A 60948-nucleotide genomic window follows, 5' to 3' on the forward strand; every position below is an offset into this window, starting at 1 on the left:
TAACACGTAATATTATAACTTGTGCCAAATAAATTCATATATAGTATATATATTTCAATCTACTCAAGTATAAATAACGTATAACATGCTTTTGTAATATAAAGATAAATATATGCCATAAAAAGCTCTTTAAAAAAAAAGTAAGAACAAATTTTGAACGATTTTATAATTAAACAAAATATTTCTATTGATTTGGAAATTGTAATAATATAATAATATATATGTTGACTAATCATTAGTATACTATTTGCGTGCTACTTGAAGCAAAATATCTTGATAAAAATATCATATAAACTAGAGTTTATGTAGCTTGACTTGAATTATATTAAAACAATTATAAATGTTTAAATTATTTAAATTATTTAAAACGGTTGGTGTTTGCAAAGTTTTATAATTGTAAAAAGTCGAGTGCATATATACATAATTTATATTATTATTTCTTTTATAAGAAATAAATTGCATCGTTTTGTAAGACGTTGGCAATAACCACAAGTCATTAAATTTTTTCCTGCCGTCATATCGCAATAATAATTAATAAATTACATCAATATTATGTAAATAGTTTTTCTACGAATTATTATCAAATAACGTAGCTCGAGAAAAAATGAGAAGAAGACACTGTCGTGCTTTGTATAGAACTGCGATGACAATGGTGAAGTTCTCCTTAACCAGACTTTCATTAATGAACGTAACAAGCGGCGCTCATTTAATTTCGACACCGCTGCAACCGGATGCACTATTATAACGTAGAATAGACATCAGCGATTTCCACACATCCGACAAATCGACAACCGATCGTATCGCGTTCGAGCGCGTGAGTCGCGTGCGGTTAAATCACAGTGTCTCCCAATTACAAAAAATAATAAAAATTGCATTACATACAACATCGTTAAAATTAATACAAAAGTTGTGAATTAAACAAAAAATGAATAACAAGATTCAAATATCGCACAAAAATTAGAAAATTCCGTATTCAAATTTTAAATTCTGTAAGTTTATGTACAAAAGTAATAAGTTTAAATATTCCATTGAATTTTACTCCAATCACAGCTGTGTTGCAAGTTTGACAATTAGTCAGCGCGCAGTTAATATGGTTGGAAAATATCTATTAAAAATAAATAAAATAATTTAACGCAAACACCTTGTTGCGGCTCTGTGTCCTATCGTTATACATGATTTTGATTTTAAATATTCTATTATTTAAAATAAATTAACACGTTTTACATTAATTTTAATTTTTTAATGTACTTTAGTATTTAAATAAAGCTTATTTTAATATAATAGCTTACTCTTTAAAAAACAAGACAGAAACAAAAAAGGAAATTGCTTTACTTTATTTTTATCATCATATCAGTTAATTCCACACTAGTATCTGCCAGACACACGTTTCTTTGCAAATTAGTTTCCTTCAAAAATGTGCAAATCTCATTAGTTTTTTCTTTTTATATTTCTATAAATATAAAAAGAAAATATACAGTTTCATAAATATACAGTTCTTTGAATAATTATAATATAATTATATATTTAAAATTTTCTAAATTGTAAGAAAAAGTTGAGGAACACTGAATTAGTCGGTGCAGCAATGCAGTTGCAGTACGGCCACGTGTGGCAACGGAAATGTGCCATGTTGTAAGAGATTACTGAAAAACGAGTAGTTTCAAGATATTGCTTCGTCAATTCGCGATTTCATTCTTTACATATTGCTTTGCCGTTTATAAAGTTAATAATTTTATTCATTATTTACTATTAAAAGTTTCTAACTAAAATTTTTGTATCAAAATATATAATAAACAGATAAAAATTGTGTAAAAACTAATAAACAACTACCGATTGTCAATGTCCAATAAAAGCAATATACTAATTTGACTAACTTATAACAATTTACAGGTTAAAATAAATCATGATTACGTATGTTACGTGAAAAATATGTTGTTACAAAATTAGCGTACGTAATACCGCGTAATACCTCGCTAAAAGAATTAGTTTGTCTGTTAGTTGTGGCAATTTAACAATGGACTTTCTACTCAACGATTTATAAATCTCGCAGACTAATAAAACTATTCGGTCATCAAGCGCCGATTTTCCAGACGAAAAGATAATGTCATTTTTCCCTGTCCACGATATTTACTGGGCGGACTGCAAAAAGATCGTCGCAGATCGTGACAATTTACAACGAAATCCGACGTCGTGTTCGATGGTTCTCATTATGATGCTAAAATTCAAAACCGCGCAATATACGACAACGTAAGAGTCGTTAAACGCATTAATGGCCATTGCATAACTCACAATCTTACGATCTGTATAATCTTACATAATATCGTACCGAGTTATATCGTCACGATGTCGCGAAGTGGATGAATTTTATATGTATAAAAGAAGCTAAGCGCCTCTATATAATAAATATAAGAAACATATTATCTAATTTTTTTTTTTGCAAAAAGAAAGAGATCAGTAGTTTATATGTTTGCCTGAATAATTTATAACATAGTAAAAATCTTAACTTATTTAACAAGTAGGAACAAAATTCGCCGGAATAAAAATAAGTAATTATTAACACATCAATAATGTTATTTCATTAATAGTATTTATATTTATATAAAAAATAAGTGTAAACAATATTGATTTAATAATCTTAATTATTCTAAAAATTATTCTAAATTATAAATAATATCCTATTAAGATTTAAATATATGTTTATACATATCTTCTATTTCTCGTTAATCGATACAATGCATTATCAAAGAAGAATTTGAAAAGGTTTAGATTTTGTTTAATCAATTTTTTTTAGAAAATATAGTTTATGGACGAATAAGCAAGAATAATAATTTTATGACTGCAAATTTAAATTACTTTAGATATAATTACAAAATTTCCTTTTTAATTCTACAAAAATTTTTGTATTAACTAATTATTTAATTAATCTAAAAAGCATTTTATAGATGTGACATCAATTACGGTTTTGAAACTGCACTTAAAGTTTACAAAATTAATCGCGTAAATTTGGAATTTCGAAATGTCGCTTGAGCATTACAGAATATTGTTTCCGCGAACCGTTGTATTACGCGTAACTAAGAGAACTGCCAGGTGTGACCGACAGATATAACTACACCGTTTCTGGCGTAACACGAACAAAATCTTTTTCCTTTTTTCTCTCTCTCTCTCTCTCTCTCTCTCTCTCTCTCTTTCTCCTCTTTTTGACAAGGCACCTGGGTATGCCGTTCTTACTCCCCGTGGGCACTAAAATAAAGCTCACCTCTTGTAACGTCTAATTCAAGGTATTACTTAATGCGCCAAAGTTACGTGACCGGTCGTTCTGTAACAAGGCGTTACAGCGTCCCTCATTACGAATTCGTTGGATCAAGTGTGAAACGCAACGACGTGCCGCGAATATCTGCGAACGTTGTGCATCCTCGTTTCTCCGCGATTGCGCGAGACATTATTATATAATAATAATATACTTATATGTATATGAGCTTCCCGTATCCATTTCTAGAAATTGGTCGAACGAATCATTTGATGAGCTTTCCTTGAGCAAATACAGTCGCGAATGCTCCGATTGAAATTACCTAAATTTCTCCCTAAGTTGCAAACGTTCTTTATTTAATTGACATCTGAGCCGCTGATAAGCGGGTAGATAACAATGTCATAAATAAAAATTAAATAAAGCAATTATGTAAATATAGAATAGATATAATAGCAGCATAAAACAATGCTGTGATGAAGTACACTTCTTTAACAAATTTATAAAAATGATATAAAAGTGATATTATTAGTATTTTATTATTTTCTAAAAAAAATGTTACAGAAAATAGTAATAATATAATAGAGTAGAGTGGGGCAAAAGTACGCACTTTGTTTTTGATCCCATATATCGCCTACCATTGAGATATAGCTAGAATCTTGAGAACTGTAAAATCTTCAAACATTTTCTTTTAAAGTTCACTAGGGTTTATGTCTATATTTTGAATACATTCCATGTAATAAACTTTTCTTGAACTGATTGCAAAAACGCACTTTTGCCCTACCGGTAAGGCAAAAGTGCGTATTATGCAGTGGGACAAAAGTGCGCAATGCAGGTATATTTGTTTTCGTGTAAGTTAGGTTGGCAACACTAAGTTAATTCGTAAACTGTCATGACTGAGTGGCGCCGTATGACAGTCGATTTTAGAGTTCTTGTAAGTAGAGTTGTGCCAATACCATATAGTTTTGTCTCACCCCCACTTATAGCTTTGTCTCACTTCTACTAAAGAACCGGAAGCGCTGATCGGGAAATGGCGGAGCCAATCAGCGAAAAGAACACCATTGGCTTAACTCTTCCTTGACCAACTCTAGTCGATTCGACTGAACAGCGTTGAAACTATTAGTATTTTCGATTTGTTGACTTGACCCGACTCGGGTCAGATCAAAAGTTCAGTTTGAAACTCGATGACTCTAAACAATCATGACAGAAAACGTTTCTTAACTTCCATCACAAATTCTTAGCATTATGGCGGCATATTATCATATTTTATTATCATTTTTCCGAACTTTTAATCTGACTCGAGTCGGGTCGAGTCGACAAATCAAAAACGTTATAGATGTATAGTAAGTTTCATTTTTCAGCTTTTTGATATAACATTTTGATTTCTTCCAAACTGTATTTCATAGAAATAAACTTAAGTAAATTGACAAGACATTTTTATTAACTCGTTTCTGGCGTGTGTGATGCTATATTAGACATTTCAAATTATTGTTATTCGTAGATAGTAACGCTTACCGGTAATTAAAAAGTGTCTCATGCCTCTTAAAAAAAGACGAAGAATGAGTTAGCCTAAGGTTAAAAGTTAACCGACGTTTGTGGAACTGGGCTTTAGAGTTAACTTCGGCTATCAAGTGCAAATTTTTGCCCCACGAGACACTTTTTAAATTACCGGTAAGCATTACTGTCTTATACGGACAACAATTTGAAATGTCTACTATAGCATAACACACGCCAGAAACGAGTTAATCAAAATGTCTTGTCGATAATTTACTTAAGTTTATTTTTATTTATAAAATACAGTTTGGAAAAAATCAAAATATTACATCAAAAAAATAAAAAATAAAACTTACCTCATAGTGTCAATGCTGTTCAATTGAATCGGTTGTCATTACATATGGCGCCACTCAGTCATGACATCTTATAAATTAACTTAATGTTGCCGACCTAACTTACACAAAAACAAATATACCTGCACTGCGTACTTTTAACCCGCCGCGCACTTTTACTCCACTCTACTCTACATATATAATAAATCTGTAAAAAACTCTTTACCACCAAATATCGAGATATATCGGATAAAATTACGTGAATATTTCTATTTTTACTGCAAGAATTAACGCAAAGATTTGGAACTTTATTTAGATCTAATATGTAGATATATAACATTTACTAAAGAGCCGGGATTTAGTTGCACATTTCGGGCCGATTCCCGAGGCGACGCCTCCTATACCCCCACTACCGCTCGAGGCGCAGCGGCCGAGCCGCCGATCGCTCACGTGACGCGTCATCTCAGGAGCGTCGCGCGTGCTATAAGCATGATGAAACTGCAATCTCCCCCGAATAATATACCGATTAAAAAGTTAGTTATATAGACGGTTAGAATATGTAATTATAATTAGGACAATAGTTTCCGCGCCACCCATGGGATACTATTGCTGACGCGTTTTTTTTCAAGTGGTTTTCCCAGTAGGCCTATTCCACTAAAAAGAAAAATAATGTGAAATATATTAATGAACGAAAGAGCTAGCTTGCATTAATAAAGTTAATGATTTATCGTTTAAGTTTAAGGAAGAACGTTTATCGGTTTTTATGATTTCCCTTTTCGAAAACGAACATTCACATAAGAATGTTGATCCAAACATAAAAAAAATTCGAAGACCACAATTTTTAAGATTAGGGTAACTTAAATTATTTAAAATCTTAAAGTCCGCCTCTTTTTCTGGACAAGTCTTGAGGGAAAGATCATTTTGCAAATCGCAAAGTTCCTCTTGAAAGTCTTAAGTTTGTTCTTTGATTTCCGCAGTGAGAGGATATTCGAACAGAACCAAGTCCCTTCTAAGACTTTCAAAGTCAGTAAAACGCGTGTCGAACTGACTTATTAATGAGTCAATTAAGTGAATGTTTTTTTAAATTACAGCTTGTGCTGTATTCTTCGAAAAGAATTTGGCAAGAAAGATAGAAATGGAAAATACCTTTTTTCAAATGATTTTTAAATAAAATTAATTTTCTATGAAATAAATCAATATGACTAATTAATTGACATATTGTTTGGTTGGCCTTTTGCAGCTTTAAAAATATTTAAATGATTGGTTACATCTGTGATAAGAGCGAGTTCACAAAGAAACTTCGTATTTACGAAGAGAGATTTAAATTTCCTACGTTAACTATACCGCGTGTCTATGCCGCGCATTCGATATGCAATTGTTTTGATTCCTTCTTGTTTTCCAACCGTTATTGTCGCTGGCAGATCACTTCGTGAAACGTGGGTATAAAGTGCGTGGATATAAACTCTTGTTATTCTTCGTTATTCTTATATCTTCGAAAAGTTATAAGGTAGGTTTTTTTGTGTAGTTTTTTCTTAAGTGTGCGTGCTAATAATTGTGTAATTTTTTTGTCAAATCATTACGATGGCCAGTGAGCAAAAGTATGAACAACATTTTGATAAGAAATGGGAGGATAGTTTTTTTACACTTATTGGCAATCACACGTTGTGTATTTTATGCAACTATCAACCTGCTGTTGTGAAAAAATTTGTCATTGAGAGACATTATGAAAAAAAAACATTCAAGTGAATATTCAAAATATGAAGGTCAAGAAAAACGTAATTTAATAGAGGGTTTAAAATTAATTTATCAGGAAAGTTCCAGTTCTAATGATAATTCTAATAATGCTAATTCTTCGGTAAAAGCTGTCACTGCATCATATGCTATTTCGCTTCTTATTGCCCAGCATTCTAAGCCGTTTATGGAAGGTAATTTTATAAAGGAATGTCTCATCGAGGCAGTAAAATCATTCGGAAATTCATTAACGCTTGCTGAAGCTGCTAGCATTCCTTTAACTAAAAAGACAGTGGCAGCAAGAATTACTAATATTGCTTGTTCGATAGAAGAAAAACTAAAATTTTTGTTAGCCAGTTGTGCTTATTTTTCATTATGTTTAGATGAAAGCACCGATATTGGACATGTGAGTCAATTGAGTATTTTTGCTCGAATTGTACAAAACGATTTTTCACATGTTGAGGAGCTCTTAGATTTTGTTCCATTACATGACACAACAACAGGTCTAGATATTTTTAAAGCCGTTGAACAAACTCTTCAAAAATTTGACACCGATTTCTCAAAATGTTCAGCCATAGTAACAGATGGCGCAAGAGCGATGACAGGTCAAAAAATTGGTTTCTTCGGTCAACTAAAGCAGCGCAATTTAAAATTCCCCCTTATTCATCAAGAAGCATTATGTGGGAAAGCTATAAAATTATCTACCGCCATGAAAACTGTTACAAAAATCATTAATTTAATAAAAGGCGGCCACAAGTTTCTTTCTCATCGCAAATTTCAACACTTTCTCGAAGAGCATAATGCACTTTATACAGATGTACCCCTACATTGTGAAGTCCGATGGCTCAGTGCTGGGAAATGTTTAGAGAAGTTTTTTGCGATAAGAAAAGAGATCTTCCTTTTCTTGCAAGAAATGTCTATTGCCAAAGATGATGACATTAAATATCTCTTCGAAGACACAGAGTTTCTTTGTAAACTCGCTTTCATCACCGATGTAACTAATTATTTAAATATTTTAAATTCAAAGCTGCAAAAGACCAACCAGACAATATGTTAATTAGTTAGTCATATTGACTCATTTCGTAGAAAACTAGTTTTATTTAAAAATCACTTAGAAAAAGACACTCTTCATTTCTACCCCTCTTGCCAGATTCTCTTCGAAGAATACGGCACAGTTTGCAATTTTAAAAAATATATTTAGTTAATTGATTCATTAATAACTCAGTTCGACACGCGTTTTACTGACTTCGAAAGTCTTAGAAAGGACTTACAATTAGTTCTGTTCGAAAATCCTCTCACTGCGGAAATCGAACAACAAAATGTAGAATTTCAAGAGGAACTTTGCGATTTGCAAAATGATCTTTCCCTCAAAACTCGTCCGGAAAAAGAAACGGATTTTTTTAAGATTTTAAACAATTTAAATTACCCTAATCTTAAAAATTTTGGTCTTCGAATATTTTCCATGTTCGGATCCACATACTTATGTGAATGCTCGTTTTCGAAAATGAAAATCATAAAATCCGATAAACGTTCTTCTTTAAGCGATAAATCATTAACTTCATTAATGCGAGCTAGTTCTTCTAACATTTCTATAGATATCCCATCTATTGTAAAATTATGTAAACGGCCTAGAAAATCGACCAATTAGTAAATGAGAGTAAAATAAAGAGGAACAGAAATGCATTCTGCGATTAACGCAGTAATTGTAAATAAAATGCATTCTGCGCAGTGCGCAGTGATGAGAGTAAAATAAAGAGGAACAAAAATGCATTCTGTGCAGTGCGCAGTGATGAGAGTAAAATAAAGAGGAACAGAAATGCATTCTGCGATAGGCGCAGTAATTGCAAATAAAATGCATTCTGCGCAGTGCGCAGTGATAAGAGTAAAATAAAGAGGAACAAAAATGCATTCTGTGCAGTGCGCAGTGATGAGAGTAAAATAAAGAGGGACAGAAATGCATTCTGCGATAGGCGCAGTAATTGCAAATAAAATGCATTCTGCGCAGTGCGCAGTGATGAGAGTAAAATAAAGAGGAACAGAAATGCATTCTGCGATAGGCGCAGTAATTGCAAATAAAATGCATTCTGCGCAGTGCGCAGTGATTACTTTATCATTCAAAGGAAAAAAATAAAAATACATATTATCTTTTCAGTGGAGTAGGCCTACTGAGGATATCACTTAAAAAAAAAACGCGTCAGCAATAGTACCTCATGGGTGGCGCGGAAACTATTGTCCTAATTATAATTACATATTCTAACCATCTATATAACTGACTTTTTAATCGGTATATTATTCGGGGGAGATTACAGTTCCATCATGCTTATAGCACGCGCGACGCTCCTGAGATGACGCGTCACGTGAGCGATCGGCGGCTCGGCCGCTGCGCCTCGAGCGGTAGTGGGGGTATAGGAGGCATCGCCTCGGGAATCGGTCCGAAATGTGCAACTAAATCCCGGCTCTTGAGTGAGTGACTAAATAGTAAGTAAAGTAGGAATATCTATCATTTACGGTAATGATTCACGGTATTTACGGTATTGTATGATCCACACTTTCTAAGACAATTTTATATAATTCTTTTTATTATTATTAAAATTCCAACGCTTGATTTAATAAAATTATACAATTTTACTTGTTTTTAATATATTGTGAAATCAATATATCTATGCCATGGATATATTGGAAGTAATAATAAAAAGAGTATAATAATAAATTAATATAATATAATAGTTTTTCTATTAAAGATACATTTTATTCGAATAATAATAATAATTTAATAATTCATTTCAAATTAATATTTAGTAATTAATATTCAAAATTATTATTTTAAAATAACGTCGACAAATCAATATATAATTGCTTATTAAAATTAATTTAAAATACAAAAAACGGAACATATAGTTACTTTATAGAAATAACATTAAATATTTCGAGATAATAAAATAGCCTGGCATACGACCTTGTTTTGGTAGCGTACGGCCTCGTACGCAAGGTTGCCGATGTGACGCGCGATGTTATCATTTATACGGCGAGACTGGAGCCGATAGGTAGTAGCCGCGTGTGTCACTTTGTGTGTCGCCGCATACCTATCGAAGTATTTCTTATAAATAATTCCGCAATTAACAACTGTATATTTTGTAACTAATTTCATTGCAGCATACTGTTACGTCCTGCGGACTCCACGATATCCTTTTTTCGCGGGAATTCTTATGCACCTAAGATAGCCCTAAGATTAGGATAAACAAGCCGAGTACAGACGGTTATCGATCGGCGTGAGGTTAGATCTCGCATTCCTTTTTTTTATATATACAACTATAATAGCTATTTGCCTAGGCGACGAAGCGACCTTCCAGAGTAAAATATTGACAGACGGGGCATACGAAATCGGATTTTGTCTATCAACCTTGTCTGGCCCATAACTATAAACCCGGCGACACGACGCGCCAAAAGGGCCTGAATCCCAGACAGAGTTGATGAAGATCTTTATTGCATCGAGCGAGCTTTCTAAAATTGCTCGTGCGATGTTTCCGACAAACGGAGACAAAGCCTAGGACGCGATTGTAAATATACGTGGCGGAAGTTCTGTTTGCCTTGTACCTACTATTAAGATTGAGAAGTGTGCATCGTCTGTCGATATAAAAACAGGGTCGCGAGATAAGTAAGGAACCCCAATAAAAGAGAAATCGGCGATAGCCGAAAAACAAATGCGTCATTGGAAAGAACCGATGGGTTACACCCCCAATAAGACAGTGGGGCCTTAAGAGGGGGCTCACCAATGGAAAACCGCAAAAATCGATAACCGTCTCTAGCTTTCCAGGATAGGCGAAAACTTAAGAATCTACCTCTTGGGTGAGAAACATCTCAACCAATAAGAAATCCGTCAAACAAAAATTAGAAACATCCCGCCAACCCGAAATCCTTTAAACGAAAACCAGACACATCCCACACGAAATCCACCCCTTCCATCCTTCGAAGCTTCCTATTTAAATCGCGACGTCGCAGGACTCCCCCCCAGAGAAATTTTCTCAGTTTCAGTCTGCATTGCTTGGTATTATAATCTGAATCTCATTCGTTTCGAGTCTCGACTCCACGTTTAGAGTCAGTGCAACAGATCCGACGGACCATCAGTCGCCCCCGACTCACCCACCGACGAGTCCAACGTCCATTTCAGAGGGAAGCCCACTCGTTTTGAACTCAAGTCATCAAGTAGTAAGTCCCGTAATTCTCTTGATCCTTCTTTTTCCGCGTTATCACCCCCTTCTTAAACGGTCTATCGATTGTCGGATCCCCGGAAGCTTATTATTTTGGGGTCGGTCAGTGTAGGCAGCAGGTTCCCAGCGGTCGTTGGCGTTGTCGTGGGCCTGACTTGCCTCCCGGCGTCTTCATCGCTGTCGTGGACTCAGCCGGTCCACTGATCTCCCTGAGCTTATGCTCGTAGGTCGGTCGGTGTAGGCATCGAGTTCCCAGCGGTCGTTGGCGTTGTGGTAGGCCTGACTTGGCTCCCGGCGTCTCGTCGCTGTCGTGGACCCAGCCTGTCTACTGACCTCTCTCCCCCCTTTAAGCTCGACGATTTCCTTTTGTTCGCTTCCGACCGGGTCCGAGAGAGATCAACTAAATAAGTAAATAATTTTAGTGGACCCAAAAGTCCTAGCCCCTCAAGGACCGAATCTCCGCACGATCAGGCGACAAAGAAATCGCCAGAACAAGCGGACGCGACGGGAGGTCGAACTCCCCCGGGAGCAGCTCAACGCCGGTCCTCCGCGACTCGCCATCCCACCGCCCCTACCAGCGTTTACAGAAGAACCCGGTTGTTCGAACCAGAATCGTCCCGCTAACATCCTGCCCTATCGCCCAGTCGTCCTGCCTTTTCGCCCAATTGTCGAACATCGCCCTATTTGCCGCGTGGCTCCGTTTCGCGTGGTCCCTCCTCGCGTGGTCCCCGTCAACCCCGATCCAGCCCGCTTCCTAGAACCTCCCGATTCTCCCTCCTCTTCCCGAAGTCCGTCTCCAACCTCTTCGACCGCCTCGACCCTCGATCTCGAGGAACTAGCCGACCCAGAGATCGTAATCTTAGAATAAATTTTAATTTTTTAACTCTCATATGTTTTAACTTCCCAATTTACATATACTTTAATTTTAAGCTCCGATTTAAATTAATTTACACACATACACACTTCACTAAATTCATGTAATCTCACTACTGATTCCGATTATAATAATAGCGGGCAAGATGTTCATTTTCAAATAAGTTTTTTCTTTAAGGATCTTGCCCGATCACCCCCGCACCTATGTAACACCCGCGCGAAATACACACACACGTTACACATGCATCCGACACTCACACTTATAAATGTATTCAATTTTATTTTGCCTAATTCTCATTTATTGTTCACCTAGCTTATATTATTGTAATAAATGTTTATCTTATGTTAAATATTAATTTCAATTTGCATTCATTTATAACTTAAGACCCGCTACCATCCACCTCTCGAAATTGCACGAGGTCCGATCCTGAGTTAAAGGGATTAAATTCTCTGACTCGAAAAAGGACCGACGATCGCACCGCTCACGAAAGGCGTCCTAACGTCTTTACGGACGTTGACCCTTTCTGAGTCATAAAAGTGCGTTCGGTCCGCGCCACGCGTCTCAGAGCGCGTACCTGCGAGCGACATTTGTAAGTATCTAGCTGCGTCCTCCCTTCCCCCGACCCCTCTGGCTAGCCTTTCCTTTGCTTCCCAGATTTTCATATCCTAATCCCGGGGTTGGACGTAACAATACATTTCTTGCGATTTATTCACTTAAAAATTGAATCAAAGCAGGAATAAAGGGAATAAGAATTATAAAATATTATTTTATTGCAATATTTGTATGTATGCCAGCAATAATAATTTTTTTATCCAGACTTAAATTATAGTATATCTTGCATTAAGCTTTAAACTTAAACTCTTCGTTAATTCTATAATTTATTTATCTCTTTCTTCTTTTTTAGATTAAAAAATTTAGAATAATATACGAATCGCCGGACATTATACTAAATACTTCAAAATATAGAATTTGTTTGTTGTATTAATTTAGGAGATTTGTGAGTATCGAATAAATCATAGAGCTTTATATTGTTTTCACGTTCGCAATCGCATTTCGATGAAATTCTGTCGCAATATAAAATAGTAAAGCACGCGTTGCGTGCAATTAATGTCGGAAATGCTGTGCACAATGCGCATGATTATTCTATTGTGATGATTAATACGAACAATTGTAATTAATCGTTTTCTCGCAAATGTTGTATTGTATGAGTACAACAAATGAATTTGAGAGGAAGCAAAGATCTATAAGGCATTGGACAACGGCAATGTACAACTATGGAGTGAACAAAAATAACATTTTACAGAGATTATTTTAGAATGAATGGACTAGGACAGATTAGTAGAAACATTTAATCTTGAAATTAACATAATCATCAATTTATTGAACATTTTATATACAAATTATCATGTGCAAGTAAGATTTTTTTTTCTTTCTTTTTTCGGGATAATTTTTCTGGAAATATAAAGATTAATAATTTTATTTATTTATAGTTAATTTTTTATCACAAATTTTTATGACAAGTAAATGTCAAATATAATAAATTTAATGTTAAATAAATAAAATATTAATGAAGGGGAGAGAGGGAGTGAGAGCTGACGGTTGGCCCGGAGTGTAAGAGGAGAGAATAAAGGGCTGTGAGAGGAGATAAGGACCGGGAAAAAGAAGTAGTGTGGTGGAGCCGATGTAGGAGGCCTAGAAGAGGTTGAAGAAGTGGAGGAGGAGTCGAGAACAGCGTGGTTTGGAGAGAGTTGACGGAAGATAGTAAGGAGACTCTGGAGGTTAGAATGAGAAGTTAGAAGAGGAGGGGGCAGGGACGGGAGAGACGAGAGGCTGTGGAAAGGGAGAGAGGACACGGAGCAGGGCAGACAGTCGGAGTGGTGACACGTGGCACGCTGATTGGTGGCGGGAAGGAGTTACGGCGGAAGTGGGCCGAGTTGAGAGTAAAGTAAAATGAGAAAAAAAGGAGGGAAGAAGTAGGGAAACCAAAGGGTGAATAATAGAGGAGAAGAAAGGGGAAGAAGGACGAGAGAGCAGACGGAAAGTGGAAGCGGAGAGTGGAGGGACGAGATAAGAAGAGACAAGGCGAGGCAGGAGCGGGGAAGAGAGTCGGAGAGGAGACAGAAAGAAAGGGTGTAAAGGACGAAGGAAGTAGAGCAGGCAGAGAGAACGAGAGAGGAAGGGTAAAAAGGATAGGACTTGAGAAATGTTTACTTGTAGGAGGAGGAGAGTAGGGGAGAAGGAGGAGAGAGGCAGGGATTACACACATACACGCACTCGCACGGAGGATAGAGGAGAAGTAGAGAAGAGGAATAAGGTTAAGAGATAAGAAACATGAACTGAGGAAAGTTTGCTTGTAGGAGGAGGAGAAAGGCAAAGAGAGACGGAGGACCGGACGGGAAGCGGAGGCAGAGAGCGGAGAGACGAAACGGGAAGGTTGACGAGATGAAGCAGGAGCAGGGAAAAGAGACGAAGAGGAAGCGTGGTCAGGTCGGGACGTGAAGGTTGTGTAGAGAAGGCAAAAGAGGAGAGGGCGAAAAGAAGAAAAGTTAGGGTGACGAATAGAAGGATATGGATAGAGGACAAAGAGTGGAGGTGGAACGAGGAGAGAAAGAAATGGGAGAAAGAATAGGCTAGGAATGGGGGGAAGAGAAGGGTGTAAGGAGGAAGATGGAAAAGATAAGGGGCGAGGAAGAGAGGGAGAAAGTAAGAATGTATGAGGCCGCATGGTCAGGTCGGGATAGGAAGCGCGAGAGAGGAGTCCGTCGGTGGTCACGATGGAGGACGGACGTGCTTCCGTGTGCTCCGCGTTATAAGTTCTAGTTGTGGTTTCTATCTTTCGAATTTTGGACTGCACTCAATGCGTGGCGATTCGCGCGGTGTTTTTGACCCGAGATATATTAATTTTTATATATATTTTGATGTGATATGTTGGAGATATCGGCAATTTTCACTTTGCTCTATGTGTTTGCTTATACAAGTGCCTCGTGGCACGTATCTATTATTGCCGAAATATTGGTAATCCAGTATGTGTCGCCACAGATTGTTCGTCCGTGGTATTAATTATGAAATTGCGCATTTGTCGATATATATATTACTCGGAAATCGGTGATATTTATTATAAGATCTCGAGTTTTTGTACATGTGCCACGCCTTATGACAACTTGACGAACGTAATGGCTGCCCCGTCTATTCGACGGTGGATGAATAATCTTCCCACTCGGCATATTATGTTGCTGAAATATTGAAATATTCGGAAATAGTACAGAAATATTTCGTTAACATTTCATTTGTAACTATGCATCTGAAATATTTTAGAAATGTACATACCTGCATCATGTTTTTTATAATATTGCATTAACAATATTTCTGAAATCTTTCAGAAAGTTGTTTACAATATTTGTAAGTGTCTGTAATATTGCAAAAAAATGTAGCAGATGCAATATTTCAGAAATATTTCTGAAACATTATAAAAGTAATATTATGTTTGCATTGCACAAATAATATTTCTGTAACATATCAAACGCAACATTGCATTTAAAATATTTCTGAAAAATTTCTGAAGGATTGCGTAGGTAATGAAAAAGTGAATTGCAGGCAATGAATTTCTACAATATTGCAGAAGAAATATTGCAGATGTAATGGTTTAGAAACATTTCTGATACATGATAAAACTATTATTTACATTTAAATTGCACGCGTTATATTTTTGAATGTTTCACATACAACATTGCATTTGTAATATTTCCGAAAAGTTGCTGACAGACTTTAGAACTTATAAAAAATTAAATTTATTATTATATAATTATTACATTTTATTGCATTTTTTCTCTTTTATAATATTAAGAATTTTCTGATATTCCAAATTTTGTCATATGGCATTTTTAATATAAAATATAAAATACTTAATAATATTTAATATAAATTAATATTTGACGTTAACTGGCAAAAAATATTTATTCGTATATCTGTATTGTTAATAATGTTATGCGATAGCTTTATGGTCACCAAAATAAGCAAGTATAAGAAAGAAAGAAGCGTCAGAGTCAGAGGATCACCACTACCCTGTTCGATCATCGATGTCAAGCAATAAGGCGCCGGTATACTACTTGGATGGGTGACCGGCTGAGAGAGCGAATTTCTTTGGACAAATGCGCGGCGGCTATACGCACATGGCTTAATATATTTTTTTTGTTCCGGTAACAAAATATTTCATTTTTCACATATCAACAAATAATTTTTACGTCAGTAACAAAATTTTGTTTGCTAATACAAAACATTTTTCTCAGTGTAAAATGTATTTGAAATATCTCTGAAGTGTTTTTGCAATATTTCGTAGATATATTTCAGAAATATTTCAGTAATATTACCGAAATATTGCCGAAATCTTTCAGCAAAGTTGCATTTGAAATAATTGTGCCGATTGAAACATTGCAGAAATATTGCAGAAACGGTCGTGAAATATTTCTGAAATATTGATGAAAGGTGTAATATTTCAAATGGAATTTTGCAGAAATGTTTCTGAAATATTACATGCCGAGTGGGTTGGCACCTTTGCGAATCTGTTGAGACGATAAGGAGATTTGTATGGCTAAGAAGGAAGCCTAAATATAATATAGTACAATTTGCCTTAAATATCTTGGTGAGTTTCATGTAAACTAGATGTGGTGCCGTTAATTTTCATTAACTTCTATGTTCCACATGTGCCGTTACTGCCGTTATAACGGCCATTTTTGTAAATCGTCATGAATTCTCACGGTCATAATGGCGAGTCACGTCTTCGAGAACCTTCGTCTGCAGGTGTCTGATGATCTGCGCAATCTTAGAAATACATCAAAATGGCCGTGTGCATAGTCTACCGGCACACGTTTGACATGATGGCGATTACCACCGCTTTATCTTTTATACGTTTCTTCTTCGTGAGACTTTATACTGTCTTATTGATAATTTACGCGAGTTACGGTGCCGTGGATTATTCTTTTTGGTGCGCCCGCCCTCTAGGCTAAACGCCGATCGACTCCCTTTGCGCCTGGAGTTAAATAATAATAACGCGTTACTATTCTCGCGCGGGCTTATATCTGCATTAATTGTTGAACTCAAGTCAGTTTCCTTATGCTGAACTGTGATCATATTTCTATAGACTTGTGTGAATATGATACCTAGTTTATGTTTTCTGAAACAAGTATGCAAAGTCTGTTTTAGGTTTTATACGGATAATTGCGTTATAATAACTATTTTATTTAACTCAGTGTTTAGAACTACTATTTACCCTATGGCGATTATACATTTATTGCATATGTAACTACGTGCGTACACGTGTCTACGCACTCAACTTAAATATAGGTTAGGCAGCCGAAGTATCCCAATGCCATTAGAAAATAGTATACTCGAGTGCGTCAGCTTTGTTTTACCGTATTAATATCTTTTGAAAGCGCGCGAAAGTGCAATACGCGATAGCGGAAAGCGTTATGTAAGATTCTTGCGTAGCATTTAATTTTTCTGTGTGACCTACGCGTGTGAATCTAGTGCTTGGTCCATATATAACATAACATTACTGGACAATCTTATGCACTTAAAATACGGTCTTTCTAACAATCTTACACAGATTCAATTTATATATATCTTAACATAGCTGAAAGAGCTGAATTTAATGTTCAGTTATATGTTCATTTGGTGTTGAATTGTGCAAATTGGACCAGTTGCTATCTTCTATGGGATAACTGCAAAGCTCTTTTATAGAACATTAGATATATAGAACGTGTAGCTGCATCACGAAGTATTATCTGTGATCCTTTGTATATGTGACGGTGAAGGGTGTATCTGTTTGTCTTCTAATCCTATTGATGTTCATTCCTGGGGTAAATCTGAAGAATAGTGGCCTCCTCACTAATTTCGTTCAACTTGGGCTTAATCGACGCGTTTTTGCACGAAACGACCGAATCTGGCAGAAAAAAATGTCGCTCTGCCCCGCGAAGCGAGATATTAACGGTTAAAGTTGACAGGAATCAGGTTATGATTCCTGTCATACCGACGAGATGCAGCGACTACGACCATGCCCTGCGGCCACACGCGCATGCTCAGTGGTCGCACGCGCATGTAAAACTGCGCCAATTTTAAATAAATCAATCGTGCAGAATAACCAAGCATCTCGATTCAAGCAGTTAGATCTCACGCTGGGAGTTTCATTAGTTTAATTATGCGTGGGAAGCACACACACACACACACACACACACACACACACAAGGGGGGTGCGAGGGGGGGCCTTCGGCCCCCCCCTGCACCCTCCCCGTCCTCGCTTTACAACATAAAGTACATGCTAAGTTGTAAAACGAAATTATAAAGTACATGCTTGGGGCGGGGGGGTGCAGGGGAGAAAAGCCTTCCTGTTCACGTGCGCTCACGCATGTAAGCCCACTTGCACCCCTCCATGCATGTGCTTTATAATTTCGCTTTACAACTTAGCATGTACTTTATGTTGTAAAGCGAGGTCCACGCTTTCAACCGTGGGGGGGTGCGAGGCTCGCACCGCCTCGTCTGTGTGTGTGTGTGTGTGTGTGTGTGTCCACGCGAAACGAGGTGCCACATGGGTTCATGACGCGCTTTACAACTTAGCATGTACTTTAAGTTGTAAAGCGAGTTCCACGCTTTCAACCACGGAGGGCTCCCCCCTCTCGCACCGCCTCGTCTGTGTGTGTGTGTGTGTGTGTGTGTGTTTGTGTCCACGCTTTACAACTTAAAGTACATGCTAAGTTGTAAAGCGCGTCATAAACCCATGTGGCATCTCGTTTCGCGTGGACACATGGCACACACACACACACAGACGAGGCGGTGCGAGGGGGGCTCTCGGCCCCCCTCGCACCAGTACGAGAGGAACCGCAGGTTCGGACATTTGGTTCACGCACTCGGTCGAGCGGCCGGTGGTGCGAAGCTACCATCCGTGGGATTATGCCTGTCTCGGCCCCCCCTCGCACCCCCCCGTGGTTGAAAGCGTGGAACTCGCTTTACAACTTAAAGTACATGCTAAGTTGTAAAGCGCGTCATGAACCCATGTGGCACCTCGTTTCGCGTGGAAAGTGTATAATGCGTGAACTATTTCGACATATATATATTAGTTATTTATGCCTTTCAATACTTAAAATAGCTGCTATATTTTCCAAATTTTTTTTTGTTAATAACTTTTTAACGAATAACGAGCGACGGCTAAAATAATATATAATGGAAAATAGAAATACCGAAGATTACATAGAAATAGCCTGTGGCGGTGCCCCTTCCCCCGCATAATAAAACTAAACAAACTCCCGGCGTAATACCTAACTGCTTGAATCAAGACGCTTGGTTATTCTGCACGATTGATTCATTTAAAATTGGCGCAGTTTTACATACGCGTGCGGCTACTGAGCATGCGCGTGTGGTCACAGGGCATGGTCGTAGTCAAGGTCGGTAAATGACGCGTCGGTAGCGACGCTACTAAGGTCTTCCGACGGCCGCCATTTTGGATCCAGTGACTGTGTATTAGTGCACGTCGTACAATAGTTGTTACTGTGTGCGTAATTCGCCATTCGCGCTGATGGTGTACGGCACTGTACGGACACGTGTCTCGTCGGAAAGACGAAAAGCTGCAATGGTAGGCTGCTGTGCAAAACATTGCAAGAATCGCAGTGAAAATGGGTTTCGTATGTTTCGGTTTCCCAAAGACAAGCAACGAAAACAAGTATGGCTCGAAAAATGCGGCAAAAGTATAGCACCGACTTCGAGGTTATGCGAGGTATGTAAATGAATTATGTCAATTAAAAATATTATAATTTAAATTTCGAGCAAGTATTAATTATCACTTTTTATTTTATGTAGCGTCACTTTGATGACTCCCAATTTGAAAACCACCGAGAGGATAAATGGCGAAAATTAAAACCAAACGCTGTTCCAACTATTTTTAATGATGAAAATTCAACAATTACATTCAATAACCAGTTAGCAGTTGGTAAGAATTATTGCAGAATCATATTTTTTTATTCAATATCTGTGGATATTAGATAATAATAATTATTTTTTAATTACATTTATTATTTGCAGGGCAACAAACTCCTCACGAAAATCTATTTGAAAATGATTATGTTCAAGACTTTAATCCGGTGATTTTAACTAATTTCAACAGTAATATTAGGGATAATGAGAACGTTATCGATGGAAATTCACTAAATGAACATTTTCCATCAGCAAAAATGGTCACAGATACAAGCATTCAAACTGATGGTGACAATGACACACTTATGTTACAAACAAAATACATTTCTAATGAAGAAGGTACTATCCGACAAGCTAATGAAATAAAATACTTGCAACTGCAATTAGAAAAAGAGCGTGCAAAAGCTAATATGCTAAAGTCGAAATATGAAAATGAAAAATTATTACGACTAAAAATGACAACAAAAATGAAATCTTATAAGAAAAAATGTTGTACCTTATCTGAAAAATTGGAAAAGATTCCATTTTTCAAGAAATTTGCTGCAGGATTATCTAATCCACATCAACTAACATGGTCTCTTGAATGCTTAAAACTTGCAATACAAATAAGATACGCTGGTAATTCCCTCAATTTTTAAATAAAGTAATGTTAGTTTTTGTATGGAATTAACACTAATTTTGATACTTTCTGTTTACAGTTGGATGGAAGGCCTATTTATATTTGAAAAAAGACCTCCAGTTACCTTTACCAGCTTATTCTACTTTATGCAAACACATCAGTAAACTTGATTTCTCTCCTGGTCTGTTAAAAGATGTCCTTTCATTAATGGCAAAGAAAAAGAAAACTCATTCATCTACGCATCAAAGTGATAGTGTAGTTTTGATGGATGAAATGGACATTAAAAAATCCTTGGAGTATGATGTTAGCACAGGTATATATGATACAAACTGAAGTTTATATTTATATTACGACTAATGATTACAAAATATGATTACAAAAATAGATATTCTTAGCATCCTTATTAAAAGAAACTCCTACACTCTGTATATCTCTGTATACAAGTACTAATTCATGAGTGTTTTTCTACAGTCTCTTTATTAATAAATAGAATATATTTTCAATTGTATAATAATAATATTAATATTAATAATAATTGTAATTAAAATAATGATTTTGATAATAGTGTTACGCTCGTCGAGTAAGCTCGCCGCCGTAACACTATCGCGCACTCCACACTCGCGCACGTATTTCGCAGAACTCGCGAAAGGAAAGAGAACTCAAAAGAACTCAAGAAATACGTTTATTCCAAGCTCGTAAAACAGAACGCGTGCGGATTCCAAAAATCCGCCAGACAGAAAATCAATAAATCCATCAACAAACTCCCGTTGTCAAGGAGCGCGCTTCACAGCTTTCCGCGACTTCTCTACTCAGTGTCCAGCACGGGCGTAACAATAGTATTAATAATGATACCTATAAGTAATGTATTAGAGTAAAAAAATTGTAATAATAATAACATAATTTTTTTCTCATATTTTGTTATTTAGTCATTTCCTTGTCTCTCTATACAGTTCATAAGTTCATAGGCGTAACCCATTGGTTCGAAATCCAAAGTACGTTAAAATTGAAATATATATTTTTAATCTATAACTACAGGGTCATTTATTGGACAAACAACGTGTGAAGAACGAGCAAAACTAAACACTACTGTTGTTGTTTTTATGCTCAGAGGACTAACAGAAAACTGGAAGCAAATTATTTCGTGGCATCTGACGTCTAAATCTTCAGATGATTGTGTAATGACCCAATTACTTTTAGAAATTGTTGAAGAAATCGAGAAAATAGGCTTTAGGGTTCATGGATTAATTTGTGATATGGGTCCGAAAAATCAAGCTATATGGCGCAACTTAGGAGTAAATGTTTCGAGGGATAACGTTGTACCGTTTATAAATCATCCTGTACGAACTGGTAATTCTTTTTATATCTTTCCAGATGTTCCACATCTTTTAAAAAATTTACGAATGGCGTTAACCAATAATTTCATCATTATAATAGCCCGATCAATTGTAGAGTCTGAAAATTTGCCATGTAATGAAGTACGATTTAAATACCTTGAAGAATTAGTTGCAATTCAAGAACGACATAGTGATTTAAAATTAGCACCAAATATAACAGCTGAGATTTTAAGGCCTTCTTCTTTTAATAAAATGCAAGTACCACCAGCAGCGCATATATTTAATGTAAGAACTGCCGTTGCTCTGGAAACTTTGATTGAACTGAAAATGATAGATAAAGAAGCTGAAACTACAGCTTGGTTTATAAGAAAGGTTCGAGCTTGGTTTGATGTAATGAATAGCAGATACCAAAGTGAAGTTATAAATTTAAGTAATAAAAACGTAAAAATAGCTATTATTGATAATTTTTTAGATTTAATATAAAATATAATAATTGGCAAGTCATGGAAACCAGTTCAGACGGGTATAAAAATGTCAGTTTTAAATACTATAACACTCGTGAATTTATTATTTAAAACTGGATATAACTTTTTTTTTAACCTCTCGCCTTAATCAAGATGCCATAGAAAATTTGTTTTCGACTTTACGTCGACATGGAAACGATAATCCAACTGCTTTAGAAACTAAACGATGTCTACGACTGATTACATTATGTCAATTTATAGACACTCGAAAAACCAAAAAAAATTATGAAGATGATAATGATGAGCATTACGTTCAATTCTTTTTATCAAAAGAACCAAAGAAAGGAAAAGATTTAATTGGGATTTTGCCAGAGGATTGTATGTATTCCCCCGTTTATGAAAATACACAAAATTAAACTTATGTAACCCCAATAACGAATATGTTGGAGAAGATGTTTCAACACTCGGTGTGAATCACGCGCAATGTGTGGCGCTATGGTAGACATTTCCGGTTCGACTGAAGCGCAGCGCGTCACCGGTAACGAATCTCGAACAGCGCTCTTCAGTTGAAGTCGATCCGCTGTGCGAGAATCACGTACTGTATACCTTTGTGCAAATATATTGTGAAAGATAGATATCGTCATTTTTCTTCACCTCATCCTTGCTCGAGCTACCGAATATTTCGTGAATAAGTTAACAGGTTATGGGCCCAGACACTCTACCTGCGCGTAATGGAGCTCGCAAAGAAAAAGCAGCGTGTGAAAAGTTGCACGAGGGAGCGTGAGCGGTTTCTCCGTGGCGCACGCGGTCGTTGCGAAAGCGGCCATTTTCTCGCAAAGAGTCGTGGCAACGTGGCACGTGGCAGTGTTCTCTGATCCGTACAGAGAAATAAGAACAAAAATGTCGGACGATCTCGCGAGAAATGTGAGGAGACTCGATGGGACGAATTTCCAAGGGTGGAAATTCCACGTTCAGTCTGTGCTGGAGGCAACGGAAGTCTTCGACATAGTGGATGGCACGAGGGTGAAACCGAAAAACGCCGAGGGAGCAAACGCAGCAATAACGAAAGCCTGGAATAAAGACAATGCGAAAGCAAAGGCTATTATTGCGGCATCTCTGGAGAGCGCTCAGCTGGATTGCGTAATCACGTGCACCACAGCCCGCGAGATGTGGGTGAAGCTGTGTCAAGTCCATGAACAGAAGTCCGAAACCAACAAGCTGATTCTAACGAAACGATTCCACGAGTACAAGATGAGTCCGACAGATTCAGTCGTGCAACACGTGACGAAGGTGCAGAATATGGCGCGGCAACTCAGTGATGTCGGCGAGGCAGTGACCGATCTGACTGTGATGGCGAAAATCCTCGCCAGTCTAACGACTAAGTACAGTACACTCATTACGGCATGGGACAGTGTAGATCCCGCGCGACAGACTGTAGACAATCTGTTAGAGAGGCTGATTCGTGAAGAATCTCGGCTGAACGTAGAGAGTGAAAGTGTTAGTGCGTTAGCAGCTACGAGAAAAAGTACGCAGAAAAAGGGTACCGGAGTAAAGAGTGAAGACAATCAGAAAAAGCGGCGTTCCAAAAAGAACATAGTGTGCTATCGATGCCAAGAAAAAGGGCATTTCGCGAGTGAGTGTCCAACGAAGGAGAAGCCGAACGATGGACAAGGACAGACGAAAAGTTCGTGCGCGTATGTGGCAGCGACGTCCGCGACGGATGGTAAGTCGCGAGCAACGAGTGACAGTCGGTACACAGATCCCACCCGAGACCAGGAGCAGCAGTTGATGCGTGCCGATGTTAGAGACGTATGGTTTCTCGACAGTGGCGCGTCAGCACACATTACCTTTCGAGAGGATTGGTTCGTAGAGTTTCGTCAAACGCGGGGAGACAGTGTCTCGCTAGGTGACAACGGTGTGTGTGAGGTGACAGGGGTCGGAACTATAAGAATCGAGAGGCTCGTGGATGGCGTCTGGGAGGAAGGGACGATCAACGATGTCCCCCTAGTCAACGATGTTCTCCTAGTACCGAATGTGAAAAAGAACTTATTCTCTGTCGGCGCGTGCACAGTAAAAGGCTTTGCGGTGAATTTTGAGGACACAAGTGTCAAGATCAAACGCGACGGGTTGATCACGACTATGGGAGTAAGACAAACGAACCAAATTTACCGGTTGTTTTTGCGAGTACCAAAAGTGCGAAAAGAGATGAACGTTTCGGAAAAGACAATTAGAGTGTGGCACGAGCGACTCGGCCACATAAACGGAAAGTCACTGAGTGATTTAGTGAGAAACGGTGTCATAGAAGGTGTAACTGTGAAGGACTACTCGAAGTTTTTCTGTGAGGCCTGTCAACTAGGAAAATCGCATAAGCTACCGTTTGATAAACCGGTAGTAAAGGTAGCGAGGAAACCGGGCGAATTCATACATAGTGACGTGTGCGGGCCTATGCAGACGCGATCTCTTGGTGGCGGCGCGGAATACTTCGTGACTTTTAAGGACGATGCCATGGGGTTCCGTCATGTGTTCTTCATGAAACACAAAGCAGACGTTTTTGACAGATTTTTAGAGTACGAGCGGATGCTCGTGAATAAGTTCAATCGGCCGGTAAAAATATTTCGTGCGGACAATGGCACCGAATACTGTAATAAAAAGATGCGCGAGTGTTTGGCGTCCAAAGGCATAGTGATGGAGAATACAGCTCCGTACACTCCAGCTCAAAACGGTCGAGCGAAGAGGGACAATCGCACGATTGTCGAGTGCGCGAAAACAATGCTTCAATCGAAGAATTTACCTTTGAGTCTGTGGGCGGAAGCCGTAGGTGCCGCAGTGTACACTTTAAATAGAGCCGGACAGTCGGGACAGGGCGGAAGCGGCACGCCTTACGAAGGATGGATGGGCAAGAAGCCGAACCTGAATCACATGAAGATTTTCGGATCGGAGGCCTATGTCCACACACCAAAGCAGTTTGTGAAGAAATTCGACGCGAGGTCGAGGAAGATGATCCTGGTGGGGTACCAAGGAGACTCCAACAATTACAGGTTGTATGACGTACAGAAAAAAACTGTATCTGTTTCCAGAGATGTTGTATTCCACGAGTTCGTGGGTATCAAAGATTTCCAAGACCCAGTGTCGGAGGTAACGATTAAAATACCCAAGGCGGACGATGCAGAGGACGACGAAGTTACGGTCGACAACGATCAGGACCTCGACGAAACATCGATCGAGGATGAGCTCGATGATACAGTAGTCGAGAACGTTGACTTCGATGGCGCAGCAGTCGGTATAGCAGGTACCAGTGGAGAAGCAGGTGGTAATGCAGGTGGGGCGAGTACAGCTGCCGAGAAGGCAGGTCACGCCAAGTAATATTCCAACAACTTTCAGGGAAGCAGTGACTGGATCAGATGCACCGAAGTGGTGCGAAGCCATTAAAGAAGAGCTCAAGGCGCACGAAGACAATTGTACGTGGACGATCGTGCCAAGAGACTCAAAGAAAAAGACAATAGATTCTAAATGGGTGTTCAAGATCATAAGGGACACTGACGGAAGGAAGCGTGCTACGCTTCAAGGCGCGCCTTTGTGCGCGTGGATTCCTCCAAAGGGAAGGGATAGATTACACGGAGACATTCTCTCCCGTGGTGAGATACGACTCGCTACGTGTTCTCCTGGCGGTCATCACACAAGAAGACCTAGAGTTCGTACAGTTCGACGTCCGGACAGCATTTTTGTACGGAGAGCTGAAAGAAAACATCCACATGGAGATTCCAGAAGGACTCTTCGACGGTAAAGAAGAAAGTGAGAGTGTTGGGACCGTGTGCAAGTTAAACAAGTCCCTGTATGGGTTAAAACAAGCACCTCGGTGCTGGAACGAGAAGTTCTCGAGTGTTCTAACCAAGTTCAACCTAAAAGAAACCGACGCAGACAAGTGCATATTTTTCGGTAATTACAAAGGTTTCCTGATTTATTTAGCGTTGTTTGTCGATGATGGTGTGATTGCTGCAAAATTAAAAAGGGTGCTTCAATTAATTATAAGTTCGTTGAGCAAAGTCTTCGATATCACCGTGGGTGATTGCAGTAGCTTTGTTGGTCTACAAATTTGTAGAGATAGTAGCAATAAATCATTGTTTATCCATCAGCGAGCGTACATAGAGTTTGTAATAGAGAAGTTCGGGATGAAAGACTCAAAGGGTGTATCGGTACCGGCCGATCCCAATGTAGTGTTGTACCCGGTAGATTCAGATAGGGAGTTAGAGAGTAGCGTGCCGTATCGCGAGGCAGTAGGGTCCTTAATGTTCTTGGCCATTGTGTCTCGCCCTGACATAGCGTACGCCGTCAATAATGTTAGCAAGTACCTGAATCGACACAGTAGGAGCCACTGGCAGGCTGTAAAACGCATTTTCGCGTATCTAGTCACTACTGTAAATGTAGGTATAGAATATAGTGCCTCTGATAACAAACTAGAGTTAGTAGGGTTCTCAGATGCCGACTACGCAGGAGACGTAGAGACGCGAAGGTCGACGACGGGCTATGTGTTCATATTAGCAAACGGAGCGGTAACCTGGTCGTCTCAACGACAAAAATTGGTGTCTATGAGCACGACGGAGTCAGAATACATAGCCGCGTCATGCGCAGCTAGAGAATCTGTGTGGTTGAGAAGTCTGTTAAATGGTATCGGACATCGATGTGTAAAACCTACTGTATTACATGTCGATAACCAAAGTACAATTCGCCTAGTCAAAAACCCTCAGTTTCATAAGAGGACTAAACATATAGATGTTTGATACCATTACATACGAGAAAAAGTAGAAAATAATGAGATCGTTGTGGAGTATGTAAGAACGGAATGTCAACGAGCCGATGTGTTCACGAAGGCTCTCGCAAGAGACTTGTTCAAAAGAATGTGTACGAGTATTGGACTTTGCGAGGAGCAAAACGAGTTGTGAAACGGCGGAAGTGTTGGAGAAGATGTTTCAACACTCGGTGTGAATCACGCGCAATGTGTGGCGCTATGGTAGACATTTCCGGTTCGACTGAAGCGCAGCGCGTCACCGGTAACAAGTCTCGAACAGCGCTCTTCAGTTGAAGTCGATCCGCTGTGCGAGAATCACGTACTGTATACCTCTGTGCAAATATATTGTGAAAGATAGATATCGTCATTTTTCTTCACCTCATCCTTGCTCGAGCTACCGAATATTTCGTGAATAAGTTAACAGAGAAACTCCGTCATATCAACCTCCGACTACCCGGAGGATTCCGATCAAGGCAACAATGAGGAAATTGGTCGGATTAACGAAGAAATGGCTAAGCTATCGAAACGACGTCGTGAGTTAAAAGCCTCCAAATCCGGTCGAACATCGCAGTCTGCTACGGCACCTCTCGAACAAGATACTTCCAGTGCGAGGCTGCGAAACAGAGGTTTTCCCACGGGCAATAGGAATCTCGGACTCCTCAAAACTCGAAAATCAACGAACTCCCCCAAAATGCGACAGAGACTCGACGTAGGAAAAATAGACGTAGGCCCCCCCAAGACGGCCGCCGTAACCAGTAAGGACAACAAGCTATCATACGCAGAGATTATGAGGAAAGCCCGCGGCAACATTGCTCTCGACGAGTTGGGCATTGAACAAGCTCGCATCCGTAAAGGAATCAACGGTGGCGTGATCATTGAGATTCCGGGCAACGATGGAGCCTCAAAGGCTGACGTCTTGGCTAGCAAACTCAAAGATGTATTAGACCCCTCCGTTCGTGTCTCTAGACCGAGGACCATGGCGGAACTGCGTATTTGGAATTTAGACGATTCCATTTCCCAAACGGACATTATCGACCTGATCGCGATCACTGGCGATTGCGACCGAGAAGATATAAAGTTGGGCAATCTCAGATCTATGCCCAGCGGCCTCTTCTCTATTTGGATCAAGTGCCCAATTGCAGCCGCAGATAAGGTTGCCTCCAATGGAAGTCTGAAGATCGGCTGGACCGTCGCGCGCGTCGAGATGCTGCCGCCACGCCCGGTTCAGTGCTTCAAGTGCTGGCGGTTTGGGCACGTGCGCACAACCTGCACATATCCAAAAAACCGCTCCGGAAATTGCTTCAATTGCGGAGCTAATGACCACCAATTGGGACAATGCAGATCCAATCCCTGCTGTGTGATTTTCAGAGATTCCGGCAAACCGCACGACCATAGGTTGGGTTCTTCTCCCAGATGCTCGGAGGGAGATGCGAACACCAAATCCAGGGCTGGCACAAGACCTAATGTCGGACGTATCTCGCAACAATGACGCAAATTATCCAGATAAACTTAAATAAGAGCAGGGCAGCTGTTTTTGGGGGATGAATAACGTTAAGAACACTATTGACTATTTAACAAAGGTTTTACTGCTATGACTTTCGTTACAAAATTCCGCGTGCGTGTGGCTGCCGCCATGTCTAATAGTTATCTAATACTTATCTGCCTTCTTTTTGCGCGGCTGGCGCCTCGACGGCTCTCGCGGCGCTACCTCTGAGCTTTCATTAGAACTAGATTTATTTTCCCAACCATTCCGCCTCCCTTGAAATAACCTTTTTTCAACAAGGAAGTCAATCTCAAATCCGCCAGGGAGTCAGCCTTAAATTCACAACCATTTCAAAGTCAGATAGCAAATTATATTGTTGTTGAATACTCTGAAAATAGACGAGTTAATTATACAAGTCTTAAACTATAGATAAACCTAAAGATAACTAAACTTCAGAACTTAAAATCGGAGCAAAGAAAAAATATTATTTCGCTTAAACAAAACGCTATTGTATTATAATGCAATTTCTTCGAATAAAAATAAATTAAGCTGGCCGTTTCGGCTTACTAAAAAAGGAACGATCTTACATTCTTTACCCGGTGATAATCATAGTGCGATTTTGCACAAGGCTTTCCATAGATATAATCCAATCAATCAATCTAGCGATAATCCATCCTGAGAAATCGGGCATAAATTTCGGACGGATCGCTTAAAAGTGCCGCTATGAGTCCGCACTGTTACAACTCGTACAACATTATCTGGTCCAGGGTGGAGTTCAACAACTCTTTCAAGCATCCACCTTAGAAGGGATAAGTTATCCTCCTTGAGCAATACTAAAGTATTAAGCGTGATGTTGTCTCCTTCTTTGGTCCATTTGCCTCGTTTCTATAGTTCTTGTAGATACTCCGTTTGCCATCGAAGCCAAAATTTTTGACGAAACTTTTGCAGGTGTTGCCATCTTGATAGTTTATTATCTGGAGTCTCGGTCCAATCTTGCTGAACGGACTGTATTAGAGAATCGCCAATAAAGAAATGGGAAAGAGTGAGGACTGACAGATCCGCTGGATCACTCGACAGAGGGGTCAGGGGTCTGGAATTTAGAATGGCTTCTATTTCAGTCAAAAGCGTGTTATATTCTTCGTAAGTAAGCGTTAAACCTTGCGTCAGTGTGTAGAGATGACGCTTCAAGGCTTTCACCGCCGCCTCCCATAAACCACCGAAATTTGGAGTGCGTGGCGGAATGAAATTCCATTTTATACATTGACTCGCGAGATATGTCTCTATTTCGACCTTTTCTTTCTCTAGAAACTCGTAGATTTCTTTCAGCTCCTGAGCCGCACCAACAAAATTCGTTGCGTTGTCAGAGAAGAGCTGCGAACAGATCCCTCTTCGCGCGGTGAATCTTCGTAAAGCTGCGATAAATGCTTCACTGGTGAGATCGGTCACTAATTCTAGATGCACGGCTTTTGTACTAAAGCACGTGAATACTGCTACGTAGCCCTTGGATACGTGAACTCTTCCACGCCGTCGACTTTCTCGAATTTGGAGAGGACCGGCATAGTTTACGCCGGTAGTCACGAATGGGCGCGAGAATCCGCTAACTTGCTGAGCTGGTAGATCTCCCATTTTTACTTCAGGGAACGTCGGTCTGAAACGATAGCAAGGCAGACAAGCTTTTATTACCTTTCGAGCTTCTCTTAGACCGCTTAACGGCCAGAACCTGTATCGTACAGCACTCAATAACTGAGTAGGTGGACAGTGGTGTAAACGTATGTGTTCGCTCTTCATTATCAAATTCGTAACGAAATGCTTAGCGGGTAGAATAATCTGATGCTTTTGATCTTCGGACATAGCGATGTACTTCTTGACCGTTTTCTAAGTCTGGAACCTCTTGCGAGAATGCCTCTTGTTGCACCATTCTTGCTATGATTTTTTCGGCATTTCTTAGTTCTTCCACAGTGACAGGGCGATTTCGTGGACCTGCTCGACTGCTGCTTCTCCATCGAAGACAGTAAGAGATAACTCTTTGCAGTTTGCTATAAGAAGAGAATCTCTCGAGAATCTCCTCTGCTGTAGTCGTCACTAATGCTACAGTTACTGGTTTCATCTCCGGTAGTACCGTATCAGGCGCTTTCATGTTTTTCGGCCATTGATTTTCTTCCGTCATCCACTGAGGTCCATGCCACCACAGTTTATCTTCGATTAATCGGTCAACTTCTATTCCTCTCGACAGCATATCTGCCGGATTATCTTCAGAGGGCACGTGGTACCATTCTATATTCTTCGTTAGCAGTTGTATCTTCGATACGCGATTAGCCACGAATGTTTTTAACACGTTGGGTTGAGTATTGATCCAACCGAGGACTATGGTATTGTCGCTCCATAGTCGCACTGTACGAATACGATCGCCGTAAGCCTTTTTTGCAGTATGATAAAGATCAGATAATAGAGCAGCTTCTAGCTCCAAACGTGGCAAGGATATAGTTTTTAACGGGGCCACTTTGGACTTTGCGCAGATGAGATGAGATTGTACCTTTCTCGATTTGTCTATGCTCACAGCGTATAAACAAGCACCGTAGGCCTTTTCGGACGCGTCTCCAAATCCCAAAATATCGAACTTCTTTGATGAATTAGCAGGTATGACGTTTCTCGGTATGCGTAATTCATTGACTCTTGGCAAGGAAGTATAGTACTTTTCCCAAGTCGATAGAAACTCCGGAGGAAGAGTTTGATCCCAACCAATTTCAAGCAGCCATAATCGTTGCATGATGCACTTGCCGTTAATGAGTAGCGGCGCTATCAATCCCAGCGGATCAAATACTTGCGAGATCTTCGAGAGTAAAGTACGCTTTGTTGTGACCTTTGTCTCCTCAATCTCTACCTTATATTGCAGGCAGTCTTCTGCCGCATTCCAGAGCAAGCTTAGAGTTTTTTGAGCTTCTTCCTTGTCTAACACCAGCAGCTTATCAGTTTTACATGCCTCGCTGAGATGTTGTAGTATTCTCGAATCATTAGCTCTCCATTTTCGAAAATAGAATTGTCCTCGTGCTAATAACTCGGACAGTTGTCTTTGCATCTCGATTGCTTCTTTCAATGTATCAGCTCCTGTTTGGACGTCGTCCATGTAGGTTTCTTCTTCCAATGCTTCTGCCGCGAGTGGCAAATCTTTTGCTTCTGCAGCTAACTTCCTCAGACAGCTAATGGCTAGAAAACCCGCACTTGCCTGGCCGTAGGTCACAGTGTTCAGCTCACATAACATGATGAGTTCGCTCGGACTTCTTCTCCATAGTATGCGCTGAAGTACACGATCTGGCTTGGCCACCAAAATCTGCCTGTACATCATGGCCATGTCCGCCGTCATTACGTACCCATAGATTCTGAATCGCAGGATTATGTAGACTAAATCCTGTTGCAAGTTCGGTCCCGGAATGAGCTTGTCATTCAGTGATGTTCCGAGTGTTGTCTTGGCAGACGCATCAAAAACAACACGCAATTTTGTAGTGACACTGTCTGGTCGTATCACCGCTTGGTGAGGAAGTATGTACCTTCCGATCTTTGAATTTCTTCATCCGATAATACGGACATGTGACCTTGCTTTAGATATCATCCATAAATTTGACATACTCCTTCTGAAATTCTGGATCCTTTGAGAATCTTCGTTCGAGCGACAATAACCGTCGATATGCCTGCTCCTTTGAACCTCCTAGAATGACCTCTGATCGCAGCGGTAGTCGCACAACGAATCGATCGTCTGGTTCTCGCTTGACTGTATTTGCAAAGTATTCCTTGCAATACTTTTCTTCTTCGGTGTATTGAGGGATTTCCGGAAACTCTTCTTGCTTCCAAAATCGTTCGATTTGTCTGCTCAGCATCTCATTCGTGATCGATAAGTGCGTCATTGATGATTTCGATTGCTTTCCAGGTATTTCACCTCCGATTATCCAACCTAAGCGCGTATTTTGTAGAGCTGGTTGTCCAGAAACTTGATTTCTCGGGTTGCCGACGAGGATCTTCCAATAAAGTCCTGCTCCTACTAGTAGATTTATTTGACCAGGTTTGTCAAACACTGGGTCTGCTAAGCGTATGCTCTTCGGCATTGCTATCTGCGTTATGTCGATTCGACTTTGTGGTAACTGCTCCGTAATGTTTAGCAGTATCAAGCATTCAAGATTCGTCGAGAAGTCCTCTTGAAGTGATTCTATTCGAACTGTGACTACCTTGCTGGCGTTCGTCTTTGCTAGATTTATACCGCTGATGGGTCGATGTTCCGTTTTATGCCTCAATTTCAGCTGTCTTGCGAAACTTTCCGTTATCAGATTCGACTGTGACCCTGGATCCAACAGTACTCGACATATCTGAGGATTTCCGTCGACGTCGTAAGCATGCACCCGTGCCGTTGAAAGAATGATGCTCGATGTCGGCTTATGGACGCAATGAATATTTGTTATGTATTCTTCATCTTCGATCTTCTTTGATGATCTTGACTTTTCAATGGATTTATCTGCACAGTACGTAACCACTGCCGTTGTGTCCGGTTCACTTTCCGCTTTCGTCTGCGACTCTGTATCTCTGTGCAACAAAGTGTTATGACGCATAGAGCACTTCTTGCATGAAGTCGATTTGCAATCTCTTGCAATATGCCCTTCTCCGAGACAATTAATACATAGCCTTTTGCTAACGATTTTTTTCTTCCTGTCAACCGGTGATAGTTTTTGCAACTCTTCACATTTGTAGATTGAGTGAGTTCTTTTGCAGTACTTACATTCCTGCGCCGTGACAGCTAGTGTGACTCTTTTATCACTTTTCTTCTTCTCTGACGGTTTCGTTGTAGCTGACTTCTCTTTCCCTTGGTTAAGAACCCTTAGAGTGTTGCACCGATCCGTGAGAAATTTGAGAAGGATTTGAACAAGATATCTGTTTGATAATCTAGATGTTTTTTTATCTCTCCTTTTTCAAATATCTTTTTAAGAGACTTTGTGCGTTTTATCTCTCTCCATATGCTTCCAAAATTAAATATATATGTATAAGCTGGTACAAGAAACATTTACAAATGTTTTCAATATATATATGAATAATTTATTAAATAAAAAGCAGACAGGAAATATTTTACCGTTAGATAGTATATTTTAATTAACCTATTTAATAAAGAACGCGCTGATGATTATTTATCATATTTATTTTCTCTTATAACATATAAGCCAGTTTTATTTTAATTTTTTACAGATTTTATCCTCTTTATTGATGATTTAATATTTTATATCATCTAAACACACGTTTAATAACATGAGATTTAATAATGATTTCATTGAAATATTGCAAAGTGTTTCACAATAATTTTTTATATAATATTTGAAAACATCAGATTTCATAGGAATAATCTTATTAATAATTATATTTCTCACAATTATCTTAATACATTCTATCGAATTGATAATCAAATTGATGATTAAAATGTGACTGTTGAATTAAGTCTCAAGATATGAAACTTTGTTCTAATTCTAAGTATTTCAATACGCTTTTTGATACGAAATCAAGAGACACGGTAGTGTCTCGCGCGGCTGTTCTTCCGAAAACGTCTGTGCTTCGATTTAAGTGAAACTTTGTGGTGAATAGGTTCCTTTTAGATTAAAAAAAAACATATACTAAAAGGATTTTTTGCGACTCCAAAGTTTAGCAACTTTTTTAACATTTTTAACTTGCTGCCTCCGCGCATACATTTTCCACATGAAACAAACGTAAGTCAGTTATAATATAGAAATGGAGTGTGTGACAGTCGTGACAAATAATGAAATATATAAATATTGATATTGACCGTAGAGAGCTGATGCCAAGGAGATCTTTAAGAACTTGTGTATCCAAAATCGCACACGTACGTATATATATGCTGTCTCGTAAAAGTTGTCAAACAGTATGTTTACGCGAGCGTTACTTCTGTAGTAACTTACGATAATTCCTCCACGTAAATGGGGAATAAGTAATGTACCTGAGACTAATTATTTATTACTAAAAACATTAATAATTATTTTCCACTAATTATTAATTTTCAAATAAACAGTAATTTATTTTTGTCAAACTATTAATTATTTTAATAAAGAATTTATTTTTATTAATTACTAATTTGCAAAAGAAATTAATTCATTTTCACTTAAATACTAACTTTCACGAACTAAAAATTTTTCTCTGCCAAATTACCAGTTCTTTAAGTAATCTGTAATTTACTTTTACCTAAATATCCCTGTTTAACACTATAAAATGCGTGATATTAGTACAAAATTATCTTTTTCAAAAAAGGTAAAAAAAGGCGCCAAGTATACGCAATGTATTTTGTAAATTTAAAAATTCAACCTAAGTAGTAGCTTTATTTCTCCTTAACAAAATTATATCATCACAAAATTACGTTACCTAGCTTAACCTAAGTGATATGTGTAAATCCAAAAATCCAACCTAAGCGGTAGTAAAGTAAAGTGCCTATTTTGGATCACTTTTTCCGATTTTGGCTATAACTTTATTAATATAATGATTTAATGAGTCAATTGAGCATGGAAATTTAGATTGGAATCTTAGCTTGAGATTTCTGAAGAAACGGTCCATTTATTTTGCTTGAGATCTTGACATTTTATTTTTTACAGAAGTCTGAATTTGATCCGAATTAGGATTAGTGCACCTATTTCGGATGAGTCTTAGATTGAGTTGTAATTCAAGTATGTGGTGTACATACAAATAGATATAAACGATGGTGGATAAAACACAAACGTGAAATATTATCCGAACATTGAAATATCATTTCTGATCCGAATTAGGTGCATGAACCTATGTGGATTAAAATATCAAAGTTTTCACATAGTGGAATTTCATGTTTTAACTTTATTGTTTACTATTTGAACACAAAAATGGTACTTAACCAAATCTCTTGTACCATAAATACAGCTCCAGTTTTTATTTAGAAAAGAATCAAGTAAACTAATATTACACATATTTAAAGTTATATAACTCAACTGGAGGTTTATAGAGCTAATAACAATCATATATCAACCGATAAAACAACATATTATATATATACAGGGTGTCCGAAAAATCGCCTACTCCACTTCGGGAGGTGATTCGGGACCCAAAAACAAGCAAAAAAGTTCATACAAACATAGGTTCGGAAATGAGCCGTTTTCGAGTTATAGCCACTTTTATGTTCAAAAATCGTAATTTAGAATCCGCTTGACATCCCTCTTTCTTAATTATTTCTTAAATTAAAAATTTTTATTTTTAAATATCAGCTAATTTATTAAAACTTAAACGATCCATTGATGAATATGGAAAGATTAGATACAACCTAAAAGTAAGGTGTTGTTAAATAATAATTTGAAACTTATTGAAAAACCGTGATTTACTTACTGATTTTGAATAGGCGTGAAAACAACTGATTTCACGTAGCCGTGAAAACAACTGATTTTGAATAGCCGTGAAAACAACTGATTTCAAGTAGCTGTGAAAACAACTGATTTCTTTTAAAAATAATGTAATCGTATTTACAAATATTAAAAAATTAAAAAAAAAATAAAAAAATTAAAATTAAAAAAATTAAAAATATTTAAAAATAAAAATTTTTAATTTAAGAAATAAATAAAAAAGAGGTATGTCCAGCGGATTCTAAATTACGATTTTTGAACATAAAAGTGGCTATAACTCGGAAACGGCTCATTTCCGGACCTATGTTTGTACGAACTTTTTTGCTTGTTTTTGGGTCCCGAATCACCTCCCGAAGTGGAGTAGGCGATTTTTCGGACACCCTGTATATATATATATATATATATATATATGTACATATATAGGGGAGAAACCGGGGCTAAAACGTCTACGGGGTAAAACCGTCAAATCAAATATCTCGGAACCTGTATATTGTGCAAACTCGCTATTAACATTGTAAATGCTGCTTATGGTACCCATATGACCAACGGAGTTTCGGCAGGTTACCTGCCGTGTTATGATTTTTACGAGGGCAAACGTGTTTTTGGAAGGTGAAAGTGAAATTTTCTGCGCGTGGAAATTTTGTAATATCTGCAATAATATTTGCTCTCCAAATCTCGAGGTACGTGATTATAAAGAGTAATGCATGCTGAACACGAATCCAGTGTAGTTTTGCTTCCTCATAGAGGAAGCTTTGTTTTCGTAAAAAAAATTTTTTTTTAGTTGCTTTTGCCAATGTGTTCAGAATGTTCTAAAACGTCGAAAAATTGCTATTTTAAAAAATGTCGGTATGTGTATATGTATGTGTGTATGTATGTATGTGCCAAATTTACCGAAATTTCTATAACTCCAGAACTAATCAACCAAATCTTAACGAATTATATATGAAATAGGGGTAGAAAAAACTGAAGAATATATAGAATTAATAAAAATTGCTAATAATCAAGGGGTTCTTTTTTAATAAAATTTTGAATTTTTGCAGAAATGTTTGTTTATGCTTTAATATCCGCAAATTTGGAGATATTGATTTATTTCTAATTTTATTATATTTTTCAGTCTTTTCTACCCCTATTTCATATATAATTCGTTAAGATTTGGTTGATTAGTTCTGGAGTTTTTTGCAAGTAGAAACCTTTGCTCACAAAGCTTCCTCTATGAGGAAGCCAAAACAAATAGAGGAAGCTTTGTGAGCAAAAGGTTTCTACTTGCACACTTAAAAACTATGAGGAAGCAATGTGCAGATTTCTACTTGCACACTTTACTTCTTTTCATTATCATTGATGTCTAATATTTCGTGAGCGATCAAACCTGAAACTTATGTTTGGGGTAATCCGTCAGTAAGTCAGATTCTGACGAAGACTTGGATAATACGTGCTGCGTGTGCTCAGAGAAGTTGACAATAAACAGAGCATATGGGAAACAGTGCATTGCGTGCGACCGTAGGGCACACAACACATGCGTGCGCTTGTCAGGATCTGTATTCACGTGCCTAAATTGTTTTATGGAATAGGTAAAACAATTATTTTTTAGTAATGTTTTGCATAAAAATTTTAAATAAATTTTTATATATATTTTTTTAAAATCAATAATTAAAATATATCCTATTATTTTTCAGGATTAAATGTACGTATATGTATTGAAAATGCAATGTGACGGATTTGCCCCGGGGGGTGACGGTTATACCCCGGCATTTTTGAGATTTCAATTTTTCCACCGTTGTCGTTTTTGCTCTATACCAGTTAAACAAAGCGACTTAGACAAAGATTTCCTATATAAATTTTGTAGCTAAAAGTTCACTCTATACAGTGGTATACCACATTTAACTAAAATTATTTATTTTGTTGTTAAAAATCGGCACTGAAAAAAACTGACGGTTTAACCCCGGTCTCCCCTACATATATATTTATACAATATATTTAATTTATGAATAACTTAATCTTACTGCACTAACAGCTTGCTTTAGATTCGACATATTTTACTGAATACAATTACTGAAAAGATAATATGCATTCAGAGAAAAAAAAATTTCTATTTAATACTCTAACTTGACCATAGGCATTTACATATAATAATAAAGCTTACATTGTCAAAAGAAACACAATTAAATAATTAGAATTGTAGGATCGTAACGAAAGAAACACGAGGTTTACAAGGAATAAGCAAAAAAAAACTTTATTCTTAACGAAGCGCGCAAAAACCCAAAAACTTTAGGTGCATCTTTAGACCAGGACCTAGTTGCGTTCGTCGAATGGCTACGACATCTCCGACTCGGTACTTGGTAGCAAATTTCCGTCTTTTATTGTAAGATTGATTCTCCTTCTGGATCTTCAGGATGTTCTCCTTCGCCTCGCCGCGAATCTCTGATCTCTCTTGTTGAAAAGTCTCGATGGCCGTCTTCTGTAGAATCTCTCGTAGCTGTAGATCTTCTTTTAACTGCATATTTCTTCCTATTAGCAACTCAAATGGTGAGGTACCAATACTTCGGTTAAATGACGAGTTGATAAACTGTTAGACCTTGTCTACGTACTTATACCACTTTTCTGGCTTCGCCAACGTCAATTTAGTAAGCAATAATAGATTGATTTAATTTTTCGACTTGACCATTCGCACGTGGAACTCCCGTCGTAATCAGGTTATGTTCTATGTTCTTTTCTTCGCAATACTGCTTGAAAGCATGCGACGTGAACGCCGTTCCTTGATCTGAGATTATCCTCCTAGAATTTCCAAAATTGTAGCTTGCTTACGTAATCGGGTAATTACTTCATCCGTCGTCGTGGATTTGGTAGGATACAGCCAAACAAACTTCGTAAACGCGTCGACTACGACAAATATGTGAGCGTAGCTCTTCTTCGTCGACGGGATTAGACCTAGATGATCGACATGGTAGGTATCAAGTGGTCTATCTTCCTTAGGAAAAGCTGAGGGTCTGTTACGGCGGTATTCCTCGCCGTAACAGACCCTCAGCTTTTTTTCGATTCTTCTGTGCCAACAAACAACGTATGCAGTTGCCAATAACTTGTTGTACCTTGGACCGCATCAGAGGAAACCAATATTCACGCCGCAACAGATGTTCCGTATTTTGCCATCCAAAATGGCCTCGTTCGTGTACCTGCAGGATGACTTCTTTCTGCATGACTTTAGGCACGACTAACAAAAGTTCTCCACCATCTTGTTTGTATAATACTCCGTTGAACATCACATAGTCCTTGTCACCGTCCGTCTTCATTGACTCGATCTTTTCTCGTAATTCCGGATCGTCTGCTTGAACTTGTTTAATTTGGGCCACCAATGCACTTTGCATTCTGTGTATAGCAAGACACTCCACCGGATTCCGGCTCTACGCATCTACATGACGCATGGCTGTGTCTGATCGATGCTTCACCTCGTAGTCGGACTCTTCAAGTTGTAGTACCCAGTGGGCTACCTTCAGACACACATCTCTTTTCGACATCGTCTGCACGAACGCTCGGCAATCCGTTATAATCTGGAAGAGAATGTTTAACAAATATATGCAAAATTTGCGTAAAGCTCTGATCACCGCTAGAACCTCCAATTCGTAGCTGCTATACCTTTCTTCAGCTCCAACAGTCTTCCAGCTGGCGTAGTACACCGGATGAAGCTGATTATCTTCGGCATCCCTCTGCAACAGAATAGCTCCTAGACCGTGTTTAGAAGCATCGGTATGTAGTTCCGTCTCGGCACCAACCTTGTATAATTTCAACACCAGGTCGTTCGTCAAAGCCGTCTTCAGTTGTTCGAAAGCCTGTTCTTGTTCGGCAGCAAACGTAAACTTTACTCCTTTTCTTAATAGCTGCAACAGGGGTCGTGCTATCAAAGCGTATTGGGGTATGAATTTCTGGAAGTACCCCGTTAATCCTAAGAAACTCTGTACTTTATCGCGCTTCGTGGGTTTCTCGAATCGCATCACCGCCTCTATTTTCTTCTCGGATGGCCTTATTGTTCCCGCCTCCACTATATGTCCTAAATACTCTACACGTCGTACCAATAGCTTACACTTTCTCCAGTTTATTTTCAGACCGTAGTCACGAGCTGTATTCAGGACCTGCTCTAACTTAGATAAGCACTCTTCTTCATTTTTCGCCGAAATGATCACGTCGTCTAAATATGTTTTCACCATCTTGAATATTGTTCGCATGTGCCGTTGAAATGCCGCCGGAGAATTGCATAGTCCGAACGGCACCATCAAAAATTCGTACTGCCCATCTAGCGTCACGAAAGCGGTATAACGAATACTATCCTCGTCCAACGGCACATGCATAAAAGAAACCATCCTTCAAGTCCAACACACAATATACCTCATCATCTATCAGTTGGTCTAGTTGATCTTCGATCAGTGGTAACGGCTGTCTTTCCTTTATTATCTTGCGATTTAACCTTCGATAGTCGACACATAATTTTGTTGTTCCGTCTTTTTTTTGCACCAGGACGATTGGACTGGCGTATTCCGAGTTGCTCGGTCGAACAATCCTTTTCTTGATCTACTCGTCAATAATTTTGCGCACCGTATTCCGTTGTTCCACCGACAATCTACGGGGATTCTGGTGTATTTCGTCCTTGAGTATCAGACGCATCTTCACGCCGCTGTCCTTTATCTTTCTCGGTTGATAGTCTTCTACTAATTTTCGTACACGCTCTCGAATATACGGGTCTTTTACGTGATCAAGCGTAACCTAAGCTTTTGTAACCTGAGATTTATTTTCTTTATTATCCTGTACGCCAATACATAATACTTCTGCCCAGTTAGCATCTTCGGTCGTCGTTTTCGATTCGTCGTTCGTTAAGCTTCTTTATGACAGCTTTGTCGTCTTCTTATACGGATCTCAGCTAAATCCGATAACTCACCGCCTATGATTAAATCATGTCCGGTATAATCATCTGGCATTACATCAATATCCAGAGTAAACAACATTTCGTCGATGGACACGTCTGTCGTAAATCTTCCTAAGGTACTCCGGTTAAATGCGCTTACGCCATTGAACTTCGTATTCTCGTGCCTGATTGGAGAAGCACCAAGATGCACGTAAACGTTGAATCGAATAAGATGCAGATCACTTCCATGCTGGGGGCGATTACGACTGTAACATCCTTCCCCAGAATATTCACTTTCTTATACGTCTTCTTGTCGCTGTGAGATCGGAGCACGTCAACTCTTACTGGAGTAGCATCTTTACTTGCAGAGTCCAATCCTTTTAAGCACTTTACAGCAATATGCCCGATTTCGCCGCATGAATAACACTTAGATCCTTCGCTTTATTAGGACACTCCTTACCTAGATGCTTCGTGTCGCCACAGTTGAAACATCGTTTCCCAGCGGCGGCTGCCGTAGTTTGACCTGCGTTACTCACCGGCTTCTTATCTTGCGCTTGCGAATGTTGTCGCGCCTTACCTCGATTACTTTTCTGTATTTCGTATTGCGCAAATCTCTGACGTAACTCCTTAATCGTCGTCGCACCATATAATATGGATTTGTTTATCTGATCTTTAACACCGTCGATAATAATGTACTGTATCTTAGCTTTGAGTTCCATCTCCGTGTGACTGGCGAATTCCAGTACGCGATAAACATACTCTTGATATGTTTCGTCCGACTTCTTCGACACTGCACTCAGTTCTTTATGCACTTGGCGACTGTTCAGCGTCTTACCGAATTCTTTAATCAGCGCTTTCTTGAGCGCACCTTATGACTGCACTCAACACTCGAAATTCATGAAAAGTTTTTGTTGACTTTAGCACGATAATATATTAGCTCGAGAGCAAGGAAGAAGTCAAGAAAAGAACTTTGCCGTTATACTTTGAATATATTTGCACAAAGGTAAGTTTTACAAAATGGAACGTGTTTCTCGCACAGCGGATCGACTTCAACTAACGAGCGCTGTTCATTAGTTTCCGGTGACGCGCTCGGCGCGCTTTGCTCTGGTCAAACCAAAAATGTCTACAGTAGCGCCACACATTGCGCGTGTTTCAAAACGAGTGTTGAAACATCTTCTCCAACAGTTTAGCCAAACCGCGTAATAGTCTTTTCGCATAAATAATCTTCTGCACGTCGGTCCACCGGCACAAATCAGCCGTCTCTTCAAATGACGTAAACCATTTTTCTACGTTCTGTGTTCCATCGCTACTGAAAGGTGTTAACGCGTCTTCAACATCTTTGTACGTCAACACGAGCTGTCCCGTTCTCACACCGTGAGGGTTAGATTCGCATTCCTCGTAATACACGCGTTAAGACGCGGAGATGGCGGTGTCGCGTCTCGTCGCGTGGTCGATAACGATTCTCGATCTCGTCGGGGCTTCCCCCTCGTCCACATCACAATATAACACCGTGTCCTCGATAATTTCTTCATCACTAACGTCTTCGTCGCTATCATCTTCTTGTGTGCCCGCCCGCAATCTCTTACGCAGCGTCGCTTTCAGCCCCGACACGGGCAATTTTAATTGGCGTAATCGTTCTACGAGTAGTTCAGTCAAAATACGATTAGACCTAGAAAAAATTGCAACACAAGGTATTATTACGTCATTGTGTTCAGAAAAATATACTGAACAACATATTCAAATTCCGCCATTTTCCGCTATCCTTAAGTATGTTTTTTATTAACAATTTATAAACAAATTTGTTTTTCTCCACAAATACGATGAATTTTGAATTTTTTGTAGAAATCAAAGTTGTAGAACAAACAAATATCTACAAAAAATGTTCTTATGAATTTTTTGAAATATCTTATATTATTTGAGATATTTACAACAAGAGCTACTAGGCTACGCGCGGAGCGGAGCGGAAAGTTCTAACAAGCACACGGCAGTCTCTACTGGTCGCTGCTAGTTCTCTAGGTTCTACAAGGAACTTGAGTTGGTTCTCGATACTAGTATATGTGTCTATGTACACACACACACACACACACACGCACGCACGCACGCACGCACGCACGCACGCACGCACGCACGCACGCACGCACGCACGCACGCACACACACACACACACACACACACACACACACACACACACACACACACACACACATATATACATATACATATATGGGATAATCCACGTCACTTGTACCCCCCTCTGTCCAAAATTGGTATGGACAGATTTTAATGACTAAAGGCGAAAAATGTTCGTCTTGAAAAGAGCTTTCGAAAGGCGTGTGGCATATATGCGCAATTCAACATGGCGTCATAGTTATGGCTGCTTAAAGGGATAAATTCAAAATTTCAGATTCAAGTACATGACGCTATGTTGAATTGCGCATATATGCCACACGCCTTTCGAAAGCTCTTTTCAAGACGAACATTTTCCGCCCTTAGTCATTCAAATCCATCCATACCAATTTTGGACAGAGGAGGGTAAAAGTGACGTGGATTGTCCTATATATGTATATGTGTGTATACATAGACACATATACTAGTATCGAGAACCAACTCAAGTTCCTTGTAGAACCTAGAGAACTAGCAGCGACCGGTAGAGACTGCCGTGTGCTTGTTAGAACTCTCCGCTCCGCTCCGCGCGTAGCCTAGTAGCTCTTGTTGCAAATATCTCAAATAATATAAGATATTTCAAAAAATTTATAAGAACATTTTTTGTAGATATTTGTCTGTTCTACAACTTTGATTTCTACAAAAATTTCAAAATTCATCGTATTTGTGGAGAAAAACGAATTTGTTTATAAATTGTTAATAAAAAACATACTTAGGGATAGCGGAAAATGGCGGAATTTGAATATGTTGTTCAGTATATTTTTCTGAACTTAATGACGTAATAAAACCTTGTGTTGCAATTTTTTCTAGGTACCTCCCCTTTTTTCCGTATTTTGACTGGACTAGAGCTAATTCTTCGTTATAACGTCAATACCAATTGCGCTGTCCGCCACCAACACATCGTTGTTTCTTGGATTGTCCATCTCTTTATTTGTGTCGTCCGTCGTCTTATGCCTTTCACGCAAGCCCGCTCTGCTACTCATCGATGATAGAGCAAGCTGTTCCGCCTTCTTCGTCGTTTCGTCTGTTGCCATGTCGTTTACTGCGTTTCCCGCCGAGGAGGCCATCTTGCCATGTCTTGTTGTGCGCAATTTCGTCTTCGTCGTCACACAACAGCTTCGTCGTCGGATCGGCTTATCCAACGTCCTCACTACGGTTACCGCACTCGCAAACTTTATAACGTCGTAACATGAACTGTCTCGTATCCGCCAAACCGAATCGCCTCTTCGACGCGCACGGACACGTTTCGCGTGGGCACTCAACTTTGCCTTTCGCAAACTTTCTAGAACTTTTTAGCTTTGTCGTTATTTCCGCGTGCGGCGTCTTCACTAGCGATCTTGACCGTGATCCCGATATTCGCGATATTCCCGGACGAGCCCCCAATTGTAGGATCGTAACGGAAGAAACACGAGGTTTACAAGAAATAAGTAAAAAGAACTTTATTCTTAACAAAGCGCGCAAGAACGTCTTGCTCGTATGGCTTCTCTTGGGTGACTACCCTCACTCTCCTTTCAGCCAAGCGAGGGCGCTGTCTTTTGGCTCGCGATCCCACAGAATTGAGTACTTAAAAGTTAAACGCAAGATCCAGAATATTCTACATTTAATCAAATATACTATTACAACGTCGTCAACGTCTATATCACACAATAGAACAGATAAATTTAATGAGTAAATAACAGTACTCAAGAGCGATCTCGCTATATAGAATAAGACCACCACTTATATGCTACAAATTGGCAGTTTTTACTATTCTTCGCATTTTTTCTACACGCAAAGTTTGGCCAAATTATCATGAAAATTAGATTGTACATACCTTCAAAAGTATGCATGCCAAATTTCAGTCAGAAATAACATCCCAGTAAGCAAGGAACATTAAATTAACGTTTAGAAATATTGACTTTATGTGTATTTTTTAAACGTTTTTTAATAATATTATACACATACTTGAAAAATATTATTTCGTAATATAATTTTTTTGAATGTTGTTAAAATATTTTAAAAACATTACAGAAAATATTTTTCAAATGTTACTCTGACATTTATTTGAGATCAATGCAACAGTTCAAAATTCCTTGTAATTTGGACTTGGTAATAACGTTGGTAGTATATTAATTTTCTGTTGTTAGAATGTTATTGTTTTATATTGTGCGCAACGCTCATCGCGACAGCCATGATGCGTACATTATCCTACGTACGATGCGTGAGTGCGTATACACGCGTGTGGATCGAGCAGTGCGGAGTGCTCTTTATTTACAGTATATTTATATATAAGTAAGTAACTATTATATTCTAAAAGTTGTATATTAATAATAAGAATTCAATTAACCATACGTGCTATACGAAACCATACGAATAGTAGCTGATATGATGATCTATAACCTATAATTTAGGTTAACTACAAATAACGTTCTTTGGGTATCGGTAGAAGCTATATAGTGGAATTATTTGCTATTTTCTTGCAATTTACTGCCGAATATTTTCAGCTGTTTGAGCGCGTCGAGATCATGAGCAGACGCACGCTTGTCGCAACAGCGAATCGGAAGCAGTAATAGTTCTGGAGACTGTAGTCGCATTATCTTACATATACGAATGATGCGTGAGTGTGTCATATATACGTACGTTTGTGCTTGTGCTGTCGAGCACTTTTAATTGTATACAACATTTTTAAGTAATTATTATATTCTAAAACTTGCATATTAATGATAAGAACTCAATTATCTATATGTGCTGTAAATAGGTAGCTGGTGATTCAAGATCTATTTTTCGACCTATATAAGAGAGAGATTTGCAGAAGAAAAGAAATATACCAATAAAGTATTAAGGATCAAACATATTCTTGATGTACTCGGGCGCCGCGAGGCTGAGCAATATTCTAAGGAAAGTATTGTACAAGATACAAAGATTGGACAATATCTCCCCTTATCTTTCATTGACAATTTGAAGATATGCTAAAAACTGATCAAGAAGCTTTCATGCAAGTTGTAAGTAAAGCTGCTTATCACAATTATAATTAATTCTATAAACATTTACAAATAACATTTCCGGTTAGTAGTTACATAATCGTAGTAGATATAAATTTACACAATAAAAATAGACTGAAAATTTAAGATGAATTAAGACATTAAGAGAAAAGACTGTAAGAGATATCTCCTCTCCCTCCCTCTCTCTCTCCCTCTTTCTCCCTTTCTCTCCAAGAGTAGTAAATATAATATTTGCAATTTAGAGTCGACAAATAGATCACTAGAACTTGTAATTTTTACCGATTTTTTGGTATTATTTTCAATGTAGTGCTTATAGCAAAGATAGTAATTGCGCATTATCTGTATCTACTATGTTTATAGTTATTTTGATTGTAGCGTAACATATGCATATATTTTTTGTTTATGACAATTTATTAGATGAAAAAATAGATGAAAAACTCTAAAAGTATCAGAAACATACAGACAAAATCATCCAAACGTCATATCAATTAAGTACTAACGCATTCACAACTACATTGTTCAAGTCTTTTATGCATATAGATCTTCTATATATAAATGTGTGTTGCTTTGTTTTATCATATTTAGCATAAAACTTAAGTATTTATATATAAAAATCTTTTTGCAAATTTTTCATATATTTTTAAGCTTTTAAATTTAATGGAAATGGTACAGTAATATTTTTTTACAATTTTCTTTAACGGAGCAAACATACTGATAATATTTAAAAGTTGTACAATTTTTGTAACAGATAAATATTTACACTGACAGCTCGAGATCTTTACTTTGAAATTTTTTAATCATTTTTGTGATATATTGAGCAAATGCTCTAATTGATTTACACCTATTTTTATTATGTAAAAGCATTTGTAATTCTATGCAACCAATACGATATATGTAAATTTTTTAAAAGAAGGTAGAATTTTGTCGGTAAAGTTTTCAAATATGGTATGTCCTTCAAAAATCAAAATGTATTTGTATTAATCTCTATAATGTATTCAACTGTATGTTTTATGTATAAAACGATCAAATAGAATCTTGAGGAGGAGCACCCAATGCGTCCAAAATAAAAAAATGGTTACTCTGACTCTTAATCTTACAAACTTATATCTATAATATATGTCCTTTAATATGTTCTATAATATCCTATAATATGTGTTATTATATTTTAAAATAGAGAGATGTTTTATAGGCAAAACGGATTTAGTTCAGAGGGTATAAAACTACTGAGGGAGGGGGAGGCGGATATAGGACAAGTAATAGGGCAGAGAGAGAGAGAGAGAGAGACTAGGGCAATGGATGGATAGTAAGATAGGAAGCACGAGATACAACAAGAGATATAAGGACATAATGGCGCAGGAAGGACCGGGATATTTGAGAGAAAAAGGGCACAAAGGGAGTCAAAAGTTGATTGCGAGATGGAGATGTGGAAACGAAGAGGAAAGAAACAGATTTTGGGCGGAGGCAGGAAGAAGAAAATGCCAGATCTGCGAAGAAAAAGAAGGAACAATGGAGCACATACTGATACATGTAGACAGAGAGCGCAAGATTAGAGTGAAGGATTTTTTAGGAGAGGAAGGAAAGATAGCGAATGTGAAATGCATGAGAGAATTAGGAAAAATGAGAGAGAATAGGAGAAGGGAAAGAGAGAGTGGATGAAGGAGTGAATGTTTAGGTAGCGAAATTGTAAACCAAGTCCCGGATTTTAGGCTGGAAGGCCGAACCGAATAAAGTATATTATTATTATTATTATATTTTAAAAGTCTTCTGAATTATTTTCCTTGCAATTTATAATAACAAACTGCATTATATAGAATTACAAGTATTTTTTCAGGTGAACAAGGTTATGTTAATTGGAGGGAAACATGAAAATTTTATTAGAAGAAGTTTGAGTGCTATATTTCCTGATGACTTAGCCTCCATGTGTTCATGGACTGGTCAAAAAAATAATTATAAAATTGGAGATACGCACACAATTCTGAGCATTAAAAGTAAGTAATTTTTTAAGAGATGTATATATTACTTGCAATATTAAATGCTATGTTTTATGTCTCAAAATTTATTAAAATTGTCTCTAAAATTTTTTTGTGGCAATCATCGTTAAAAAGCAGGACACACATACACGTTAAAAATTCTTACGAAATAAAAGAAAAATATTTATCCATAAACTAATACTTTTGATCGATTTAGTATATATGTAAACTATTCCGGAAACTTTTGTGTTACTTCAATAATTATCATAAGTTTTAATTGCTGTTAAATTAACATTATTTATTTCTTTCATCTAACAATGAATAAACGGTACACGTATTGAATTTTTCTTATTCCAGAAGCTTTTAGAGCAATATTCCCTCGGAATACAGAAAAAGATTTTCAACACTTTGTAATGGAGTGGTTCAGATTCGCAAACGTCTGTAAGGAAAGAAAAAAACATTAAAAAGGTAATGTAATGTATTTCAGTATATACTCTATAAAATAAAATCATTATAGTTTGCCGCGTTATAATTTATAAGTAACTTTTTCACTAATTTAATTCTACTTTTATTTTTCAGGAAGTGATAAATATATTATCTTACTTGTGTGGCTCCGCGCAAGTGATTATTATAGTAACAAAAGGGTCTTAGGTTTGATCTCGACTCAGTCTGCATCCCGCATGTACAGTCCTCGTTTAACTTGTTTCCCTGTAAGGGGTTGATTAAGAGGAAGTAAATGGTTTAAGGATTTGTGGTTTAAGAATCCAAAAGTTTAAGGATTAAAAGACCTGTATGTGGTTTAATAATCCGTTTTAGAAAGTTTGTAGAATGAAAGAAAAATACATAGTTCTAGACGATAGTAAAAAGAAAATTTTTATACATTAGAAATAGTGATTTGTGCTATATGATCTAAAAGGATAAGGTCGAAGGCACTAACACCCTCATTCGAGGGGACCCATTTCAAATAAAAAAAGATTTTGATAAAATTATTTGGTTTGACATTTTTTTTTATTATCACGTTTAGTTTTTATTCAAGGATCAACGACGAAGATGTGAGACCACATCTGATCTTGTCTTATTAAAATGCATTTTTTCCTGGATTTAAGACAGAAATCTGATTTTTTTATTTGAAAGATGAGTTTTATCCCAAAACCTTCCGCTAGGATCAGTGATCTTCACCAAATATATTATTGTGATAAACTGAAAACTGTAATATATGGTATAAATTATTTTTATATAAATAAAACTTTTTTTATGATAATTAGTGAATTATTCCCCAATGCAGATTAGTATACATATAACAGGCCTGGGCAACTTGGAGCTCCGGAGCCACGACACTCCCCTACTTTCCGTGGATAGAAAAAAACCCAGTAAGCAAAAAATCATTATTACACTGTTATTGCAACGATATTCTAGAACTTTTAATGTTGTTAAATATGTAGTTCCTAATGTTGTATAGAACATCATTATAAACATACTTTGACCACGATTCCGAAATTTCAGTAATGTTGAAATGGGAGTGCTATAACGTTGCAAATAACATTGAGCTAAGGTCTTTCTATCATTCCTGTAATGTTTTTGAGATAAAAATTTAAACGTACTATCAACTTTATTACAATATTATATTAAGATTACAGTAATATTAATTCTAACATTTATTTAAAGTTCTTATTGATGTTTTATTTCTATTACAGGCAACATGTTTTCAATAAATATGCAATAGTAATAAAATATCTCAATATTTATTGTCTAATTAATATTTATATTGCTTTTATAGACCAGGCTTGGACAACTTTGAGCTCCAGAACCACGACACTTCTTTTCTATCCACGGAAAGTAGGGGAGTGTCGTGGCTCCGGAACTCGAAGTTGCCCAGGCCTGTTATATATTAATCTGCATTGGGGAATAATTCACTAATTATCATAAAAAAAGTTTTATTTATATAAAAATAATATATACTTATATATTACAGTTTTCCGTTTATCACAATATAATATCTTTGGTGAAGGTCACTGATCCTAGCGGAAGGTTTTAGGATAAAACTCATCTTTCAAATAAAAAAAATCGAATACGGATACGGAAAATCGGAGACAGATTATTAAACCACATACAGGTCTTTTAATCCTTAAACTTTTGGATTCTTAAACCACGAATCCTTAAACCATTTACTTCCTCTTAATCAACCCTTTACAGGGAAACAAGTTAAACGAGGACTGTATATGCGGGATGCAGACTGAGTCGAGATCAAACCTAAGACCCTTATGTTGTTATTATAATAATCACTCGCGCGGAGCTACGCAAGTAAGATAATATATTTATCACTTCCTGAAAAATAAAAGTAGAATTAAATTAGTGAAAAAGTTACTTATAAATTATAACGCGGCAAACTATAATGATTTTATTTTATGGAGAGTATATACCGAAATACATTACATTATCTTTTTAATGTTTTTTTCTTTCCTTACGGACGTTTGCGAATCTGAACCACTCCATTACAAAGTGTTCAAAATCTTTTTCTGTACTCCGAAGGAATATTGCTCTAAAAGCTTCTGGAATAAGAAAAATTCAATACAGTTTATTGTTAGATAAAAGAAATAAATAATGTTAATTTAACGGCAATTAAAACTTATGATAATTATTGAAATAACACAAAAGTTTCCGGAATAGTTTACATCATATATACTAAAACGATCAAAAGTATTAGTTTATGGATATATATTTTTCTTTTATTTCGTAAGAATTTTTAACGTGTGTATCCTGCTTTTTAACGATGATTGCTACAAAAAAATAGGAGACAATTTTAATAAATTCTGAGACATAAAACATAACATTTAATACTGCAAGAAATATATATATCTTTTAAAAAATTACTTACTTTTAATGCTCAGAATTGTGTGCGTATCTCCAATTTTATAATTATTTTTGGCCAGTCTATGAACACATGGAGGCTAAGTCATCAGAAAATGTAACACTCAAACTTCTTCTAATAAAATCCTTTTCATGTTTCCTTCCAATTAACATAACCTTGTTCACCTGAAAAATTTATACTTGTAATTCTATATAATGCAGTTTATTATTATAAATTGCAAGGAAACTAATTCAGAAGACTTTTAAAATATAATAACACATATTATAGGATATTATAGAACATATTAAAGGACTCAAAATTCTAATTGATCGTTTTATACATAAAAGATACAGTTGAATACATTATAGAGATAATTAATACAAATGCATTTTTTTTTATTTTTGAAGCACATACCATATTTGAAAACTTTATCGATAAAATTCTACCTTCTTTTAGAAAGTTTACATATATCGTATTGGTTGCATAGAATTACAAATGCTTTTACATAATAAAAATAGGTGTAAATCAATTAGAGCATTTGCTAAATATATCACAAAAATGATTAAAAAATTTCAAAGTAAAAATCTCGAGCTGTCAGTGTAAATATTTATCTGTTTACAAAATTGTACAATTTTTATATATTATCAGTATGTTTGCTCCGTTAAAAAAAATTGTAAAAAGATATTACTGTACTATACTTCAATTAAATTTAAAAGCTTAAAAATATATGAAAAGTTTGCAAAAAGATTTTTATATATAAATACTTAAACTTTCTGCTAAATATGGTACAACAAAACAACACACATTTATATATAGAAGATCTATATGCATAAAAGACTTGAACAATGTAGTGTGAATGCGTTAGTACTTATTTAATATGACGTTCGGATGATTTTGTCCGTATGTTATTGACACTTTTAGAGTTTTTCATCTATTTTTTCATGTAATAAATTGTCATAAACAAAAAATATATGCATATGTTACGCCACAATCAAAATAACTATAAACATAGTAGATACAGATAATGCGCAATTACTATTTTTGCTATAGGCACTACATTGAAAATAATACCAAAAAATCGGTAAAAATTACAAGTCCTGGTGATCTTTTTGTCGACTCTAAATTGCAAATATTATATTTACTACTCTTGGAGAGAAAGGGAGAAAGAAGGAGAGAGAGAGGGATGGAAAGGAGATATCTCTTACAGTCTTTTCTCTTAATTCTTAAATTTTCAAAGTCTGATTTTATTGTATAAATTTATATCTACTACTATTATGTAACTACTAACCAGAAATGTTATTTGTAAATGTTTATAAAATTAATTTTAATTGTGATAAACAGCTTTACTTACAACTTGCATGAAAGCTTCTTGATCAGTTTTTAGCATATCTTCAAATTTTCAATGAAAGATAAGGGGAGATATTGTCCAATCTTTGTATCTTGTACAATACTTTCCTTAGAATATTGCTCAGCCTCGCGGCGCCCGAGTACATCAAGAATATGTTTGATCCTTAATACTTTAGTATATTTCTTTTCTTCTGCAAATCTCTCTCTTATATAGGTCGAAAAATAAATCTTGAATCACCAGCTACCTATTTACAGCACATATAGATAATTGAGTTCTTATCATTAATATGCAAGTTTTAGAATATAATAATTAATTACCCATATAAAAATATTGTATACAATTAAAAGTGCTCGACAGCACAAGCACAAACGTACGTATGACACACTCACGCATCATACGTATAGGTATGTAAGATAATGCGACTACAGTCTCCAGAGCTATTACTGGTTCCGATTGACTGTCGCGACAAGCGTGCGTCTGCTCACGATCTCGACGCGCTCAAACAGCTGAAAATAATCGGCAGTAAATTGCAAGAAAATAGCAAATAATTCTACTATATAGCTTCTACCGATACCCAAAGAACGTTATTTATAATTAACCTAAATTATAGGTTATAGATTATCATATCAGCTATACTATTCATAGCACGTATGGTTAATTTAGTTCTTATTATTAATATACAACTTTTCGAATATAATAGTTACTTACTTATATATAAATATACTGTAAATAAAGAGCACTCCGCACTGCTCGATCCACACGCGTGTATACGCACTCACGCATCGTACGTAGGATAATGTACGCATCATGGCTGTCGCGATGAGCGTTGCGCACAATATAAAACAATAACATTCTAACAACAGAAAATTAATATACTACCAACGTTATTTCCAAGTCCAACTTACAAAAAAATTTTGAACTGTTGCATTGATCTCAAATAAATGTCAGAGTAACATTTGAAAAATATTTTCTGTAACGTTTTTAAAATATTTTAACAACATTCAGAAAAATCATATTACGAAATAATATTTTTCAAGTATGTGTATAATATTATTAAAAAACGTTTAAAAAATACACATAAAGTCAATATTTCTAAACGTTAATTTAACGTTCCTTGCTTACTGGGAAGTGTCGTGGTTCTGGAGCTCAAAGTTGTCCAAGCCTGGTCTATAAAAGCAATCTAAATATTAATTAGACAATAAATATTGAGATATTTTATTACTATTGCATATTTATTGAAAACATGTTGCCTGTAATAGAAATAAAACATCAATAAGAACTTTAAATAAATGTTGGAATTAATATTACGGTAATCTTAATATAATATTGTAATAAAGTTGATAGTACGTTTAAATTTTTATCTCAAAAACATTACAGGAATGATAGAAAAACCTTAACGCAATGTTATTTGCAACGTTATGGCACCCCCATTTCAACATTACTGAAATTTCGGAATCGTGGTCAAAGTATGTTCATAATGATGTTCTATACAACATTAAGAACTACATATTTAACAACATTACAAGTTGTAGAATATCGTTGCAATAACATGTAATAATGATTTTTTGCTTACTGGGATGTAGTTACGTCAAAACAAGCATAAATACGTACCTATGTTTAATTCCTTTCTTTTTTAGTCGCGCCGCAAACGTCTGTTTCGCAGGCCGTTGTTGATCAGACAGCCGAAAGTTACCAATAGCAACCAGCGGTATTTTTGAATGGTATTATAATGCTATAAGGATAACTATAGACGATAGTGAAAAAAAAATCCACATATGAAAAATCCCAGGCAGCATGTTAATGTTCACTGAATGTTAGTTTTGTGTTATATATGTTTACTGTTTGATTTCGAACAGTCAGCTAACATTCTGAAAATAAATTTTTTCAAAGAGTTATGATGTAAACGTTGAACGAACGTTGCAGATATATTACTAATTTGCCTTTTAGTCGCGTTATTTTTGTGTTCAGATGCGAGTGTTTTTGGAACATTGTGCTCCAACACTTGTAGCAAAATATACTCGAAGTCCGAATTTTTCTAAAAACGGATCGGATCATCAAATAAAGGATACTGGAAATTGGGAGTGGAGCAAGGGGGTGAACAGAATAAGAGGCAAAAAGGGAATGACTGAGAAGGAGGCTATGAAGAGAGAGAAGGAAGGGGTATTAACCTTCGTCCGCAATACGCAGACGCGAATCGCATCGTAACAGCGCGGTGAGCGTGACGTCATCTCTGCGCTTGTGCATTGCAAGCAAAGGTTATCAATCTACCTTTCTCTCTCTCACCTAACTTGGACTGCTTGGACACACTGGACATAGATCTTTTCTACGGGTTTTAATTAAATATTATTGCACAGTAAAAATCATTACGCCAGGTAAGTTTATAATGTTTCTTCTTATGCAGGAATTATAAGGCTGATGGCATAGAACGAAATGAAATGTAGACACTTAACGTTTTCTGCTATCACCCTAACGTTAAGTTGTAGGCTAGTCATGCATAGAGATTAGGTAACCAGTTATTTGTCTCTATGACAATCATGATTGCTTTTGTTACGATAATTATTGAAAATTGATTTTTTAAAGTGTTTTCGTGTATTTAAGATTAGAAAGGTGGAAATTCAAAAGACTATTTATAGTTAATCTCTTAAAATATAGACGTCAGATATTTTACGAACATTAGTCAGAAAAAAATGTCGGGAAAAAAACTTGTTACTCAATGTCAAATTCAGAAAATGGCACAGATATTAGTGAATTCAACACAAAACATATCGGATGACTTCTTTTTGGAAGAGGGGACATCGCATGATCCTACTGTTATTCTCTGCTCCCCAAACGCAAGTTCTTCTCATGTTAGTGCTTTTTTTAGTGATGAATCCATAATCTCTTCACTTAATAATAACTATGCTATGCATTTTACCCCAACCGATTGTGATGCTAAAGATTCTGTTTTGCAAATGCTCTCAACAAATGTAGTATTAACTCCGACAAGAATGGCTGAAATTTTCAATAATTGTATTGATAGCAATTTGTCAGAATCAAATCAAGAACCAGATATTGAGCCATTAGTTGTACGCCTTCAAAGTATTGTTCTTCACGTGTTAATTTGACTCAGCTAAAAATGTTGCTAACTGAACTTAAGCCTGATCATCTTGACTTGTCTTTAGACCCACAATATATAATACAAACACCAGTCTATATGAATATTAAGCCTTTAAATAATGGTAGTTACGTCCATGTTGGTATTAAAAGCACGGACTCGTAAAACGTATGGAGAGTGGAATTAAACCGAATTTTTTACAGTTAGGTATAGATATAAGTATTGATGACCTGCCAGTCTCCAAAAGCAGTTTTGTTGATGTTTGACCCATACTAGGTAGATGTACAGGATTATATGACCAAAGACCAATTGTGATTGGCCTTTTCTGTGGATCTGGTAAGCCAAAACCATTGGATTCGTATTTGATGGATTTTATTGATGAACTTAAGGTACTTCAGAATGATGGTATTAAATGCAATAATCAAGTGTTCAGAGTTTTTGTTCATTAGTTTATTTGTGACGCACCAGCTCGTGCATACTTAAAGTGTATCAAGTGTCACACAGGTTACAATGGATATGAGAGGTGCATTCAAGAAGGTGAGCATGATGGTGCGAAAAAAATAAAAGAAAGATAAATTATATTTTTGGCCTGCTGGCCTATCTGTTACGCGCATTCAGTGGCGAATTTAGGATTAAAAAAATGGGTAATATTATCCCCTTCGTCCTTCTGTTCCCAAGAATTCGGGAAGTCAACTACTAACCTGTGGTTCAGGGATCCCTATCTTTTAAGCATTTATCCTGAATACGCCATTGGAAATGGATAATTTGCAAAAGCTACTTTCCCAAAAATTGCCCCCTGTATACAGGGAATATCCTCCCGTGCTTTGTGTTATCCGAATGTTTGACGAAAGCTTGTCAAACATTATATCGTAATGTTCCACGAACATTCTCTGAACATTCTTCGAACATTAGTTAGGTGCGAACTCCTAACAGATAACAGTTATTTCGTAATGGTTATAACATTCAGCGAACACTCGGAGAATATTAACATGCTGCCTGGGATACAGACGGCTAGATGAGAGGCATTTCAAATTTTTTGATCCGAATTAGGATCTGATCCGAAATAGGCACTTTACTCTAGCTTTAATTTCTCCCTTGACAAAATTATTATATTACAAAATTATGTCACCTAACTCAACTCAAGTGACATTGTATTTAAAAAAAAAGATGTGAAATTTTTAAATTGCGCCAATTGCAAATATATATATTGCTTTGAAAAATAATTGTTGTGCAACTACTTTTAAAAAATAAAACCCAAGTGGTAAATTCATGTAACAATAAATATAGTTATTTATAATGATATAAGTACATACAATCTATAGAAACTGGTTGGAGTAGTAAAATTCCCCCTTTCCCTAATTAAATCGATTCGATTTAATTTTTGATGCTATATGCATCTAAATAACTGTAAAGGAATCATTGCGAAAAATATTACCTCAGCCATGGGTTCGAACCTCTGGAACCTCCTTCATTCCGTGAAGGTGTCGTACCGATTCGACCACTGCGAGGCATGTGGTAATATTTATAATAACTAATAACCTATTATTAGTTGTAATATTACGCGTACTTTTAGCCAGCGTGATTTAAAACTTTTGCGCATCATTTACCGCGCTTGGTTTATAGTTAGCCCGTTTTCTATATTCGTAGAATAATCTTTTTAATTTGAACTCGTCTACTTCCCTTCTTCGTCATTCAGCCGCATTTTCAAAAATGAATTTGATTGGTCGCCATACTCTTTGTCAGCGCCCAGAGCCAATCCGCCACACTCTTCGTCAGCGTAAAAGCCAAATTCAGTTAAGGGAATTATTAATGAATCAATCAATCAAATATGTCTTATTAACATATCATATAATATATAAAATGTATAATTCATTATTATATGTAAAATTCGTAATTTATTGCATATCCCCGCAGGGTTCGCAATCTACTACCAATACTATCCTTCTCCTCTCACTTTAATCTTTTGGACCAACGGCTTAACGTCTCTTTCCGAAAGACGGAGCCCAGTTTTCTCCGCACAAGAGCCTATCTTGCACGGAGAGGCGCAGCTGTCGGAAAAACATTCTGTTTCGAAATCATCACCAGCGACGATTTGAAATAAGCGCCGTAACGCCTGCTCAGACGTCGCGAGCGCAATCGGGGAGAGCGCGACGGTCAGCGAGCGCGGCAACGGAGAAGCACCGGCCCTAGCAACCGTTGTTATTCTTCATCTTCTTCTTGAGTTGCCTCATTAATTTCGTTCTCGCGAGTCTCTTTGGAATCGACATCGAAAAAAAAGGGAATGAGGCAATACTGATTGGTTGCGCGTGACGTTGATTGTGCTGTTCGCATCCCGGAGCGAGGAGACGCTTTTGGAATCATCGAGTGGAGGACGGAGTTTCGACGGAGCCGTGGCGGGGATCGACGAAGCCGGACGGGACGTTCTGATGCCCCGACTTTTCCATCCTGCCTAATCACTCCCAACTGAGGTGTCATCGAGACGCCCGAGAGTTCTAGCGTCGTTGCTTCCGACCTCGAGAGAAGCCTCAGGTTTGATTTGCTCGATCCGATTGCTGCAGTGATTCGAGTGACGCTTATGCGGCGGTCCCGCAATTATTTACCGCGCGGCTACGTGGTCGACGTGGTGCTAAATATCTGCGCGTACGATCTCAGTTTCTTCTCATTGCGCGTATCTAAATTAATTTATAAATAATTAATATGGTTATAGGAATGGTAAATTAATACAAAACAATTATTTATAAATTAATTTAATCAATAACTATAATAAAACTCATATTCTTAAAAGAAGGTACCCGGGTACCCTGGGTATAAGAATCAAGTAGGTAAACTTCAAGACAATAATTTTTTTACTTCCGGGTATTGAAACAAAAAGTTCATTGCATATTTTGATAGTAAAAAGTTGAAATAGCGACGATCCGGGCGGTTATAAAGAAATTTTCATGGAAACATTAAAAATTTAACCTATATATGCACAGGTGGGTATCCGGGTACCCGGGTATTGACATAAGGGTTAAACGTACGTAGTCGAATGTTGGAAATTAGAAGGGACTGTCTAAAGTTGAATAAGAGTTAGAAACAAAGTCAAAACCGATGTCGAAATTAAAGTGTCGTTAGAGTCAAAATTAAAAACGATGTGTCGCTCCGCGGCGTTTTCCGCCCTATTTATACCCGAAATGGTCAGAACCCCCCGCGCGAGATTCTCACCACTTCCTACATGTCTTAAAGGGGGAGGTTTTCTAGAAGTTTCTAGAAGCGTAGTTTTGGGCCCCATCTGGACCTCAGCCTGACAACAGCCGCCTGATAACCGAAAGATAAACTAAACATTTATACTTGGAGCTGAGCGTTTGCTCGAATCTCTGAGCTAGCGTGCGTCGTCTAAAACGTTCAAGAATTCTAACGTGCGTCGTCTGAAATTTTAGGATAAAATTTTCGTATGTAACACTATATATGTACAATCGGGAGCATTAATGCCGAATATTGTTTGAATTTACAAAGAGATTTCATAACATATGATTTATATCAATTCTATTTCAGGATAAATAATAAATGAAAACTGAATATGATGATAGATAATGAATAAAGATCTATTGATGATAGATAATGAATAAAGATCTATTAGAGAATTACATTGAATTAATCGGTTGTAACAAAAAAAACACAAAAGTTGTGAGAGTTGGAGTATATTAAATCCCAATGTAATTTTAGAATTAATTACTCTTAATAGAAGTACCGCAAGAGTACGCGAAGAAGCGTGTAGATATTAATCGTGCGGGTCGCGTATAATGCACAAGTATAAATCACACGTAACGACGTAACTGTAAATGCGTTACGTTATGTAGAAAACGCGTATAATATAAAACCTTTGAAGTGTTATAAAGGTCGTAATGAGCGGGTGGGGGTCAAACGATCGATAGATCACACTCTCATTGACCTTATTTTTATATTCGGATTGCACATATTATGAACACCTTTACATTTTTCTTCAAAAATTTCATTTTTAAGGATTAGTTTTAGTTTTACTTTTTATATCATTAACATTACATTATCATCAGAATAGTCTGATGTGTTCTCATCGCAATTCAAATCTGTATTATTAATATACATTTCTGTTGTCTTTTGCCCACTTACAATCATAGCCTTATTAGTTGTCATTTCTGCAACAAAATTTTGTCCTGTCATATTCCTTATTTTCTCCAATTTCCTTTTCCTTGCTCTATGTTTTTCTACGCGTTCATTCATTCTTCACACAGTTTTAAGATCTTTTAACACTTTATGCAATCTTTTAAATTAATTTTATACAGACTGTATAATACGCGCACGTTATAAAACTGAATCAATATTACAATATGTCTTGGAAACAATGGAAACTCAATGAAACTTTGTTCAGTTCTTATCCAGTTCTTGAGCAGTATTTTAACTAATAATTATCTATTAATACTAGACAATAACTGGGCAAGTGTCCACGCAAACTGCATATATTTTTACCAGGAAAACTGCTTCAGATACTGAATAAAACTTTATCAAGTTCTTGTCCATTTCCTACGCAGTATTGTTATACTAATGAAAATGCAGTAATACTAGACAATAACTGGAAGAGTGTCTAGGAAAACTGCATACATTTCTACTATTTTCTTAATAATTACATTCTTAATAATGACAAATTTTAGTCGATTTTTATACTCGATTTAGTCGGTTTTAATACTCGAAAATTTACAATTTTTAAGGCATTTTTAAAACTTATTATGGTAATTTGGGTCGAAAATTATCGTATAGATTCCACTTTAGACGTCAAGACATTAAGGACTGCCCAAGGCAATGTCCTGTACTAGTTATGTAAGGTAGCAGCTAAGCGACCATGAATTTATCGATTCCCTGCTTATCGTCGAACGACTACTTCGATATCTCGTTTACCAATTCATCTCTCGCACGTAAGCTATAAAAATATCTCTATGACAAAAAATGTTTTATCTTTTCATGGAAAAGACATTAATATTCTTGGGCAAGCTACATAGTCTTTAGATATCAAGATTTTAAAATAGATATTCGAAGCACCGTATATAACTTTTAAAACATATAAATACATTTAATCCCGCCTTTTTAATATCTGTTACGTATATGTAGATGGGGAAAGATACACTCTCGGTTCTTCCGGTTTATATTAAGTATAGCTCACTTTATTTCAGACGTTCTTACAAAACTTTATCGCTGTGGAATCGGTCGCGTCCGCTCCGTCGAAAGTCAGACCCGCTCTGCTGAGCGGGAGAGAACGGTGGTATTACCACCGTAGTAAGACACGCATTGATCACGCGTGGTTCACGTCTGTCGAACGCGCGCCTCTGATTACGCGCGTATCGAACTGATCAACAATCACACTTCGATGGTATCCACCGTACATACCGATCTATCCATAACACCCTCTTTCCTTAACGAAAGAAAATATGGACGCAACCAAAAGAACTTTAGTGTGTTACGTAATCTCCGTATCTGTTAGTCGGCGTCCTAGTTCTTTGTGACCTGCGTAATTCCGGTGTGTTAAACGGTCCTTGGTTAGCTACCACTTGTAGTCTTTGAGGCTCTATCCTAATTTGCTCATCCGCGTTATAACTTACGTATCTACTTTCATCGCTATTACTAATGCGTGGTGGGGTCTGTTCTCCAATCTGTCGTATCTGATTTGTATGACGTCTCCAAATTCGGCCATCATCCAAAAGTATCAAATAGTGTAATTTCC

The 60948-nt window shown here is 37.3% G+C and overlaps 4 protein-coding genes and 2 long non-coding RNA genes across 6 annotated transcripts; 3 read left to right on the forward strand and 3 right to left on the reverse strand.

The window, feature by feature from the left end:
• Positions 1 to 19280: 19280 nt before the first annotated feature.
• LOC139810165 (uncharacterized) lies at positions 19281 to 21288 on the forward strand. Its single transcript, XM_071773483.1, has 5 exons — positions 19281 to 19642; positions 19726 to 19855; positions 19948 to 20457; positions 20538 to 20771; positions 21024 to 21288. The coding sequence occupies exons 1-5, from the start codon at positions 19445 to 19447 to the stop codon at positions 21155 to 21157; spliced, it is 1206 nt and encodes a 401-aa protein (XP_071629584.1). The 5' UTR covers positions 19281 to 19444; the 3' UTR covers positions 21158 to 21288.
• An 8122-nt stretch (positions 21289 to 29410) lies between these two features.
• On the reverse strand, positions 29411 to 30313 carry LOC139809605 (uncharacterized). Its single transcript, XM_071772609.1, has one exon. It carries the CDS (start codon positions 30311 to 30313, stop codon positions 29411 to 29413), a length of 903 nt encoding a protein of 300 aa, XP_071628710.1.
• Positions 30314 to 30335: 22 nt separating this feature from the next.
• On the reverse strand, positions 30336 to 31886 carry LOC139809608 (uncharacterized). The gene has a single exon (XM_071772615.1). The coding sequence runs from the start codon at positions 31884 to 31886 to the stop codon at positions 30336 to 30338; it is 1551 nt and encodes a 516-aa protein (XP_071628716.1).
• A 235-nt stretch (positions 31887 to 32121) lies between these two features.
• LOC139809609 (uncharacterized) lies at positions 32122 to 33120 on the reverse strand. The gene has a single exon (XM_071772617.1). The coding sequence runs from the start codon at positions 33118 to 33120 to the stop codon at positions 32122 to 32124; it is 999 nt and encodes a 332-aa protein (XP_071628718.1).
• Positions 33121 to 45112: 11992 nt separating this feature from the next.
• Positions 45113 to 46194, forward strand: LOC139810813 (uncharacterized). Its single transcript, XR_011731485.1, has 3 exons — positions 45113 to 45247; positions 45460 to 45591; positions 45714 to 46194. It is a non-coding gene; the product is annotated as an uncharacterized lncRNA (long non-coding RNA).
• Positions 46195 to 47152: 958 nt separating this feature from the next.
• Positions 47153 to 49188, forward strand: LOC139810502 (uncharacterized). Its single transcript, XR_011731407.1, has 3 exons — positions 47153 to 47945; positions 48285 to 48395; positions 48507 to 49188. It is a non-coding gene; the product is annotated as an uncharacterized lncRNA (long non-coding RNA).
• The last annotated feature ends 11760 nt before the right edge of the window (positions 49189 to 60948 follow it).

The sequence above is a fragment of the Temnothorax longispinosus genome, chromosome 3, assembly GCF_030848805.1.
Source record: "Temnothorax longispinosus isolate EJ_2023e chromosome 3, Tlon_JGU_v1, whole genome shotgun sequence".
NCBI lineage: Eukaryota > Metazoa > Arthropoda > Insecta > Hymenoptera > Formicidae > Temnothorax > Temnothorax longispinosus.

What these genes read in the sequence shown, in the direction of transcription:
- LOC139809609 (XM_071772617.1), bottom strand. Translation starts at nt 33,120, where the DNA reads ATGCGTCATAACACTTTGTTGCACAGAGATACAGAGTCGCAGACGAAA.
- LOC139809608 (XM_071772615.1), bottom strand. Translation starts at nt 31,886, where the DNA reads ATGACGGCGGACATGGCCATGATGTACAGGCAGATTTTGGTGGCCAAG.
- LOC139809605 (XM_071772609.1), bottom strand. Translation starts at nt 30,313, where the DNA reads ATGAAGAGCGAACACATACGTTTACACCACTGTCCACCTACTCAGTTA.
- LOC139810165 (XM_071773483.1), top strand. Translation starts at nt 19,445, where the DNA reads ATGGTGTACGGCACTGTACGGACACGTGTCTCGTCGGAAAGACGAAAA. An exon ending in CGACTTCGAGGTTATGCGAG is followed by an intron (nt 19,643 to 19,725) that starts GTATGTAAATGA and finishes TATTTTATGTAG; the next exon opens with CGTCACTTTGATGACTCCCA. An exon ending in CAATAACCAGTTAGCAGTTG is followed by an intron (nt 19,856 to 19,947) that starts GTAAGAATTATT and finishes TATTATTTGCAG; the next exon opens with GGCAACAAACTCCTCACGAA.